Source organism: Numenius arquata, chromosome 2 (genome assembly GCF_964106895.1).
Source record: "Numenius arquata chromosome 2, bNumArq3.hap1.1, whole genome shotgun sequence".
Lineage (NCBI taxonomy): Eukaryota > Metazoa > Chordata > Aves > Charadriiformes > Scolopacidae > Numenius > Numenius arquata.
Genome location: NC_133577.1, coordinates 22,352,910 through 22,423,236, shown reverse-complemented (window position 1 = coordinate 22,423,236; position 70,327 = coordinate 22,352,910). Strand labels below are relative to the sequence as shown.

Here is a 70,327-nt window from a genome sequence, read left to right as displayed (position 1 = left end):
TTTATTTGCTGTTTCCTCACATGACTGGGAAACACACCCTCCAACACCAAGATCATTTGCAAAAGTGCAAACACTATCACTAGGCTGGCCATCAGCATCCCCTCTAATTCTTATCTTGGGCTGTGCCCCACTAGGGTTGTTAAGTTAGATGCTTAACCTGGGGGAATCTCTCTCCCCCCTCCCCATGGTGGATGAAACACAGTAGATCAGCTAACTGGTAGAGAGCTCACTAGACGTTAGGACCATGAACCACGGAGGCTTAATGCAGGATGAAAGCTGGAAATTAACTTCCTCCAGAATCTCCCATGACTCAGAGCAGGCTGTGGAGATGATCTTCAGAATGGTTGTGGGAAACAGCTTGAGGATTTAAGGAAACCTTATCTTTGCTGTGCTGGAAAACTGAGCGTTACACAATACTTGTTTTTCTCACCTTGTGAATTCTGCCCTTGCAATGCGCAAATGCTCAGGCGTGCATGTGTTCACTGCCATCCAGCATCTTGGTAAATAAAGAAGTTTGGAGAGCTTGTGAAGATCACTGTGAAGAGCATTACTGTAGTTACGAAATAACAAGAGTTCCCTAAACAAGAAAAAAATAAAAAAAGATGGCAGAAAGGAGGTGGAAGGGGATCAGAAGGTGAAGGTCACCATTCTGTCACTCAGCCACTGGTGGAGGACTCCGCTCCTAGCACAGGGACTGCGAAAGTGCCTCCCTGTTAAGGCTTCACTCATAGCTGCTGCCAGCTTGGCAGGGAAAGCTCTCTCTGATGAAAACAAATTCCTCCGTTCCCCTGATATTGAGCTGCTCCTGCAACACTGTAGCTCTCAAAGAACCTGAGGGACTCTGAGGAGAAACACTGCATTTACCCTGGCTGTTTTGCCCTCCTCTTTCAAACACTAATTTTATATTCTACAGTCAGCCAAGCAACTCTTTGCAAATTTTACAACCTCTTCTCCCCAGAGCCTGAAGGCATAAAGCATTACACAGTGCACAACCTGAGAACTGAAGTATAAAATACATGAAAACACAAGAAGCCTGTATGGAAGGTCTTGAATAAGGTCAGTGAATCTGCCTACACCTTCGGGAGCAAGCACTCACCTGAATGATAAATTAAGAGTTAAAAATAGACCATGTTAAAAGCTGATGAGAGCACAAGGAGGTATGGCATATTATTTAGATCTGTCACACAAGAATCCCATATCTGATTTACAAGAAAGTGTATGGAACATGTCCTCACCAGATATCTGCCAACTCTGTATTGAGACATTTAGAACAAATTTAGAGGAATGAATAATTACAAATTGCACGTAATGAGTAGCTGGAAAACAGGATAAGATGCAAGACAGGTCTTTTAAAGCCAGATCATGCCAAACTAAGCAATTATCTTTCTTAGATGTGATAACTCAGTCTGTTTGGCAGAGGAAGCATGGTAGGTCTCACCTGTTGGACTTCAGGAAAGCATTTGATTCAGTGCCACTAATCAGGTGATTAAAAGGCAAACTGGAGAAGGTGGAGATTAGTAGGCAAAGTGTAAAGGGGTGAGGAAATGCCTGAAGGGAAGAAGATAAGTAATATTGGAAAGGTGCCATGCTGGAATGAGGGGCTTCCACAAAGACCAGTCTTAGGGCTTTCAATATTTTTACTGACAGTTTAGATATTAAAAAAAACAGGAGTGTTGTGAAACATGACTGTTGTGTGATGAAATCTGTCAACAACAGAAAGCTGGAGGGTGTTGCTGGTACTCAAGAAGTTATGGATATCACAGGCAGAGATCCCTGAGAGATGAAATTATACAGAGTGTCAAATGCTGTAGTAAATATTGGATGGAAAAGAGGTTGAAATTATGCTAATAGCATTGTAAAAAAAGACACCGGGGAAACTTCATCTGGAATACTGTATACAGTTCCAGTTAGCTCTATTTTCAGAAAGCCTTCAAACAGGAACAGGTGCTATGAAGAGATGTCCAGGAAAATTACGGGGAATGGACAGCCTGTCCTGTCACACACAGGAAGAATTTCAGCAAAGCAAAGGATAAGAGAGCTTATAATTTCTTTCCATAAACACCGTGGGGGAATGGGAGCAAAAAAGACTAACTAGTGAACTTGAAGGACAACCTGACCCAAAAATATTTGAGCACAAACTGGCCATCAACAAACTGACTCCTGAAATTAGAGGAAAGTTCCTAGTTACCAGAGGCATGACCAAACAGGCTTCCCACAGAGGAAGACAGCAACAAATATTGCTGATTTTCAGTATGAGGTGTATTTAGTTTTCAAAGAGCCAGTACCACATGGCTGCCTGCAGCAACCCGGGCCAGGCTCAGTGCTCCAAGGGATGAATTCTCATCTCTGTCCCCACTCCTGTCCTCAGAGTGGCTGCCAGTGGTGTCCCGGGAAGGCCTTCCTGGAGTCTGGTCTTACACAAGCAGGTGTCTCACTGGTTGCACACACATCTTTGAACCTGTCTCCCAGCCCTCAAGGAAGGTTGCTCCCTTTTCTCACAGTGCTGTGCAAGGCATAAAATCCTCTTCTATTTCTCCAGCTGCCCCGGGCATTGCATAATACCTGCCAGTTTTCCAAAGGTGCTCCCCATTTTGATCTTAGGCAGTAGTTAAATGGCTCATTTCTCCAGCCCAGGTGCTTCCTCCACCAAGGCACCAGGGAAGACACAGGCCCTGTAGCAGGCAGGTTGCTGAGCCCCTGTGCGGTATTTCTGCCCCTGCCATTCGGGCTGCAGTGTGCTGTGCTCTTGGCTGTGGCAGCACAAGCATCTGTGGGGACCTACCAGAGCAAGCACCAGGTCTCGTGAAAACACACGCACCTGTGCAGCTCCAGCAAGGTGCACACAGGCTCGTGGCGAGAGGAGGAAGAAGGGGAGGCGTGCAGATACTGTTCATTATCCATGTTATGGATATCCATATCCTATGTTATCCATAGCGGGCCAGCCACCTTTCTCACTGGAGGGAAAGAAATGTGTATTTTAAAAAGTTTCCAGACCTGACTACTTCAAAAACAGTATATTGACCATGGTGGACGGCCAGGTGCACATCACAGAAGTGTTTTTTCATATTTATGAACTCCAAAGCCTGGTTCTTGAAGAAGGGGCAGAGGAGAGTGTGGGTCAGGCAACAGCCCTGTGAGCTCTGCCAACTGTGAGCTCAACTCATCTGGAGCACCTCAGACCTCCAAAGCCATTGATAATCTCTTCGGGACTGGCTTTCTACATGTGTTCATAGCGATGCGCACTTTCACCTCCACTGCTTTGACATGCAGCTGCACCACCCACCCACCCCCACAAGCTCAAGGCTGACCGCCAGGAAAATGCCCTTTGTCACCTTGACACTGCTGGCTACGCCAAGTTTACTGATCCACCCACCTTTTTTCTTCAGCGTCGTACTGGCCTTGCAAGAACTGGAACTCCTCCAAATCCTCCTTGAAGCCGCCCCCTCTCTGCTCTTCCTCCTCATTGCTGGCAGCGGCGTTCTGTGGCCAGAGGAAGGAGTGGGTACCTGCCAGGTGTCCCCCCCCACCCCAGGAAAGCGGCATCTGCTGGGAAAGTAAGTGACTTTTCCTTTGCACATGTTGGCATCAAGGAGGTGCACTGAACTTGTCCATCTGTGCAGCTCACGTGGATACAAGCTCTGCTGGCACTGAGGAGTCCCGTCAGTTTTGAGAAGGGGATCTGGCCAGTTTTCATAGAAAGTGTTAAGAGGGAACACACTGCAAGCAAGCTTGTGGAAGGCAGGGGGTATGTGACAGGGCTGTATTTTTAATTCTCTGTTAGCACAGTACAATCCTGGCCTGAGCCCAGGGCCTCTCAGAACCATCCAATACCTATTCTAATGGTGACAGCATTTAGAGGTAAACCTGTTCCTAGGCAGAGTGGACACACAATTGTCCCAATAAATAGTTCAGGAGCCTATCTTTAGAGCAGGGCTCCAGCACATAGGGAGAAAAGTTGCTATTTCATCTGCGTCTTTATATGTTGGCCCCGATGTCCCAGTCTGGCTGACCTTTTACTAGTGTAAAACCTCCGAGAGCTATTTTCATCCTAGTGTAAATCAGCGTAGCTTCGGGGATGGCATCACAGGAGTTTCTTATCTCATGGGGACTGTCCTAGCACAACCTTCCTCCTGAGCGCACCTCTGGGCTGGAGATGACAGGTTCTGCTGTACATGCTACCTGCTGCTGGCTGTGCCTGTCCCCCCTCCACCAGAAGAATCCTGAGCCAATCATTTAGGATTTCCCTTTTCCCTTCCTTAAGACTGGCCCCAAACAACTACCAGTATCTTCCCTTCAGGCAGTGTTCCTGCCACCCCGCTCCCTCACTGCCCTCCCTCACTGGACTCCTCCCAGGTGAGGACTGTAGGTCGTCTTCTGTGGTTGAGAGAGAGAGGGAGGTGCCTGCAGAAAGTAATTTATCCCTCCGAAAATCTGAACTGCATCTCTCTCTGAGGGAGTGCCCGGGGAGACAACTGTGCTCTTGACACCAATGCTTCGTTTAGACACCTAAAATGAAGTGGGGGTAAATCTCAGACATGATGTTTCACAAGCAGAAGCCTTGTAATTCTGCTCCTGCTTGTTGCTCTCAGCCGCTATGTGTTAGGTAGGATGTTAGATAACGTACATCCTCCCACGTTCTGGCTGAGCTCTTTCCCCCAAGTGGCATAAACAATGACTTTCATCTTGCTACACTAGGTATTCAACATCGCTTAGTGTAAAGGATGCATATTTTCATATCTGGCTGTGATCAATAAACAGCTCCTATATATGGCATGGCAACAACTGCCTGCAACATCAGGGGTTTGCATTTTGGGATGCAATGGTTGTCGAAATTGCTATCTTTTGTAATCAAGAGCCTGAGAGTCTTTCCCAGGAAGATTTGTGTTGCATGATCAACAGCAACAGTAGTCCAAGCCAACTTGATAAAAGGGACAGTTAATCCAAAAAGCCAAGTAACTGGAATGTGCCCTGCTCTGGGAGAGGAGGGGGGGGCATCACTCATCTACGTGCATACGGCGGGGTATGGCTGGTGTAGCTGAAGCTGGTAGTTAGCCAGAGGTTTGGGGGCTGGTTGGTGGTTTGTTGGGTGTTTTTTTTTTAAGTAAGAAAAACATCCACAGTTGTTCCACAGGAAAAGAACAAGTAATCTACCCACATGGAATATATGCAGTTGTCCTTGTTTCCTCCTTGCTTACTTTCACCTTCTGCTAATGTAAGTTGGGTGACAAGATTTTTCCAAATGCCAAATTAGGATAAACAGCAGTTGGGTGCAACAGTTGAGGGGGAATAATGGGCAGGCTTTTAACAAATGAGTAATGTGTGCATAGGGCACATACTGAAATGCATAAACCTTACAGTATTTTACAAAAGCGGGCAACAGATGTTAACTTATCCACACAGGCAGAGTCCTATAGCTGTAGGCTCTCTGTGCTTCACTGCCCACTCTCCCCTTCCCCTGAAGGCTGCTGCTGAGATGGGACAGCTGAGCTGCATGTGAAGCAACTCCTAACCCACTGAAGTTTTCAACCTGACATGTTAAAACAAACTCCCCCTCACCCAAGCAGGGGAGTGAAAAGAAGCCCAAGGCGTGATTCTCCAGGGAGGTAAAACACCCCAGGTGACACAGCCCTGATACCTGAGCAGGGTCATTCCCAGAGTGGTTTGCACGTGCTTTGCACAGATGCCTGTGCCTACGCAGTGCCCAGCACGGTGAGGGACACACTCTGAGTCACGTTCAATGCAAAGTCAGGTCCAAGCTGACCACGTGTAAAACATCTGCCAGAAGCCAACCTGTGAAGTGGGCTCTCCTTGCCATTGATCCTGCAGAGCTGCACACACCCTGGCAATGGAGAAACATCTCTAAAAAGCATCCCAAACCTAAGAGGAAACAGCAATGATGGTCAAAGCTAGAGCCACGTGAAACGCATAGGTAGGCAATATTGCCTGTGCTGTCTGAGCACCACTCAGCTGCATGCAAAACATCTGATTAACAAGTGCAAAGGCCTGAATTAAATGAATTTTAATATGTTCCCTTCCTCTTACCTGAGGTCCAGCCACTGACTGTATGTACTTTCCTAGCCTGCTGCAATATGAAGTAAAACAAGTTGGCATTAATCGTAAGTGAAGGTACCAAAAACATGCCAAGCCCATACCTGGTGCTTGCTAGATCAGACCTGGGGAGCACTGCGCTTCAGGGCACCTGGTAGGGTCTGTCTGGCCAAAACCATTTCTCTGGGCTCCCCATCTGAACCAGCAAAGCTGACTTCTGCCACTCTAAGGATAAAAGGCCGTGACTGGGACTGGCTCACACCACTCACGGGAAGATGGAAACGGCCAAGCTAGAACAGGGAGCTGGCAGAAGACGTTGGATAGTTGGATATGCTGTCCTGCTGCCATTGGAGGAGGGGGAAACAACAGACGTGGGAGCAGGGACAGTAGTTTGTATGCTCCCATTCCAGCTTCCCAAGCTCTAGTGTAGCTAAAATATGTAGCAGAGCCACAACCATTCCAGCTGCCTACTTTGCCAATGGTGAGAGCCAAACTTGCCTCACGCCAGCATTCCCTGCATCTTGCTGCCTCAATGCCCAGAAGCAGCTCTGTTTCTCCTGGTGAAAGGAAGAAGATGCTTTTACTTCTCTGTCTGGCTTAGAAAAGCCACAAGACAGCAGAGCAGATAGAAGGAGGGCTCAGAGAAGCCCCACAAAGGAGGAAGAGCCCAGGCTGAGTGTGGGGCCAGGTACCCAGCACGTCCCCAAGCCATCTATTCTCAGGTAATCTTGCATGCCCCTCACAAGGCAACCTGAGCGCTGGTGGAAACCAAAGCATGGGGCTGGGAAGTGGTGTAGCTGAGAGGGATTAACACTGCTGTGCCCTACGTGCTGTAAGTTTCCACTGCTTACGTGCTGAGAGGGAGCGAGCTCCTCCTGCCCGGCATGCGGCTGCCTGGCCCCCACATCAGCCCCACTTGGATTCACATGTGCCACGCAATGCCTTCGTGCAGATATATTTATCAAGCTAAAAAAAGTTCTGGTTAACTGTTGTGTTGACTGTGAGGCCTAGTAGTGCTATCTAGGAGGGAAAAAGAGGCCACCTGGAGCTGCAAAAAATCTCACGAGCTTGCAAAATAAGGAGGGCAGCACCCTGGTGGGAGGTTGGATAATCAGTGGAGTGGCAGAATTCCAGCAGCAATACAGCAATGACTCATTTTCACCCTGAAGTCCCTCCCCCAACTGTAAGAAAAAAAAAAAATTTTACTTTTTACATATTTCCTGGAATATGTGATTTTAGTAGAAGTGCACTTTACATTCTTCTTATGAGAGAGAATCCAGCCCAGTGGGAAAAAGTCATTCTTGGAATAACTTTCAATGAAATCAAGACTTACAACTGGACTGACTTTGGCGTAACAGGTCCTCAGGATATTGGTGGCTGCTACAGTCATGTTTTTGTAGGCAGTCTGGATCTACTAGTTTTCCTAGTATAATAATTGCAGTAAGAACTGCAATGTTTTGTAACCAAACTAGTTTATACGGGCAAAAACCCTACTTTGGATGATAGAGAGGTGACTTACTTATACTGTTAAATTTCTTTCAGTTCTCTTTTGGGAATTGCTATTCTATTATAAACTGTCTTTATGCTGTCTGCACAATAGGTGGGGATGATTACTTCTGCATTGTCATAACCGTATCATTTTCTATCATAGACAAGCTAAAATGTTTAAACTTTTGTTATATTTTATAAAATACTAACATTAAAACATGGTTTGGGGAAGAAAGAAACTACTGTCTTAAAAAAAAAAAGAAAAAGTAGAGTGATGCCCTAGACTAGCCTGCAAGGCAAGTTCTGTGTGACAGTAAGAGAACAGAAGTCACAAAGAAATCTAGAATATTTTCTTTCAATATTTTTATCAGGCTTAGGATCTTTATTTCCTAAGCTCCATGTGTAACCACCTGCATGGACCCAGAGACTATATATTTCTATTTTCATTTCTAAGATCGAGGTTTATCTTGTTTGCAGCATGCAGAGAAATTGGGCAGCACTTTGTATATGATAACACTTAGTGTCATATCCATTTAGAAATACATTAGCACTGTGGTATCTACTGCTTGGCCAGGCCACGGGGCAGTGGGACACCAGCAGCCTTGACATTGCCAGTTCAGCTGCAAACATGTCAAAGGAGCTTTTGGAAAGTGGATGTTCACTGGGAGCATCTCCTGAAAGTGGAAGGCAGTGTGATGCATGAAGTTGCAGGGACAAAATCTAAATATGGGGCAAATGTTGATGCTACTGTCTCCTTGAAGGTGGGATTTCACCTTGTATTCTGTCAGGGAGAGAATGGAGATAAGCTCCAAAGGCTTTGAAAGCAAAGACAAGCAGCTGTGTTTGATGGTTTAAAAATAGAGGAAACTCAGTCTGTACTTGTTGAGAGTTTACAGTATTTCTATAGGTATAACATGCAGTTTAGAAAAACAACAGATCAGTGCTGTACTGTTCCTTAAAATAAGCCCCCGGGTGACTCACACAACATCTCAGCAGAGGCAGGAGGGATGGTGAAGGAGAAAGCCTGTGTAGGAACCTAGCAGGCTAGATCTACCTAGATCTACCAGTGAAGAAGGGGCTCTGGGCTACTGAATGTACAGATTGCTTCTGAGTGGCCCATTGTGGATTATACTAATGAAAACCAGTTCCTTTGGCCTAGGGCCTCCCCTTGATGACCCATTTCCTGAGGCAACTTGGAGCTCACATCAGTTAGGCTGCCAGGGGTGGGAGGAATTTGCTCTGCGGGTGGCAGGGCTATTCTGGCACCCTGCAGCCGCCTTTCCCCAGAGCTCCTCGCTCTCCCACCCATCATGGGAGTGGTGCGTATCCTTGATGCGACAGACAGCAATGGGGCCTTGGGACACCAGGAAAGGTGGTGCTGGAAACAAACAGGGATTCAACGGCCTGCGGCTCCTTCGTGGCCAGCCCCCGAGGGGTGTTCAGTGCTCAGGGGTGTCACAGCAAGCAGGACACCACTGGCTGCGCTCCTTCCTGCAGCAACCTGGGGCACAGCAAAATCCCTCCACCTGCTGCGCCTCTCCAAATGAGTCCATCTGCATGGACAGAGTAGTACCATCGGCCACAGTGTATGTGGGCTTGTAGAAATTGGGTTGAGTACTTCTCCTACTGGGATAAGGAGGTCAGTGGAAAGGGGTGACAAAATGGCAAGCAAAGAGAACAACTTCTGCAGCAGCTCTGTGAACAAATATCCGCAGGGCAAACGTGCATGTGTCTCACAACCAGAGAAAGGATGTTGTAGAAATCCAGGTATAAGAGAAGGAGAAGGAGAGTCTCGCACATTTTTGGCTATGAGGCTTTCTAAAAAAGACCATATCTTGTAGATATTATCCAAAAATAGTCTGCAAGACTAAAAATAGCATGGGTACATCAAGGTTTAAAAAGAGATCAGAACTGGAGCCTAGGAAGATTGGGAAAGGCATACGAGATACAGAAAATCAGCATGAACTTCACAGCCTATAAAAGACAAAGAAATGGAAATTAAATTATACTCACACTACCTAGTCTCAGCCTTCAGTCACCTGAGCCAAAACAAGCAGACAGTTTTATTTACTGGTTTTTCATTTTTCCTGGTATGTACAAACTGAAGGTGCTGTATGCCAGACCTCCCGTGCTTCTCGTGTACAAACCATGTTTCTTGCTTGCACAGGCCTTGCTCTTCTGCCAACACCTCAAGCATGTGCTTTGGTGGCTACCTCAAAAACTGCCTGGAGGACTGAAAAGGGGAGAAGCAAGAAACTGTCTGTGTCTGGAGGAGCAGGCTGTGTGTGAACCCCGCTCCTTTCTGCAGCCCAGACACCTGCTCCAGGCTTGTGGGGTTTTTCAAAGTGTTTCATCTGCTGCTTCCTCTGGCCAGTGGGTTAGGATGCCCACCAAATGAGGCTGGTGTCCGGATCTTGAACGTGCTGGTGCCAAACCAGCCAGAGAGCAGCAGCCAGCAGCCTGGCTATGAACGGGGACCAGCAGCTCACAGGGGCAGCTGCCTGGCAAGTCTTGCCACCACCAGGGGTGTAGCCGCCTGCCTGGGGGCATTTGGGACTTCAGTTTTAGACTCAGGACCCTTAGTTAAGGATATATCCTGCTCAGGTGCTCTAATCTTTCATCTGATTTAACCCTCCATCCCTGCTCAGGGGTATTAAGGGTTTAATTTGGCATTTGCAACGGGACCCAGATAAATGAAGAGCTTAAGGTTAAAGGACAAGGTAAGCAGAGGGGCCGCAGCAGAGGCTGATCCTTGTCCCTTCTAGGGGACAGCACAGAGCCCTGTCATTCCTGCTGCGTGTTGCTGCAAGCACTGGACAGAAGCCGGCTCAGCAAGGCTTGGCAGCCCCTGTGTGAGGACGCAGTGCTCGGTCCTGGGAGAGACGAGGGCACTGTGGGAGGAGCAGGCAGGCTGCCGGGGCAGCTGCAGCACCTCCTGGGGTGGTATGGGGAGAGGAAGGGAGTGAACAGCCCTTCTCAAAGCCCTGCTTGGGCAGTCATAGCCTGTACGCAGCCATATGGCCAAGAAGACCCAAGTCTTCTTCCAGCTGGAGTTGAAGGGTTAATGCTCCAGTCTACCCCACCCCGGCAGGTCACCATTCTTCTCCTGACCATGGCTACCCTCCCAGGTTTGTCAGCAAAACTGCTTGTACATCCTCTCCTCAGGTCTCTGGAGTGGAAGGGAGCCACGCTAGCTCGAGCAGCTGAAGTGCAAGGTCTGCCTGAATCTAGTTCATTGCCAGTAAATAGGTCAAGGAAAGCTGGCGGGGGGTGTGCGTGCCCCAGTGCTGGGCAAGGGGTAATCTCCTCGGCCGACAGACCTGGAGTGTAAAGGTTGGTTTATATACCTCTGTGGGGGTTTGCCCCACGCACCCAGAAGCTAAGGCAGCCGACGTTTCCTTTCCATGGCTCCTGTTTGGTGCGAGCTACACCGAAAGGGCGAGTCTGGTCAGAGGAACTCTGGATATGCCCAACCTCGTCTCATCCCCACATGCTCCTTGACTGCCTCTTCCCCCCTTGGCAGTTATCTTCAGCTAGCATATAGGTCCACCTGTGGGGCAAGCAAAGCCCCACCGCCCTGTGGATGCTGCCAGGGGCACAGTCCCTCCCTGCTGGAACCAGGTGTGAAAGCATGGGGGTGCAGATGGTCCTGGCCATGCACAGTGTCCACTCCTCTGCCTCCGTGGGGCAAGAGAGCAGTGCTGCTGAGCTGCTGTCTCGCACCAGTGATTTTGATGCACCTAGTCGCTTGTGGCTAGGAAGAAACTGTTTTGGTGCTGCTTTAAATGCTGGGACCTTGACTGCTGGGCCCTGGCAACGTAAAGGAGAGAGACATGCTCTCCTCATACGTGTAATACATGTCCTGTGGTGTAGATGGGTTTGGGGTCGAGTTTATGAGAACAAAGAATTTGCAAGTTCTCACCTCTTCCTTCTCAAGCGCTCTCAAACCAATACACCACACACTCAAAACAAACCACTTCCTTGCAAGTTTCTGTACTACCAAATTTTGTGTAATTCAGAACTGTAAAATCACTTTCTCTGGGTACCTTAGTGAGCATCAGCGTGAGATCCTCTGACAAGGTATCCAAAGAGTCCTGGTTTTCACTTCTCCAGACAAACGAGAACCTTATTCTCTCTAAATAAGATGATTATCAAGGGGGTGTTTGTGCCAATTCTTGTTTTTGGGGACTCTCCTTTCCCTTTGCTGCCATGACTCATAAAACTTGTTAAACCAGAGTACGCCTAGCAGGAGAACATTTAATTACATAGCAGTTGCAGGGTAGTGATGGAATTTATGTTTGACAGGCTGACAGCAAGATGGCTTTATCTACAAAGCTGTTCAGATGTCAGTATAGCCAATTCCATCCGTAAGGCTGGGCAAGCCGTACCAGGCACCAAACCCAGCAAGGAGGAAGGTAAAATACGTGCCAGCAGCAGGCTCGGGACACTGGTGGTTTGCATAAACAGCCTGAAAACGTGCCTGTCATCACCGCGTCTGGGTCAACGTGTGGAAACATTATCTGGTAAACCAACACTCTCACGCTGCAGAGTGACCTAGATAGGAAATACAATGCAGGGAGGGAGAAGGTGAGACTGTGCGCTGTTGTAACACATGGATCAGGTTATTTGCTGCTGCTTTTATCTGGCTATAAGAGTTTAATAGTCAATAAAACAGTTGGAAACAAGTTCTGGCCTCTCCCTTCCTTCTTAGGCACTCTCACACCAACACAGCGTGCAGCCAGACCAATTTATGAACAATGTATTTCAGTACTTAGCAAAATATTAACACAATATTCTGAAAACCACTGTACACATCTCAGCTATGTTTGCACCACTTCAAGAGCACAGCCTTAAGGTTTCAGTGAAGCTGCTCAGAGGGATTACACCAACATTGGAGTGACTACTCTGCTTTTGTGTATGTAAACAGGTTTGTTTACATGCAGAAAACTCTTTCCACTCTGGCCTTTGAGATTGCAGTCGATGATTCAGTTGAAGCAGGCTAGGATGATTTTGCTCACCGGAATCGAAAAGCAAAGTGAAGTGTTTGGAAACTAATGCATGCTGCTGTTTGAAATCCCTTCCCATTGGAACATGTTTTGTCATGGTGTACTTGAAAGCCATACATATGACCAAGTAATATGTCATCAGTTTTGGTTTTGGTTTGGTTTGGTTTTTTCCTTGTAATTTACTTTATAATTAGCACATTGTATCATACATTCTAGCCCATCTAATATCAGATTGTTCCAATTTTAAAACTCTAACATAAAACCTTAGCATGCTGTTCTGGCATGGAAAGCACATCTCCCTCACCTTTAAAGAAACTGTATTTGGATGATGCTTTCAGGAAGGCAGAGGGATAATAATGTTGTAGGGCAATGGCTCAGTGTTCCTATATTATCATTTTCATATTATTTTGATAACAACAAAACAAAGGCCTCTCAATTCTGAAATTGCAGGCAGGAAGAAAAACATTTAAAGATTGCATTTCAAAGGTCTTTGAGACCGAATAATAACTTTTCTATAGCCCAGTGTGTTCAATATGCAGTCTGTGAGCGGGAAAATGGTTTGCTTTCATTCTTCTGTAGACAGAACATCTCTCAAATTAGCTTTGTTGGGTCCCAACTACAGTGCTTAGTCAAAATTAAGCCTTTTTTATATTTTCAGACTTTTTCATGGAAATAATCAAACAGGTAATGGAATATTCCTCTTTCAAACATATAGGAACCAAGATTTTGGTATTATTGAGGCTGAGCTACCAGAAGTCAGAGTGAAATTTTCCTTTTTGAATTCCATTTTTAAGGTTTTTTTTTGGAAATAATACATGAAGCTTGACCCCAACAAAATTTCTGCCCCATATTTAAACTGTAAATAAATCTTGGAAAATGCACTGTAGCTAAATTTTGGAAGACAATGCTTTTTAATCTGCTGTAACAATCAAGGGACCTACGTTAACCAAAATGGAGGGTGTTAGGACAGATTTTTCCAGCTTCTGTAGCAGTCAACTGGTTTTCTTCTATATTTATATATTTTTTAGAAACAAAGTTCCAAGTGTTTTGCTCTTGGGACTTACTCCAGAGTTATGTTTTTGATTACTCTGTCGTATATTATCTCACTCATGACAGTCGATCAGAGCAATGAAAAAATTTCTACATGGTAAACTACAGTAATTCTTACAGCATTTATTGCTGTTTCCACTGATCCCAGTGAAACCATTTCTCCATTCATTCTGGGGAGTGAAAGTTCTCTTCAGGAGTTTTTCTTGACTGATTGAGGGAACATCAGGTACCTTGCTTTGTCATTTGCAGCTGAGGGTCGCTGTGACTGCATTTTCCACTCCGCCAGCAGCAGTTTCTGTGTAGAATCTAAGGGAATTTCTCCCCACACAAACGTTTTTGGGAAGAGCCTTCCATCTTCATTATTCTCCTCGCAACCTGGCCACAGATGTCATCTTACATTCAAAGAGATCCCCTTCCCCTTCCCGGTCCTACCACGCTGCTCGGTAACTCTTCTTCGTCTGCCTCCGTCGGGGCCTGGCGCTCCTCTGCGGAGCGGCATTGCAAAACCTCCTCGGGGATGAAGACCTCCTCTATTTATAGAGCGCTGAGGCTGATGAAAGTTTCCAGAGAGCATTCTGGAAGGGCTCCCATCTAACTGCTCTGAAGACTTAGAAAGGGAAACGAGCTTTCTACCTTGCTTCATAGCTTTGCCCTGCATATAGCATTCCCTAAACCTTTGCAGTGAATTATATAATGTACCAGGCAAGCATTTGATGTTATACATTGGCATTTATGAACCTTTGAAGAAGTTTTCTTCCTGACATGCCTCATCCATATCTGGATTACAAATGCAAAATCAGAGGCTTGGGGCAGATTCTCTAACGTGAACCCACATTCTCCATTGATTTTTACCTTAGGTCTGCAATTCAATGCTATCTTAAGATAACAGAGAGGGAGAACTGTTTTTAGCTTCGTGCTGCAGTTTTTTCTTATAAGATCCAGTCTCTCGAGGCTGATATTTTTAAATTGAAAATAAGGTTCCATTAACAAATGCACTGCTGAGTGTTGCTTCACAAAGATATGATTCAGCATTTCTTTTATTTGTCACAAACGAAATACAAAATATTTCTTAAAATAGAGGAGAAATGGTCACCCTAGCTAAAATAAGGTAGGAGCCTGGCTGGGTACACAGAGTAGGCATATCCACAAACACACGAGCCTTTGTGTGTATATGAGCTAGCCATGTTTGGCCTCTCACATTGATAAGTTGCTGTTTATTTAAAAAAAAAAAAAAGAAGAGGAAAAAAAAAAAAAAGCAGCAATCCCTAAACTACTTTTGCCCACAGCACATGGCTTTTATTGGAGGATATGTTTGCACAAGGGAGGAGTGTTGCCTCCCACCCAAATTTCAACAACGCTCACCATTTGGTAAATAGGTGAGGACAGAGTATCTATCTATTTTCTGCCTATCCCCTCCAGTTCAAACTCTATCTGTATCACACAGTCAGGAAACTGTAATTTCAGGAACCCTTTCAGGAATTTATTTTTTAAATGAAAACTCCCAAACATGGTCCTGGCATTAGACACAGTTAACCACAGTCTGAGGTTAACCTCCCCAGAAACCAACCAACCAACCAACAACAAAAAGACCCCAATCAACAACAACCGGAAAAAAGAGAGAATAATGCCAGGGAGAAAATATAAGCCTAATAAAACAGTAAGGAAAAAAGTGAAATCCACCTCCTGACAAGATAAGCATTATCATCTTCCATTGCACTATAGGTGGATGAAGAATGTGTAAATTGCTTGCTGACCTTTTTTTTGCTCCTGCATAAAAATGAAAGGCCATTTCTTCTAGTACCAATAAATGCCATCTTATCTCTAGGTCACTAATTAGCTAGCTGGGTGAGCAAGGAACAGGTTCAGGGGTAGCAATTCTAAGTGACAAACCGATGCAGCACGATAGCAAGACTCAGACGCAACCCAGCCCTAATTACAGCTCTGTAGCACGTACTATCACTCCAAGAACAACCCAAAGATGTTAATAATTCATATTCAGCTGTGTGCTTGCACGAACTCCTGGTAAGTTTAATTTTCCAGGACCTAATATTTAGGTATTGCTTTGTAAAAGCTCTCCAGCGTAAAATTCCAGCACTATATTTTACTGGATTCATTAACAGCATTGTGCCATCTGAATGTTCATTGAAGGAGATAAAATGAATAGTGTCAATTTAGATCATGCAGGGGGAAGACAACAACTTTTCATACTAATATAGGAATTTAAATGACGATATATCTACTACTAGAATTCCTGGTTTAGTAAATACCTGTCCTTCGTATAAGTTGCTTGGGAAGCATTTTAAAACATGCTGAGATGTCTTTCTCTGGTATTAGACTAAGAGTATTCGCACAGAGTTGTGCTTGTTAGCGTCGGAAACTAGAAGACCCAGAACACCATCATAATGAGTGTGCCTCAGTATCACAATTTTAATACCACATTTGTTCAGTTCTAAAATCTCAAGACCTATTTCAATCAACAGACAGAACTTTTCAACTACTAAAACAAGAAAATCAAAAAAAAAAAACAAACCACCCTAGAAAATTTAAGTCCCTGGCATGCTGTTAACAGAATCAATAGCCTAAAGGACCTCTCCCCGCATCCTTACACAGCAGAATGAGCTGATGCTAGCCATTATCCTGCCTTGGTATAGAATATCCCACACTTCGGATCTGTCGATTCAATACAGTTTCTAAAGGAAAGGCTTCTCTCTCAGTTTGGGAGAAGGTAGAAATGGGTCAAGTTATATAATACGAAGTAAATAAGGGTGAAGTTAACGTGACATGACTGAGTCAGTTTACCGTCCTGACTTGGGTGGTCCTGCTTTTCCCTCCCTGACTCCTGGCCCTGCTGGCCCACACCCTCTCTTGCACCACATCAAACCGCTTGGTAAACCGATCCAACTCGTTAATCCAACAGAAAACTATTCTCTTGAACTGACTCACCGAAGGGCTTGACAAGTGTGGTGCTAAGGAGCATGCTGCAAGAGGGAGCAGAACCACCCCTTTCGGGGGGCAGCAACTCAACACTCGTGACTTCAATGCAGGACAACCGAAGAAAGGGTTGCAGAAGGGCACAAGAGGAGCGCGGGAGGCAAATAGAAGGGCATGGTGTAAAAGCCTGTGTCTTTGGGAAGGATGGAAATGCAAGAAAAGGCATCACAAAACCCTTGGGATGGGGGAGACACTGAGGGAGGCAAGGGCAGGAGAGCAATGGGACATTGCACCCTGATATGCATCAGAGGGGAGAATGGGAGCCCAGAGGCACTGTCCTGGCAGAAGGGGGAACAGGGAGGAGAACACGGTGCTGAGCTGCGCTGAGCCCATCTAGATCACAATGGCTCTTCAGGGTTCATGCTCACAATGCCTGTGTGTGTGTGTGTGTCTGTAGCCAGCCCTGGAAAAGGTGAGATCTTTGGGACAGATGTGCTATCTTGATAGTTTAACAAAACATGAGCTATAATACTGTATCCCCATTGTTCAAGAAGAAGGGGAGGACGCCATTGTTCACTTGGAAAACAAACAAAAATGAAATCTGCCCCCATTCTTCTCGAGAAATTGCCTCATCAAAAAAAAAAAATCAAACCCCTAAGTCTTATTAAGGATTAACACCTAGTCGGTCTTATCAGCTCAAAAACTCCCTCGCTATTATCTTTTCCTTCCTCTCTTAAATTACTGAGACAGGTTTCTCCTTCTCCAGCAGCAAACATTTTAAGTTTGCTGTTTTGTTAGAATCTCTCTTACTGGTACAACTGCCTCAATAAGAAAAAATTTAGAGGTATCAGAAATTGTGCTAGCCAGCTGGGGAAAGGGAAAATAAACTGCATCTTCACCCAAGGATAAAGTGTCCAGTATTTTATCAAATACATCTCTATGGCTTCAGGAACAGTTCTTGAGTTCCCCTCTTGAGATCTAGATAGTAGTTTCTAGGGATTCAGGAAAAAAAGCAGAGACTGTAACCCACTAAACAGCATGATACATTGTGATGCACGAGCTGAGGGGCTCTCAAGCTTTGCAATGCAAGGGGCACAGAGCAAACTGTCCTTCTTGCCAACACCTGGGCATCCCTGTTCTCTTTTCCAAATACAAGGCCAGGCCCTGGCAGAAGAGAGAACTACGTGCCTGGCAGCTGACAGACAAGGAAAGAGAAAATATGATGTGCAATAAATCAGGTACGTGCAAAATAATCATGGCAAGCCACATCATCCTAACACTGCTCGGCATTGTTTCCACCTTGATGATCTTTCAGCATGTCACGATGCTGAATCATGATGACACAAGGGGCAGGAAGCACATATCAGATGCAAAGTGAAAAGTTCATGTTATGATTGTGGCCCTACGAAGCGCTGGAGAGACTTTCTTTACGTTGGAGGAGTCCCTTGTTCTCACTCTGGTAGACTTGTCTGCACCGAAATTGAGAAAAGCTTCCGGAGCAGTTCAGATAAATTTGACCTACAGACAGATAAAACAGGAATCTTTGTTTTTTTTTCCTTTTTCTCTTTCCAAAACTGCTTATCGCTGTATCTGTGTGTGGATTTCAAACAGTGTTTAAAAAATGTTCTTTAAAAGTAACTTTCTGTTCATAACTGGACTTTAAGCACCCCGAGGGCCTGCTGGCTTGCTTAAGTTAGAGGCCAAACACGTACATAATTGTAATCTTCAGCAAGACAGGGAGTTCTTTTCTAACCAAAGCCAGAAATATTCCCTCTGGAGAAACCCCACAAACAATGTGGAAAAAGCTTTTGAACTTTCCATGGTACAAAGTTTAAAATGAGGACAAAATTGGAATGAGTTGATCTTGAGCATTTTCTAAGATTTGCTGCATTTCCACAGCTTTATAGATACAGACATCTGGTAGCAGCATTTTCAGTAAGAAAAAAAAAAAAGACATTGTATTGTACTTCACTAGCATATTTCATTTTTCTTTAAACATGAATAAAATTATTAAAGTAGTCAAATATTTTAATATATGTAAATCTCTCTGGATCAACCCTAAACATATTTTTGGTGTAATAAAAATATGCTATATTCCCAGAGAAGCAAAGACGTATCACTTCAGACAGACCCAGGGACAGCAAAAACAATTTTAGTTGCAGAGCCCGGAGGAATCCCACAATATTAAACACAAGTTTACACAAAGTAATTAAGAATACTTCTCCTTATAATTTAGCCCAACACTTATAATCTCAGATTATAATGAAAGGTTTTTCCTTTAAACACTACACCATTATGATATTCAGTGATAAACAATCAAATTATTCTGTTACTTTAATTTCTGCAGAAACTTTTAGGGCAACTCTACAATGGCACTAAGTGGGATGGGAGGTGGTCCAGGGTACTGTGGGTTATTTTCAGGGCTCTGAGCCTGATTCTCTGTTGCCCCAAGGGCTGTGTGCCCCTTCATACTGTGACAGGAGAATACCAAGCTCTTGGCGTAGCAGAGAGCTTAAGTCTCCATCTTGAGAACTGCTGAGGCCCCTTAGCTTGTGCTGGCCACAGAGTGACTTGACCTTGTGGTCCGTCATGTGCTCCTCCATAATGGTCAGCACTAGCAGAGCCAGTCAATAACCTGCCATCTTCCTGATCACCTTTAATGGGTGACCCTCTCCTCGCTTCGCCAAACAGGGGGCAGGGGTGGTATCTGGGAGATGAATAAACCACACTAACCCCTTGAGTACCTCAGGAAAAGAGTGTACATTCAACAAAGGAGCATTTCCATAGCCTTGTGGATGTACTTTGTACAGTTTGTCCTGATTAGAAAGGAAGTGAGTTTAACAGAGAATCCAACCCCGACAAACAGTTCTCTAGTTTTATTTGGAAAAGCTGCAAACCTGCTACAGTTCACTTGCTGGTATGAAAAGCAAGCTTGAAAAATGCCACTGTTGAGATCAGTGAATAATGGTTTAAGTGGAATAACAGCAGTCAGGCTGAAGAACACGGTGCAGTGGTCGGGGGGGGAGAGAGCGAATGCTACAAGCCCCCAAGTTCCGAATTTTAATCGTGATGCTGTCATGGACACACATGTGTCTGAGTGACACCTTACACTCCCACCAACCTCAGGAGCACGTGTAGCTTCCAAGTGACCTTCTGGCAGCAGTGAAAAATGTAGCCCGGAGTCCCAAGAACTTTCTTCCTGTTCACAGCAAAGCAATCTAAAGATGAGATTATTTTTATTTAAACTTTATTTCTAAACTGATTTTGTTCTGTGAATTGAACTTCTCTAATCTTGTTATTCTGCATTCCCCTCTCTCCCTGGGCTTCAAATATTTTTTTTTTCGGTTGCTTATGCAACCCTACAGCTGCAGTACTCCCAATACATAAAGCATGGTAGAAACGCAGCTATCATTACTACTTAATGAAAACAGAAAAGTTATTCATTGACCAACCCCTCCTTCTTGTTTTTTAATTTCTAATAAACATATCAGATCCATATCTAAGTGGGGACAAAAAACTATGACCTTGCATTAAGTTTATCCCCCAACATCCTCATCATGACTGGTATTAAAGACTTCTCATCTGAAGTCTCTGCAAAGGAATATGTCTCATCATTACCTAGTCACCAGCCAAGTTCTTCTCCAGCATTCACTGACACATACAAGAAACTAGCTATCTTGGAAATGCCACATTAGGGAGTGAGTGAAGAGTCATCAGCAGAAAAAAAAAGGGGAGGAAGTCCCTTCCCCCTCAGTTTTGGCAACCATCACGTTGGTCATTTTGCTTTTTATACCATATGTTGCTTTTCATCATGCTTTGTCCTTACGCTGTCTTTTAAGGAACAAACTCTTTGGCAATGAATAGAGTCTTTATACGCTTTTAAAACATTTCTAGCATATTGTAGACACCATTGTAATATAAATACTCATTGTCTTCCAGAGTTTCCTTACCACCACCACTCTTTCTGCAGCTCTGTCACTGAATAACAACCTTCATTGAATTGTTTTGTGACACTGGTGAAGTGCTGTAATCATAAAATATGGCAAATGCTTCATATACCTGAAGATGCATTTTGTTGAACTTGGTCTTTCTGTTGATCACACTGGATAACAGTATGTCAATACAATCTCAAGTAGCTCAGCACATTAGCAAATGTAAAAACCAAGACCTTTAATTGCATCCCAAAAGACATGTGGGAAAGAGAGGGAAAGAACAAAAGACTTTTGAAGCCAAATTAGCCCATGAACTAATAACTATCATTAGGTTTTAGCAAGGCACCATATTTGGTCCTTTCCTTATTTGTTTTGTAGTTGAACTACTGTGACTTTCATCTCCATTAGGTTTGCTGAAGGAATACACAACAAATGCAAAAGGTCTTTAACTCTTCAGTTTCTTTCTGGCTGAATGTCATTGTTTGCATTTCTCAAGTTTTTGAAAATAACAGCCTTGACTCTCTTCTCATTTAGCCCAGTTTAACAAGGAATTCAGTTGCATTAATCTCAGTTTAAAGCAAGCTAGAGGAGTGCTTAGCCTAGTATTTCTGATATACCTCATATACCTGCAGTTAAAGAACAACTCTCATTAAACCTAGATTAAAACTCAGATCACTTTATGCCCTGGATTTAAAACTTGTTTTTAACCCCCTTCCTTCTGCCTCTACCACTGTATTTTCCTCCCTTTAACAGCAATGAACAAAGAAATTACTAATCTGCAACTCTATCTGGTTTTAGTTCCCAGCTTTTCCAGTTCATTCGGCTTTTTTTTTTTTTTTTTTTCAGCCTTGGAACTTGCTGATCACATTCACCTTGAGATCTCATCTTTGGACTTTCATGACCTTGTCCTCTCAGTACTCCTTTTGCCTTTCTAATAATTCACCCTGTTTTTCCTTCTCATTTTCTGTGTATGTACCGCAGCCTTGGCACATTTTGTTTATCCTTTTACATCCTTCACGTAGTACACACAGTGCCTAACATTCCTCCAAGTCCTATGCTATGTCAGTTAATTTTAAATCTAGTTGTCTGTAGAGAGACAAGAACCAAACCATTTTAGCTGTGTCTGTAAAAGCATCTCACTATAATATATTACGGTATTTAGCCTCAAAACAGCCTGCGAGGAGCAAAAGCGTTACTATTCCTTTTCTACAGTGGCAAAGAAAAACTGATTTATCCAAACTCACATGAAAGCCCGTGGCAGCCTACGGGTTACCAACTGGAGGATTCATTTTAACTTTGTACCTCCAGATCTGTACCTTGGCTCGTGTATTTGACACTTCTTGGACTTTAGAATAGATTTGCTTAACTTCCAGGCAGTGCACAAGAACTGCAGCCACTGCCTCTAACTAGCCCAGCCCATGGAGTGAACACTTGTTGTCTGTTCACCAAATAGTTCTCCGAGGGGGTCGGCAGGCAAACTGCCAGCACAGGAGGAGTCCTTGCTCTGGTTTACCACGAGGCTCTGCAGCACCGACCACCATCTTGGGCTGTATGGCAGGAAATTGCAGAATACACTCCACTTTTCTAACATCTACCACAAGCAAGCAAAGCCATGGTAAAGCCAGATCGATTGGAGCTTACACATCACCTCAGAGGAGTCCAGGTCCTCATGTGGCTTCTGATAGCCGACGTGACTGTGTCGGGACCTTTGTCCCTCCACCGGCGCTGCTCTGCCAAACCAGCTTCCTTTTTCCTGTCAGGGGCTTTGCCATGTTGATCACACCACTGGCCCCAACTCCTGGCCTCTCCTCGTTTCAGCGGCCACATCACCTGCTCCTTCTTCCTGCTTTTTGCTTTTGCTTTTTTAACCAGCCTAACTCCGGCCTTCCTTACCGCTGAGTTAGGTGGGACACAAACCACAGGTTATTTATGAGGGAGCCAACGCGCGTCCCGCTCTGCCAGCAATCCAGCACGGATATTTTGGGGCCTCGGGGAGCGAAAAAAACCTGGCCCCCCACAGCGGCCGGGTGCTACTGCCACCCTCCCTGTCACTCAAGGCCACAGCACCTGGCTTCCATGTTGGCCCGGCTCCCCTCCTGCTCTTCGGTGCTACCGCCTCACCTGCGGCGGGCCCGCACCCCTTCCGCTCAATCCGGGGAGGGCAGCGGGGCAACTCGCCGCTGGGGACAGGGCACCCACGGATGAGGAACGGCGGGGGTGCTCCGGGCGGCACAGACCGGTGACACCCTCTCAGCAGCTTCCCCCCGTCCCTGGCGGCGGCGTGGGTCGGCGGCGGCCGGGGAGGCCGCTTCCGCCCGCCCTCCCGCTGCCCGGCCCTGGCCCGAGGCCTGGCCGTGCGCTCGCTGCCGAAGCCGGGCCCTGCGGCTGTGCCCATCGGCCCCTCCGCACGGAGCGGCGCGTCGCGGCTCGGCTCGGCTCGGGGCGGTCTGCCCCGGCCCGGCCCCGCCCGCCTGGCGGCGCGGCCCCGCCCGCCTGACGCGCCGGCGGCGCTGGCGGGCTGGAAGTGGCGTACGTGCAAAGCGGGCCGCGAGGGTGGCGCCTCCTCCTCACCCCAACACAGCGGCGGAGGCGCGGCGGGGAGAGGCGGCGGCCGCGCCGGCCCGCGGACTGGGCAGAGAGGCCGGCGGGGAGCGGAAGGCAGCCCCACCGCACCGCGCCTGCTGGCTGCCCCCCGCCGCCGCCGCTCTCCCCCCCTCGGCCACGCACGCCGCCGGCGGGGCGGCGATGAGGCGGCGCTAAGCGGCGTTAGCGGCGCAAGGGAGGGCGGCGCGGGCCCCCGCGGCAGCCCCGCGCCCGGCCGCCCCTAAGGAGGCCGCGGGCCGGCGGAGGGCGGCGGGGGCCGCGGCGGAGCCGGGCGGCCATGATGCAGTGAGCGCTCCCTCCCCGCGCGGCCGGGCGGGGGCCCGCGTTAGCGCCGCTCCCGCCCGCCTCCTTACATAACCCCTCGGCGGCGGAGCGGGGCTGCGGCGGCACCACCAGCGCCATGGCGAATGACAGCGGCGGCGGCGGGGCCGGCCAGGGCGGCGGCGAGAGCAGCGGCGGCGGCAGCGGCAACAACAGCAGCAGCAGCAGCGAGCGGGACCGGCAGTACTGCGAGCTGTGCGGGAAGATGGAGAACCTGCTGCGGTGCGGGCGCTGCCGCAGCTCCTTCTACTGCAGCAAGGAGCACCAGCGCCAGGACTGGAAGAAGCACAAGCTCATCTGCCGCGGCGGAGGCACGGCGGCGGCGGCCGCAGCAGGGGGCGCTGCCGAGCCCCGCGGCGGGCAACCCCCGCCGACCCGCGCCCACAGCGCCGGGGCCGCGGCGGGAGGCGGCAGCCGGGCGGCGGCAGGGGGGGGAGCCGGGGCCGCGGCGGGGAAGGGCGCAGCGTCGCCGCCCCCGGAGCCCCCCGCCGAGGCCGCCCCGCTGACCGACAACCACGTCGCCGCCGCCGCCGCAGCCGCCGGTGGTGAGGCAGAGGCCCCGGCCGCGGCCCAGTCCCCCTCGCCCTCCGGGGAGGCGGTGCTGCTGTACCGGGACAAGTCGAACCTGTACCCGGGCGGCGTGCAGGCAGGACCCGGCGGGGCCGCCCTGCGCCCCAACGGGCAGACGAAGTGGCTGGTGCCGCAGCGGCTGGCGCTGGAGTACATCGTGCCCTGCATGAACAAGCACGGCATCTGCGTGGTGGACGACTTCCTCGGCAAGGAGCTGGGCGGGCTGGTGGCCCAGGAGGTGCGGGCCCTCCACCACACCGGCCGCTTCACCGACGGGCAGCTCGTCAGCCAGAAGAGCGACTCCTCCAAGGACATCCGCGGCGACAAGATCACCTGGGTGGAGGGCAAGGAGCCGGGCTGCCAGACCATCCGGCTCCTCATGAACAGCATGGACGATCTCATCCGACACTGCAACGGCAAGCTGGGCAACTACAAAATCAACGGCAGGACGAAAGTGAGTGCGGGGAGCCGGGACCCCCCCCCGGTGCAGCACCACCATCCGCAGCCGGGGGAGGGGGAATGAGGGGGGAGCGGGGGGGGCGCTTTGCCGGGGCGGCGGAGCCGGCGCTTCCCCGGGCAGGGGCGTGTGTGCGCGCACGTGTGCGGCTGCCCGCGGGTGTGCGTGCGTGTGCGCACGTGCGTGTGTCCGCCTGCGTGTCCCCGCCGCCGCCCCGCAGCCGCCTCCCAGCCGCGGGTCCCGGGCCGGCTTGACGGCGGCCTCGGCGACCGGGTGTTGTCTGCGGTCAGCGCCCCGCGGGCTGCTCTCCACCCAGAAGCTGCGGAAGGGTTGGTTTGTCTCTTCGCTTTTCCAGAGCAGGGGGGAAAAAAAAAAAAAAAACAAAACCAAAAAAAGCGATCTCAAATACATAGAATGATAGAACGGTTTGGGTTGGAAGGGACCTTAAAGATCATCTAGTTCCAACGCCCCTGCCGTGGGCAGGGGCACCTCCCACTGGACCAGGTTGCTCAAAGCCCCATCCATTCTTCCAGGGATGGGGCTTCCACAGTGTCCCTGGGCAACCTCTTCCAGTGTCTCGCCACCCTCATAGTGAAAGATTTCTTCTTGATACCCAATCTAAATCTGCCCTCTTCCAGTTTGAGGATATTACCCCTCGTCCTACCACTATATGTCCTTGTAAAAAGTCTATCTCCAGCTTTCCTGTAAGCCCCTTTCAGATAGTGGAAAGCTGCTGTAAGGTCTCCCCAGAGCCTTCTCTTCTCCACGCTGAACAACCCCAACTCTGCTGCCTTTTGTTAAAAACTTGACTTGTGTTTTGTTAAAAATTTGACCTCGAAGCTTATCTGCCAGGTGATGAGTATTGAAATGCAAGTTCTTCCGTGGTCTCCCGAAGAAACTGAAAGCGGTATACTCATTGCCTCCTGAAAACGGGGGGCAGTGTGTGCCCGGCACCGGCTGCAGTGCCTTCTCGGGAGGAGCAGCAGCCCGCACCTTGGCCGGAGCGGCGCTTGCTGATGTTTGTGGCTGGCATGAACGGGTCGGGTTTTGGTAAGTCCTGGCTCAGAATGCGGCCTGCCGAGTGCTGGGCTTAAAAATGCAGCTAGGAGAGCCACAGAGGTGGGCCGGTGCCCCGGTGGCACTGCGGAGCGGTGAGTTACAGTGTGACCCTCTGACAGCTGGTGCTGCAGCGGGCAGCAGAGGCACAGCCGTGAGGAGCGGGCTGGCTTTGGGAGAGATTTTTTTTTTTTACGGTCATCAAGTCTCTGTTCTGCAAAAATCTTACTCTTCAGCTGTATTTAGAGACCAGAGAACTGCATCAAAATTCTCCCATTGTACTAGCCTAATTTGCAATTCTCTTTCAGTCCTTTAAGTAAAATTCATCCATTGGTGAAGGACTAGTAATGAATATTCATCAGTATCTTTTCAGTTAAAAAAAAAAAAGGGGGGGAGGCACCCCCTTGACAATTTGCTACCTCTATTAAAACATAAGGAAGCTAGTGAATTGGTAGGAACCATCCCGCCATGGTGGTTGCAGTGTCACAGACAGACTGTTGTTGCTGCAGCTGCAGAATCTCAGCTGGTAGGAAGCTGCGGGTGGGAGGAGGGGAGAAACTGGAAGGCAAAAAACAGCCCTGGATTTGTTTGGGGCACGGGAAACTCCTGTGATAAAGAAAAGTGGGTGGGAATTTTTCATTTTTTTGAAATGTGATCTTTGTGTAGCTTTAGTTGAACCAGCACAGTGCTAAAACTTTTTAACAGGAACATGGTCTAGATTCCTTCTAGATCCCTGTTAGCTTGGACTTTTCTAAGCCAATTTATCTTTCAGGCGGTCCTAAATCTCTTCAAGGCCTCAGTGCTTCAAACTCGCACTCTTAAAAGTATCAGTGGCTTTGCTGGGTTTCAATTTTATGCGGCAAAGAGGAATACCGCTTCTGTTTCTATGTGCAGTGGTATGCTTCTGTAAATAATACGTGCCAGAGCTTTAGAAAAGGACTTTTGGAATTGCAGTCCTGCATCACACCAGTAATTCCTGGGCTACTGTGCCTTTTGCCAATAGTGAAAGATAGAGAAAAATCTCTTCGTGTTTCACTCTTTATTGGAGCAACAGCAAAGTGATAAAGATTGTTCAGTTTGCAGTCACTGCTGAAATTCCTCTTGTGTTTGGGGGATTAGAACAGGTGCAGGGATCACATCAGTAAAGGTGCAGTGCTTTTTACTCCTTGGTGGTACGGAAATGCATTACTTTCTGTCTTCTCTCATTCCTTTGCTTATCTCCCCACAAAAGTTGGTGCTTGTAGTTGAACCTCTGAGTTGAATAAGCAGAAGCAGTTTGTGAGGAGAGATGGACAAGTCTCTGGGAGAGTTTGGTCTGTTGAAACGTGAGGTTTGTCAGTGTTTGGGAATGCTTATTCATAAAGTCAGCGGGGATAGGAGCAGTGTGACTTTCACCTTCTCTCTTTTGCATCCATGGAGAACTGCACCTTTCCTCTGCCATTAATGCCACAGTAAGTTGAGCTGAAGGGCTTGGGGGGGGTGGGAGGCAGTCCAGCAGTGGAAACTTCTGTACATCCCCGCTGTTTGGGGGTGGGGGGAAAGAAGAGTGTAAAATAATCACAGAGACACCGCTTGGTTATCTGAAGTAATTTTTTTCTTCACTTCTTGCCTCTGCTTTTTCTGAATCAATGTTTGATTGCGTTGCTGCCGGAGTCCTGGTATACTTTTTATTTTTGGCAGTATAGATGGGTGTGCAGTGGGGATACTGTAATAGCTGCAACGAGTTACTCTGGAGCTTTTCTGTTAGTGCACTTTGCATGGTGCACTGCTGCTTAGTTCATTTAGTCAAATACAGTCTGATTTTGAATCTTGATGGGTATATTGGATTTGCATTCACAGCAAAGACTTTTTAAAAGGAACGATCCATGTTCAATATTTATTCTCACTGGCTTCACTTCAAGTTACGGGACCAAAATGCATGGAAGTGTAGCACACGTTGACCCACTGAGCTCTTACAGAATAATTTTACTATTCCTGTGTGCATATGTTGCAATACTGTGGTTTGCTTAGTTGGTATGTGGAGAACTTAGTGTACCATTTTACTGAAGGTGCTAAATAAACCAATTTGCAGCGTCACTGGTGAGATTCGTGATTCCTCAACATCTGAACCAACAAAAAGAATTCCAGCCCCTGGGCACCCTCCTACCCTCTCTAAAACACTACCAATGCTAGCTGCATAAGGCGATGGGTTAGCATGGCATTAAATGATTGCAATTTGGTATGGCACCTCATACAACAGGGACCTGCTAGAATTGATTAGGCTGTGCTCATAAACATCAGGGATGTAGCTGTGCTGAGGAGATCTGGGGGGGTGAGGTCTAGGAGCTTGTGTTTCCTCAAAAAGTAGTTTATTGAGAAATCAGATGTGCAGTGTTGTAGCTTTGAAGAGAAGGTGATTTTGTACTAACAGTTCTAAAGGTATGTTGTGTTGTTTTGTTGGGTTTTTTGTTTTGTTTTTTTAAGTCTATTTTTTTTTGTTAGACCATTAAATGAAAAACAAGCAAAAATCCCAAACCACTTGCAGCCAGTTATTTAAAATATTGTTGTTGGGTTCACTGCAGTGTCTTCTTAGAAAACGGGCTTTGTTTTTGAATATTGTGCAAGGGTTGGCATTATGTCACAGGAGCTTTTATTGAATGTTTAACCTTTACCAGATCTAGTTCAAGCTCTGTAAACAAGCATATCCTATTAGAGGGAATGAATCATAAATAAATCCGCTCCACAGTGTGCTGAAATTCCTATCCTCTTTCTATTACTGAGTCTTCAAAAATGTCTTGTTAACTAAATATACCTATAAAATCTTAAGTTTCATTCTCTGTACTTTATCTAGCAGATGGGTACTTTTACAGAAATGAATGGATTATTGGTCAAAGGTTTTAATGATGATGTTGATCAAGGGTAATTGTTTTCAGTGTTGGGGAAAAATAGCTGTAGATAAAATAGAAGAGATGATACGTAGATTATCATTTGAAGTTTGGTTAAGGCTTAACTTGCATACCTGTTGCTGTTGATGCTGTTGAACTTGCCATCGCTTCTACAAAGTGTCCAGAAGCAGTAGGTGAAAAGGGGAAAAGAAATGGGTCTTGAGATACATACCTTGCAACCTTAGCCTGTGAAACTATCAGGGAAAAAGCTACATTGTTTTAATGGAATCTATTTTAAACTAATTCACATTCACCAGGGCCAGTCTCTTAAGGTAAAGGACATGAAATAAGGTAAAATGTTAAATGTGTGACAAACTTGAGATTTGAAAATCTGTTAGGGGATTTCTGTAGACTAACTGAGCTGCCTAGAATCGATGTGGTTCTCGTTAGACCCGACCATCAGTAGATTACTCTCCTGAAAGGTATCTATATAGCAGAAGGTATAAACTAGCCAACTACCTTTGAGGTGTGTGGACAGTACTGCAGCAGGTATAAAGGAATGGCTAACTATTCACTCCTGTCAGAAGTCCTGACTTACTGCATTCTTTGCTTTTGTTCTCTTAGTCTCTTTCTTTCCAGGCTCTGTTTCCTTCTTTTCTGTTAGCAGATGGTGGCACATACTTGCATACATGAGCTGTAGTGTCTTTCTCCTACTTGCTGTTATTTTCTAGGTTTTTCTTCTTCCAAAGAAGAAGAAATAATCTCTTCCCAAAATATTAGTTCTCTTTTTATTTTTTTATCTTAACAGTTATCACACTTATATGTGCACATATTTCTGTTTCCTGCCTGTCCTATCTCAGATAGCCAGTGGAGTTATAAACCTGCTCATCATCAGGGAATGAAATCCTCTTGAATCTCACCAAGGTGAGAAGGTTTTTCCTTCTTACCCACACAGAGGCTGGCAAGGTGTTAAAGGAGGGGGCGGCTTTGTGATTTTTCTTTTTTTTTTTTTTCTATATTTCTCTTTCCCCTATTCTGGACTCTGCTCATGATCTAAAACTTTATATAAATCTGAAGTTTGCATCCTTTCCTGGTATTGCAATAATATTGGGGCATCCCAGTCATGGACTGAGTTCCTGATAATCACCATATAAATGGACGTCTCATCTATCAGCTGTTCCTGCTTCTGCTCCCATCACACCCAGCACCACCTGTCTCCTAACCCTACCTCATGCCTTTTATTGGTAGGAGATTGAATAGACAGTTTTACAGTCCCTGTTACATCCCTTTAGTCTTTGCTTCATTCCCACTCCTTGTAACCTGTCAGATCTACAGTTCAAATTGCTGCATTTTAATGCACTCTTGTCTCTCTACCAGTAAGGCCAGTGGCACCTGCTGCTTCTCAGCCAACAGTGGTTTAAAAACTTGATTAGCTACACATTGTGCGAGACTGCTTTTCTGCTTTTTCTTGAAATTGTTGAATTACATAATTGGTTATCTCTTACTTTCTCCTCACCATCAATCTCAAAGTAAACTGACCTGATTGCAAGTACTTTACCCGCTGCTTATAATTCCCTGGATGCTCATCAGTTTTCAATATGATGTTGCACACTAGAGCATCCTGGAGTTTTCTGAAGACCTAGAGGGCTCTGGATTTGGACTAGTCCAACTGTGCCCTATTAAATTAGCTTCTTTCGGAGTTAGTAGTGCTCCTCTAGAAAATAATCCTCTGAGAGCGAGTGCATTTCTCATACCCTGCTGTTAGCTTTTCTATAAACTGGGAAGAAGAGGCTCTCTGCTCTGGCCATTTATTTCTGTTACAGCTTTCCTGCAAACATGTTGGATTAATGTTACCAAGGAAAGAGAAATATGACTGAGGAGCAGCAATCAGCTGATAGAGCTGAAGCCGGCAGCAGCTGTGTAGTGCTGAGAGTTGGGCAGAGGGAACATGGGAGGGAGGATGGGTTAAGTCTGACTTTTGAAGGTGCTGTTTAAAATAGCATACAGGAGACGTGAGCAAGATTTCTGGATGTTTTTCCCCACTGTATCTTGTTCTGCAAAATATAACTGTGCGTGTGTTGGGCAATAAGAAGACAGATGAAAATAAGAGGTAGGGAATAAGGACTCGGCAACTAAGCAGGTACTGGAAAGTGATGATGGTGGCAAAATGCCAGTAGAAGGAAAGCGAGCACGGAGGTGGGTGCAGTGCTCTGCTGCAGCTCGGGTGAGTCCCGCTCTGATCAGAGGACCTAAGAGCTGCAGCTGGGGATCCAGGCTGAGGAACGTTTGTGAAGTGGGAAGCTTCCCCTCTATTTTCTTGTGGCATGCCTGGTTACAGAGGTCCTTCTGTATCATTGTGGGGATTTATTTCACTATCACGCCTTGAATTTATTTCTTGGTAGGAAACTTAATGATCTAATTGGTTCCTAGTGGATGACCCTATGGATTTGAATTTGTAGCTGCTTTGTGGGAAAGTGTGTCTAGATCTCTCTCAGTCTCCCAATACTCACTTGAGTTGCTTGACCTTGATATAGAATATGACCGATACTTACCCTTATTGATTTTTTTCCTGACAGTGATCTTTCTATTGGCAATGGTGTTTTCTGCTAGCAGAGTGTGCTGGTCAGTGGAGGATTGTGTGGTGATTCATGGATACCCAGCAGCCCACAATTCTGCCCACAAAATGCAAATTACCTTTTGATTGAGAAGCACAGCATCAAGGAAAGACGCTTGTTTATGGCCAGTGAAAATGAAAATGTGAACGTTGCTGAGATTCTGGCAGGTTCTTCTACTAGAGAAAATTACAAAGATACACTAGTTTCTGAGGGGTGACTGTGTGGTGATTGTAACTTTGAAGTGTGATATGAATATAGTGTGTCTGAAGGTGGGGAGCACCAACTGTGACTGCAAGGAACTTCTCCGTGCCCCTGTGTCTTAGGCTGTAGTTCAATGAACACTTAGGGCTGGCGCTGTCAGAGAAGTAGTCACTCTCTTTGCCAGCACAAGTATTTACATGGCCATCCTGTGAACTGGTTTGGGGAACTGATCCATCTGAAAAATAAACTGGCAAAAGAAGTGCTCCTGGTTCAGTGTTCAGATGTTTGTGCTGGCACAGGGGACTGGCAGATGGTGAGACTTTCTTTCAGCAGCAATGCAAATTTATGCCAGCTTAAAGTGTTTGCCAAACTACAGCCCTAGTTTAACACTTAAGGACTGATTATTCCAAAATTTGCCTGTGAAAATTCAAACACAGGTTAGGAAATCTTTGCTAGCTATGTATTTTTTTTTCTTTCTTAACCTTTCTTTTCTTTTTTCTTCCATGTACAGTGTGAGACTCCATTCTTGCCATCAGAAATGTATTCTTCTGTCCTTCAAGGATCTTCCTTGTGACAGTTATATACAGAAGCTTCGCTGGTCTACCTACCATGTGATCCTGTGTAACGTGCACAGGGAAAAAAGTATTTTCTCCGAATGAAAACTAATTTTTTTCCCCTCATTTCTACCTCCAACTTCAATACCAACCTACTAGCTAGATTTTGTATGCTTGTTGGCTGTGCCTATCCATTATTCTAGGGCTTTGTTAACATCAAAGACATTTTGTGGTTTCTCTGTTTCAAGACAGAGCTGGACTGGCATCCTCTGCAGTGAACGCTGTGCTACATCTGGCTGCTGCTGGTGTGGAAAGTCCCTGCTCAGCCACATCCCCTTGTGTCAGGTCCAGCGCTTGTTCTGCTTCAGGGGCTCTGTCTGAAACAGGCAATTTCAGTACTATTTCACTTTTCTTGTCCAGTTTTCTCTCTGTTTCCTGGTGCGTTAGGGTAGCTAGCTCTACAAAAGTCTGGATTGATTTGTTGCATGGTTTTTCCCAATCATTTTTGACTGTGCAGCTGCGGTTAGTTTTTGAGTTATTGCTGTTCTGGAGATTAGGAACCTGTAGCTTTGTGGTTTGTGCACATCAGTAATTTCAGTACACTACGGGCAATTAATTTTATTTTTTCCTGCCAGTGGTATCAATGATTTTCTGACCATGTTGCTGTTTTAATGTGCTATGCTGTATCTCCTGCACAGAATGTGCTTGATTCAATACCGCACAAAAATCAAGCGGGATGCTTCTCTTCATAGCTGTACAGCTCGAGAGGAAGAGCTGTCTTCCCTTGCTGGTGGCCTCTTGGTCTGAAATTCCTTGGAAGTGATGTCCTGCCAAGTCATAGGACTGTCTGAACAGCAGCCTCCTCAAATCTCTGGGTTAGTTGTATCAGTAACCTTGACTGAGCATTTGAGAGATGTTTTCCCTTTTTCTAAATGATGTTTAATTTCTGAGTGGGTTGCCAGCTATTTCCTGCAAATAAATAGGCAGCATATTATTCTCTTTTGTGATATTTACCTGCATTCATAATATTTGTAACTCAGTTGTGGTGTTGAGACCATCCTGCTTAATATCTGACAGCATAGGTCGCTAATTGGAATTTTGCGAAATGCTGTCTTTCAAATTGCTACTATGTTGTCCTGTACTGAGTGCTAGTGTGTATGTAAGTACATAGTATACTTGTAGCTTAAATAAAGGCTTTCTGCTGCAGCAAACATGAAACTTGTTTTATAGAAGGGGAAATGGATAGTCCGTATAGAACAAAAGTTTCTTCTTGGCCCTCCAGAAACTAAATCAGTTTTCTTCAGGCTGCTTGGAGAGCTCTTGTACAAAGACAACAATTTTTCAGTTCAAAATTCGGTTTAGACTGTTGTGAGTGAGTTGGTTAGTTGATGCTTCAGTGGGATGCCTGTGGGGCTCCATGTCTCCTGTGCTGCTATATTTTGTTACTTTACAGTAAGGGAGTGACTCGCCAATCCAAGGACAGTGCAAGTGGTTTTTGGAAATAAATCTACTCGGAATGTATCAATACAAGAGCGTTGATCATTGACATGTTGTTTACACTATACTAAGGAAATAATATTTTGAAAGCAGTATTTTCAGTGAACAGAACAATCTGTGCAGCTGCTACTGATACAGTTTTTGTGTTCTGTATTTGTGACTTAGACCCTTCAAAAGGAGGGCTAACACTGGTCTTCGTGGCCTTTTGAAAAAGTCATTTGCTGCTCCTTAAGTCCTTGTAAACTCCTTCCAATTTCTGAAGACTGTTGGTTAACGATAGCTGATCAAGCGTATTTTCAGTGCAGGCTTGTGCCAGAATTAGTTGGTAAGTGGCAGTTGTAAGCCTCAGGCCGAAAGCGAATTCACTGGCTGTTCCAGGGCAGTGTGTGTCAAAAATAGAGCAATGCTTTTATGCACGTAACAGCTGCTTACACTTGAAGACTTTCTTGTTCTTTGGTATTTAACTTAAAACTACTCGAGAGTATTTTTGTTAGCATATAATGTTTTAAATAGGAATCTGGTAGCAACGTGTGTCCGTGCACATCTATATGGATGTTGCGTGTGAGGGTAGGGCGGTTACGTATATTTTGTGTGTATTGTGCTCTAATGCAGAGATAAAGGCCATACCTGTAGGGTAGTTAATGGGGCCTAACAAAAAAGACTATTTTTATACCCGAGGATTAATTCATTTAGAGTCAGACCAGCTCAGAGGACAGTTTGACCATGAGGGCATTCTGGACTGTACAAATGACGTACAGCTCTGAGGAGATGCTGCCCCAGTGAGCCCAGAGCCTGAGACTGCCTTGCCTTGTTCCGGCAAAAACAAGCATTATGGTGAAAATGATACAAAGGTGAACACAGTGAGGAAGTTCAGGAAGCTGTTATCCCTTTTGCACTTAACAGGGTGGAGGAATTGTTGTGTTCGTCGTCAGGTGACTGTAAGAAGTTTCTAAATGCAATAAACTGGCTGAAGACTTGAGGGGTTTATGTGTATTTGCTTGTTTTGTTTTGTGGGGTTTTTTTGTGTTTTTTTTTTTATATATAAAGATATTTTAAATCTATTTACAGGAGGAGCTTGTATTGTCAATTCACATCACACTGTTCTGTTGATAGCTCGAAATTCTTGGTGAAGCGGCAGAGGCTGTAGGTTTCTCTGCTGGGCATACTCTTGCTGTGGCTTGCTGACCTTCTGGTGTGCCGGGGTCTGTTATCTTCCTGCTTGCATAGTTCAGAAGGCTGCAGCTACATAGCTAGAATAGTCCTGAAGTTACTAGGCAAATTAAGCCAAAACGTTACAATAATAGACTAACCTGACTGTTGTGATAATGTGGAATTTAAATTGCTAGAGATCAAAATACTAATTTTGAGGCAGAAATCCTTGTATGTTGAAGTTCTCTGCACTGTGGAAAAAGACCAGGGATGCGGCATGTGAAAGGTTTTATTTATAGTTGGTTAATAACATACCTTTCTTGTTGCTGCTGTCCGTCCTGTTCAAGCAGCTAACCCTTGCTGTGGACACCAAGCTCCCTCCACAGCTTCTGCTGTGTTTGAACGGCGTGTGGTCTGTGCTCGGCTGAAGGCATCGGGCCCTTCCAGTTCCAGCGGTTGCAGCATTGTTGTTCAGGCAGCTGGCACGCCGCCTTGCTGCTGTGAGAAAGGAAACTGTGGCCAGTTGATAAGGGCATCTTGAACTGACTCAGTTTCAGCTGGCATATTACACGATGCCCGGTGAAATAGATGTTGACTAATCATAGCTCTGTTTGGCTTAACCTGCGTTGTGTCTCCTTTAGCCCTTATATGACAGAGCATCAGGTAGACAGTAGCACTCTTCATAAGAGTGGATTTGCTTTTTCAGGTCTTACGGGGAGAGTCTGAGAGAGCTGGGGCTGCTTACGCTGGAGAGGAGAAAGTGGGGGGGGACCGTACCAGTGTGTATAGATACCTGATGGGGGGAGTGAAGAAGAAGGAGCCAGCAGTGCCCAGTGATGAGGCAGTGGGCACACTGAAATGCAAGAAATTCCATTCAGGTGTAATAAATGCTTTTTCCACTGTGACTGTGATCAAAGGGAAAAGCAGGTTGCCAGAGAAGTTGTGGAGTCCCTGTCCTTGGAGATAACTACTGAGTGTGCTAAGTCGGACTTATTGCATCTCTGAGTGAAGCGACTGGAAGTCTGTCTTCCTACTAGTGGTCACTTGCTTCTTAAAGGAACGTTGTGGTTGGATGTGTACGTAATGTAAGCAACAGTTTGAAATATTCTTGGCTTGGGTTCCTGTTGGTCATCTAGATGGTCGCTTGTACTGCAATTTGTGCTGCTGCCTCTTCACTGTTTTCTCCCATGTTGCATGTTTCACTGTCTGTATGTGCATGTGCCCATTAATGTAGTCCTGTCCTAGGATAGCTTGCTGATTTAAAGCATGTGTTCACTTTACAAGACTGATTTCAGCAAAAGTTTAAGAAATTAAAATCAGTTATTTATAGGGGGGCTCATACTTCCTCTCCAAAATTATTTTAAAGTTACATGATTTTGGCACCTCCTCTATAGTGAGAGAGCATAGTGCACCAGGAGATAGCTATCCTTACTTTGATAGACAGAGAAGTGAAATATGCTATTTCAAAGCCATAGGCTACCACAACATGCTTTACTTTAATATTTCCTGTATATTTACTTTATGTAGCAAATTTGTAATAGACATCTGGACAAGATTATTTTCGGTACACTTTAGTTTTATTTTACTTAAGAAAAATGCCATTCACTTAACATTAAAAACAGTTTCAGAGAAGTCTGAGGAGGGAACCTTTGAACAGGTAGGAGTCAGGCTCATCTATTTTGTCGGGCTGCTGTAGAAATCAGAAACCTGCAGCTCTCAAGTTACAATCCTAAGCCCCCGTTTAACTTCTAGCCATTTTTCTTTCATCTGTATTCCCCATGTGTACTTGGCTGCTCCTGCCTGTGCTACCCTGGAGACCTTGGTTGGCAGCAGTGGGCTCCAGCAAAGGAGCTGTTGCAAATTCAACAGCAAAGTTGAACGCAGGGAGAAGGAGCAGGTGCCAAGAGAGGTGAGAGGTGGGCTGGCCCTGGCAGGGGTGCAGGGGACTAGGCTTGCCTCAGTTGCCGCTCTCTGCCAGGTATTCAGCAGTTGCAGGCACCCCACGATGGGCTATCCTCTGCAAGGACTGTGTTTGAAAGATAAGAGCCACGTGCCTCTTGGGAGATGCCAATTTGACTATCCGTGCCATATATCTAGTTGCAAATTGAAGCCAGATGGAGTTGTGCTCATCTGAAGTGACCTTCTGTATGAACTAGATGCTAGACCATCCCTGAATTGTAGATTAAAGCTATGTGTTTTTGAAGAATATCCAGTCTTACCGAAAAAAAAAATTAAAAAAAAAAAAAAACCAAACCAAAAATGTCAGTGAAACAGAGATAAACCAGCCATTGTTACTGTTCAAGTGCTGATGACCTGCTCTGCTCAAAACACACGTCATTTTTGCACTCTGGCTAATTAGTTTCAGTTTCAAGCAAGTTGCCTTCTCGTATTTGCTAGGTGGAACTTCTTACTGAATGTCTATTTCACACAAGTATTTATCATCTATCTTCACGCTATTATTTGTTTGTTGTAAATAATCAAAAATTGGTGTGTATGTGAAGCTTTGAAATGTATATAAACTGATGGTCTTGTATATCATCCATCTTCTGGGCATTCAGGAACTCTGAGCCAGTGGTTGCATCTGGACCACTGCTCTTAATAAGCACAGATGGATAGACATATTTGTCGTTAATTTATGTAATCTTGTTTTAAAAGCCATTTGTACTTTTGGCCTCTGCAACATCCTGTAACAACGAGTCCCGCAGTTTGATTAGATGGAAAAGGAACTTCCTTTTGTTTAAAACCTACTGCCTGGTGATTTCAATGTCTCCTAGATTCTGTATTGTGAAAACTCATTTCCCAGTAGTTTTGCTTTTTATGGGTTTAGAGGTCAGGCATTTTCTTCCATATATTTTTCAGCTGACACTCTTTCCCTCCTAAACTGAAGAATTGTAGTCTTTTTAGTATTTCTTCAGATCGGTACTTTTCCACATTTCTGGTCATTTCTGCTGCCGTTCTCTGCAGCTTTTGCTTTTCTGGTTCTGTTGATCCCTCTTTATAAGGCAATCAGAATTCCAGTATTAATGAACAAGTACGTCATGAATTTGTATACTGGTGTAGTGATGTATCCTGTGTCTAGTGATTTATGGCACTTTACGACACTCTGATGCTGTGCTGAGGTGATGCTCTTAGGAGAACTGCCTTTATTTACTACGTTTTTTTCTAAAGTGATGCTGTCTAGTTTAGAGGACATCACTGTGTCTAAGGAGGCCTCTCCCCACCCTGGGAGAGGGAGGGAATACACCCCAATGGAGTATTCCATTGCACTTACTCTTTACAGAATTTCACCTGCCATTTTGCTGTCAAGGCACTTGGTATCATTTTACCCTTCTATGCAACTTTCTGCAATCAGGGCTAGGATGGATTCTGCAATATATATCCATATTGCATATGAATATTGCCACTCTGCTGCTCACCTCCTTTTCCCAGGTCGTGTCTGAAAAGTACAGGTCCTATGGGGATCCTGCTGGTAACTCTCATTTTTCACTGAAAGGAGGTTAGGTTGCTGTAGTGAAATTCCTACTGCAATTTACTATTTTATTGCTATTTGCTTTGCCTGTTCCAGTACTTCGGAACGCCTCGGGAGTAAGATCCATGCTTAAAATGCTTTATACATAAAAATGTCTAATTTTTGCATTAAAATTAATGCCTCAAGTAACTTTTTATTTAATCTCCATTACAGCTTGGACAAAATGACATGTAGTGACTCCCGAAGGCCTGCTAACACCTGGCACAGACTCAAGAACAACACAGGAGTTCCTAGACTGGAGTCCTGACTTTGTCATTTTCCTCAGCAAAAATAGAAAACAGGAGTGGTCTCTCTCATGAGCCAAAGGCTACGCCAAAATTGTGTTGTAGGTTATATAGGTATTAATAAGATAAACATACATTATTTTTACCTATTTAATCTTACAACTTTGTAAAGAGCCTTGCAAACACAGAAAATAATATTCCTCTACAGGACAAGAAATGTAGATGAAGATTCTGTCAGCTACCTTTGTTTTCAGTTTGTCATCTTATATAGCAACATGGATGTTGCAGAGATGTTCCTTCTGACTTTCACTTTTTACCGTGCCTTTTAATTTCTTTAAACACAGATCCTGCTACTTTGAAGCTACATCCATTGAAAGACAAAGCTAGTAAGAAATGACCCTTCCTCACCGTTGAGGCTTCTACAGTTCAACTGGCAGTTAACTCCCTAGTAAGACCCCAGAGTAAAAATTGCCTTATAATGAGGGAAAATTCCAAAACACTTTTTTTTTTTTTTTTTTTCTTTTTTCTTCACATCCCCCACCTCAGCTTTACAAAGGGAGTGAAGGAATTCAGGGGTGCTCAGTGGAGAGCAGAATTTGCCGGTGATAGGAAGGTGGAGTCCCTTTGAGGTTTCTCCCTTTGAAAAACCCATTACACTTTTTTGTCAGCTGTCCTTCATTTGCGAGGAAGAGTTATCTTGGCTTTCAAACCCTTAATTGAGGTTGCTTTTACAGGGGAAGAAGATTCTTGTTTTCTAGAGTAACTTTCAGTAGTCTTGCTGATAGCTGCAGAGCATTGCTTGTGTTGATCCTGGGAATAAAATACTAGTCTTTTATTGGCACTCGGGGGTTTGTGTGTGTGCCAAGCTGGGGGCCTGGTCATACGCTTGAGGGCAGAGCTGCCGTTCAGAGAGATACAGGCAGGCTGGGGAGCAGCTTTATGAAGATCAGCAAGAGCAAAAGCAAAGCCCTGCACCTGAAAGAGCCCTGTGCAGTGGTAGGGGCTGGGGACCAACAAGTGCTGGGTGAGGGGGATCGTCACCTCCCTCAGTCTGCGGGTTCTGCTCCTGGTAGTACAGCCTGGGCTGCTTTTCTTCCCGGTACACTCCATGTCATGGTACACTGCTGGCTCCTCTTGAACATCCTGGGCTGTGGTGGTTTTGGATTGAATCCTAAGCTCTGTTGTTTTCCCATTTGTGAATTTAGTTTTAAACTGTTTTTAAGTAGCCATATAATATAGTTATGTGTTGCTGCTTATAGACTTGAAACCCGTTTGGCTCATATAAACAAGCAATGCAAAAACAATGCTTTACCTGAAGAATTTATAATTAAATATAAGCTAAATCTTCATATATAATAATTCTGTGTGTACCCACTCTCCAGCAAAAACTAGGTAATGATTTAAAACATGAAATAAATCAATTCAATTTTGAACTAATGGAAGAATGTGTTAGGAACACTGCAGTTATCTATTGCTATAGCACATGCAATTTGAATTCACCTTTTTTTTTTCTAGTTGGCTTTTTTGCAAGGCCACTCTGTGTGAACATTTTATCTGGGAGACAGATTATGTGAGCAGCCTTCTGCACCCAGTGGGTGGATATGAGCATGATAGTACTGTGCTGTGCATGGAGCGGTGGCTTTTTTCTTATTTTCAGTTGCAATTCTGTGTGCTGACAGTAACCTCTGGTGTCCGAGATGTTTTGTAGTGTGGCTGATTAAGGAACCGGTGGATACAGGAAAGCAATTATAGCTGATGCCTGATGGGGAATCTCAGTCGTTAGTGCTTGCAGCTTGATTTCACGGGGTTAGGAGCAGGGCAGTCGCAATTCAAACCCATGCTGTGGAACTTGCTCCCTTCGTTATCGCAGCACATGTTTCACAAGCGCCTCTGCCATCCACAGTTTCTTACCCACTCCTCCTCTTCCTCCCTCTTCTTCCCTTCAGCCTTTCTCTGGCTTCAAAATTGGTTTTCCTCTTCTTTGGTTGCACATCTCAGATCACCAGAAGACAGGGAGGATACAAAGCGAGTTCTGGAATCTGTAGTATCATTAGCATAAAGATACAGGGCCATCTGCTACATGTAATAGAAGTTAGTAAGTCAGTTTGCTGCCCATGGGTAGTTTCCTGAAATGCTGTCTCCTGTGCAGAAACTACTGTTTACTATTACTGTACAATAATAGATACATGTTTTAGAAGATCTGTTGTTTATTTTCAGTAATGATACAGAAATTTCATTTTAAGAAATGGTCTATGGCTGAAAAATACACTTCTGCCAAGCCTGAAATCTGAAGTGATTGTCTGCTGACTTGAAGGGGAAGCTGATTTCTTGTGTAGAAATCTGGAATCTAGTCTTTTGCAGAATTGATTGTTATTCCATTTGTTCCTTAGTTCTCGTGGTACTCAGCATAATTTTCCCCCCTTACAGTAATGCAGGCTTTCGTGAGTGCTGCGGTTCCTTCTGGTGTCTGCTTCTCGCTCTTCATCTTCCTTTCGTTTCACTGTATATCATCTGTCCATCAGTAATTTCCACTGCTGTTGCTTAAGATGATGATGAGTTCATATCCTTGAGCCGTTTCAGGGTGTTTGCAGACTGAGGCAAACAGTTTTTCATCAATTGTGTTCTTGCATATTTGGTTTTTATCTTTTTTTTCTTTTTTTCTACAACTTAAAGCTGGGAAGAGGCTTTAAAAAATAAAACTCAGGCTCTGCAGATCTGGAGTGTAGGTTGCATAAACATGTCCTATGGAACAGTCCTCATGATCTGACAGGACACCTCTGATCAAGGCTACTATTGCTAATCCTTGCAATCTCTCCCCAATGAGTACGGTAGATTGTAAAGCCCTAACTGCCCTTTGGTTTACCAGAAAAGTTCCTGCTGATTGGATTTTTAAGGACAGACACAAAAACCTTTCTGCAGAAACATGAGACAATGAGGCGTGCATGTCCTGTCCTGAAATCCACCATTTCTGGGTGGGGTGTGGAGCAGTGTGCTTCCCTTTTTTACTAAATGCAGTGCTTTCAAGAGGTTTAAAAGTATGTAAATACTGGCTGCATGCTAACTCGGCCAGTATTAGGATTTCTAACTTTCTGTGTGGGCATTTGGGGAGAGAGGTCCTGGTTCTGTGCTCTTTTGAATGCCTTGAAGAGGAAAAAGATCTCAGTGACAAGTTGTTTCAGAGAGGCTTTCTTCTTGTTCCCCTCAAGGTCAGGTTTCATACACGTAATAGCGCGTGTGGAGTTTGGTTCCACCACCTTCTGATATTTAGAGTGGAGTTTTAGGTTAGCATCCTACTTCTAACCAAGATACTTTTCAAGTTAGACAGTCATAGCAATGGTGATTGACAGGAGCCTTGACAGATAGCATCAACAGGTATTTTAGTATTTCATGGAAAATGGCCGATCTGTGAAGCAGCCTACTTGCCTTTTTGGAAGGGTGAATAATTTGATGAATATATACAATATTATTTTTGTTATTGAAATAGTGGCAAGGAGGGAAATAGGTAATTTTTTTGCCTGGGTTGGTTTTTTTCGTAGCAGTTTCCTAATGCAGAGTATAAATAGACTTGGAACAAACCAGGTGGGTTGCTTTTAATCAGTTGATAATTGGTAATGCAGCACACTGTATTTTTCCCAAAGCATGAGGATGTGTGTTTTTCCATCATGCTGGTTGCTTGGGGCGTGATTGCGACAGATGGGGAGATTGGGGAGAAGCCTATTGGAGCAGCACCAGGGAGCTCTGCTGTCTGTGGGAGGTTCTAACCTAAGGATGATCTTGTTGCTGCCGTAAGCATAAATTTGCTGTAGAGTCATCTGTATTGGCATTTAAGATGATTGTGGGGCTTTTGTATTGGCAAAGATGGGCAGTTTCCTCAGGTGTTTCTCGCTGCCTGGAGCCACTGTTTGGTACATTCAGATCTTTCTCCTGCTTACATGGCCACATACTCCTGGAGCAAATCCATCGCGTGCCTGAGCCACCCTCCTCCAGCAGTTGCACCAAGCCAGTGCAGCCTCCCCGTCGCCTCCTTAACCTGAAATAACGTGGCTGGCTCTGCTGGGACATACATAGAAGGGGTGGATTTTGGAGTCGCAGTCCAAAGTCAGCAGTTCTGCTCCTGGCGTTTATGGTCAGCCCTTAACTTCATGTGGCCACAGCTGTTCCTTAAGGCTTTCTGCAAGCACTGAAGGGAGCCTGACACAGCTGGAACACCAGTAGATTTGTGTAATGCCTGCTTATGTTTGAACTGAATACACTGGGTGATCTGGTTAAAACCAAAAAAACCCCAAGTTTTGCTTATACCATCTGGGAGACAGGCCCTATTACAGTGTGATCGTGGGATGATAAAGAAGGGCTTGGATGGAGACAGTTGATGTGTGAAAGCCCATAAAAGGCAGTATGGGCAGAGTCAGCATTTCTTGGATTTAAATTGTAGGTGATTTGAAAGCATATTACAGACTGCTTGTTGCTGTTTGGCTTTAAGCCTCCGTCAAGCTTTTGGGCAGTGTTAATATAAATTAAAGCAGCGCTTTGTCTATTAGCATTTCAGTGCACGGTTATTTGTTTTTTTAATTTATGAATAATTTCAAAGAATTGTCTGGACTCTAATAGTAGGAGTGAATGCTATAATGTATGGTGTGAAGTTTGGAATGCTGTGGGCATGCTGAATCTTGTATGTCCCCTTGCAAATATCATTAAAAACTATTTTAAAATCATTTTCCTCAGCATACTGTTTATGGCAGTAAATCCTTCTATGGTTAAAATCCAGAGGTGGTAGCTGAGACCTTGACTTGGACACTTCAGTAAATGTTCATGTAGATGCAGTGAACTTAAGATACTTAAAGTACACAAGTACCTTCAAGGATCTGGCTAACCATGGTACTAAACATGTAATCCTATTACCATGCAGTCGCACAACATTCAAATTTATATAAAGATATCTTTCCTACAAGCTAGATTTTAGTTATGTAGTTATTTTGCTCCTTCAAGCAGAAACAAAATTACAGTTTTAAGTAAGAAATGAAATATGTCCCTTTTTTGAGAGAGAGAGAGAAATCCTAGTATTTAGCAAAACTATCATGTATAGTTTCTTATTTTCTATACGGAAGAAGTTCCAGGCGTCTCAGTATGTGTACTTTTGGGGAGAGAATGGTAGTGATGATGAGTGATATTCTTTAAATGCCAAATCTTTCAACCATTCGCTTTCACGGCTATTACAGTGAGATTTTGTTTAAAAATAAAAACAAAAACCAACCGCCCCTTAATCCTTAGGGTTTTTTCCTCCCCAGCCTCTCCTGGTGTTAAGTATAAAAAAATCTCCAGCTTTGAAGTGTGGGTTACTGTGCATGCTTTATTTTTAAGGTAATGGAAGTTCAGTTTATCCAGTAGATCTCACACAACTGAAAAATTCACTGATCATATGAAATAACCTTACAATAGTGTCCCGGTTTGAAGTAAAACCGAACCAATTTTCTGTTCTGTAACTTTACATCCTAGCTAGGCCTCCTCTAACTCTCTGAAATTAACGGCATATTGTGGAGAAAACTGCTCGTTCTCAGAGTGATAAGACCAATGTTTGTGCTCCATGCCAAGGAACGGTATGCAGGGAGGCCCTTGCTTATACTTATTGCTATAACAACCAAGGTCAGCCAATTTCGTTATTTGCCCCCTTGGAGGGTCGGAAGCGGAAAAAACGTAGAGGGGTCACATCAGTGGGGAGGAGTGGACAGGACAGGTGACCCAAACCTGACCAACTAGGGTATTCCATCCCATCTGCCCCATGCTCAGTATAAAAGCTGAGGGATCAAAGGGTCAGCCCTTTCCTGCGATGGCCGACGTCCAGAGAGGACTCTGTCTGTTCATCTGCTTTTGATCCCGATCCGTGTGTTCCTGACTCCAGAGCTGGAATCCAGTTCCCATTCGTCACTGAGTCCAGTCTGGGACTTCCCCAGTGCCTGCCGGTGATGTGACTGTCATCCTGGGAGCTTGATACGGTTTTGTATATATTGTATCTATTTCATTATTTTCTTCTTTATTTTTATTTTAGTATTAATTTTTCATTAAAGTAGTTTAGTTCATTCTAAACTTCTGAATCTCCTTATCTCTTTCTCCTCCTCTCTCCTCTTTTAGGGGGGGGGGAAGGGGGGGAAGGGCCATCTGCCGGTCCGGTTTTGGTAAATTCAGCCAAAACCACGACAAATAGGTAACTGCACTTGTTTTCACGTGTCATCATCAGTGTGCCTCTGATGTCATGTGGTTGGCTCTGAAAATCTGGTGTGCACAAAATACTGTCAGAATATATTTTAAGTGGTGTAGCTGAGTGAGACTTCTTACTATTTTAGTGCACTGTTGTAATTTGTTTTAGTGTTGTGTTATTTTTAGTTCTTAAAGATGTTGCTTCTCTGCGCTCTTTCTGAATGGTTAGTAATGAAATTAGTAAGTTGACTAGTCTCATGTGAGAGCAGAACATTCTGCCCCATCTTGGAGAAGAGAAGTTCCTAAGTACTTATTTTCTAAATGGTATTACTCATTTCAGAGCACTTACGATGTTAAATTAAAAACAGACTCTTAAAATTTGTGTTGATTGACTTATTTCTCTGTCAAATATCTGTACAGCGCCAAAACACTGAGTCACCAGTCTGCTTCTTTTGGAGGGAATGGGGAGTTATCCATGGAGGACGGCCAATTCTACAAACACATTTTACATTATTCAACAGTTGTTTGAATCTGATGTGTATTGGTCAACTTATTTAATCATGATGTAGACAGATTTAGGTTGACACAAATCAAAGTATACTTTAAACCCTTCTCAGCTGCGAAGTCGGGGCTTTTCAGAGAGAACTTTCTGTCCCTGGTGACAGTGCTTTTCATCTGTCATCTTGAGAAGCCTGAATTAGGTACATTGGGGGGGATTTTTTTGTTTGTTTATTCTAGGTTATTGACTTTTTAAAAGTTTATAGTAAAACTATCAGAATGTGTCGTGTTGAACCTTAGGGGAGCTATTTAGTGCTTTGAAGCACTAACATAGGTTGGATGTGCTCATATTAAATCTTTTTTTTCTTTTTTTTTTTTTTAAGGTATTGCAGATGGTGTAAGCTTGAAGACGTTTATATTCAGAGATGCATTAGCTAAACTTTTCTTTTTTTAATATCCTGTTTAAGCCAGTGCACGTATACTTTTTTAGATTTGAACCTGGTTTTATTTTCCTAATTTATTTTCCTAATAAGCAGTTAGATTAAGTTCATGGAAGCTAGGCCCTCATAAGATAGGACTGCAAGGGTATTTGCATCGGTTTCACGAGTTGAGTTTTAAAAGAGCACCTTTTGTTTAAACAAATTTGAGAATAATCATGTCCTACCTAATTTGGCTGGCAGCCCGGAAAATGCCAGTGGGTTAACTATTAAGAAAGATACAATCTTTAGTTTTTCCCCTGAAGCTTGTAAGTTGACTCGGCCATCTCTTCTCTTTGCGTTTGGAGATTTGGGACTTGCAATTGTACAAGCTCAGGTACAAGAGAGCAGACAGAGCCTCGTTAATGTTTAAATGTTGTTATCTCAGTAGTGGACTCATTGGGAGCTGCGGGACTTCAGCTGGGAGTTAGGAAGTGTATTTTAAGTCTTCCTGTTATGTCTGTCTATAACACTGGTTTCAGTTGCTCATTACTCACCTTCTGTCCCCTTGGTGAGAACCTCCTCCATCTCCCCCAGGTTAATGGCTCTTGTTTGATATCTTCATGGGAGCTTCTCTTGCCTATGCAAACTTATTAGATTTATTCATCGAAGTGTGAACTCATCCCTCATTCACCGTCATTTCCCAGGTATAAGACTTAAGCAACTGCAGTTCTGCGTTTTTCTGTGCCGTTTGGAAAAACTGATGAATTATCTATTTGTATGCAAGTTTCTTCAGCAGGGCAAAAGCTCATGAACGTTTCTTAGAGCCTATGCACATGCGTGAATGAAAGGAATTGTATTTGGAAATCAACTTAATTGAATGGCAAAGGGAGAGCACCAAACTTTATGCAGCTACAGCAAGAAATACCTGAGCTTGTTTGCTGAGTAGCACCTTCATTACATTAAGGTGTTTGGCTTAAATTAAAACTCTGTGTAGATTTCTGGCCCCAGAGTGCTGGGCTGAATGCAGCCACTGAACCAGCATAACATTTTCTGCCTTCTGATTTCTGTCAGTTTATTAATGTGTGTGAAATTAATTTTGTAAGCAGGTAAACATCACTTAAAGGGAAGAGTAAGGCAATGATTTAATTTGAAGAGAAGTTGAAAAGCATGCCACTGAACTGCTAGGTTGACAAAGCTTTCTCTGAACTTCAGCCTGAGAAAACATTTGGCAAGTTGGAAATAAGCGACGTAGTAAAAGTATTAATCTGTTGTGCCAAACTTGCTGTTATGTTATGATGCTTGATTTTTGTATGCTTATGAAATAGTGTTCTGTCAAAACAAGTAAAAATCTTGCATTGGCCATTGCATTGAAAGGCCTGGGAAGGAGCGAAGTAGGTCAGGTTACCATTAGTTTCTGGACTGCGTAGAAGCTCACGGAAGATATAAACCATGTACATAGCTATGCGTTGATTCTATTTATAGTGTAAGAAGCTATGTCAACTCTCAGTTTTTCCTTTCTCCCTTCCTATCTGAGTTCATTTTTCATCTCTATTCTCAGTTCAGTTTGCCTTCCCTTTGCCAGCTGGAGAGCTGGCAGCTTTGTCCAGCCTGTTAGAACTTCAGCCACAGGAGAGTAGTCACCCCAGCCTGGGGTCACTCACTTGTGGTCCTTGCCTTCAGTTGTTTTTTTCCTAGAAGAGCAGCTCTACCCTGTGCTTGCCAGAAGATTACCCAAATAGCTGGTATTTGAAGTAGTTGGGGTTGGTTCGTTTGTTTGTTTGTTTTAATCTGCAGGTAAGATGTAACAGAAAATACTCCTTTGCTAATAGACAAGTTGGATGGCTGTGGTGATAACTTAGTATTAGGAGAGAGGGCTTAAAGACAAATGATTCAAGGCTGCTGCAATACGTCCCTCTGTTCTTTATGTTAGCTTCTAAGTCAAATTTGCAGATTCCCAGTCTCTCTTAGGGACGTGTGAAGTACTGCACTATTTAATTTTTAAGCCAATAAGCAATAGTTTGCGTTCCTCTTGCAGATTCTCCAGTTGACATTGATTGAAAGGCCTGAATTTTAATGAAGGCATCTTCACAGGTGCTAGTATTTCTCTCCAGCTTTTCTAGTTTCAGTGGTGACTTCTGTGAACACTTGGTTCTCTAGCCTTGCCTCCTAGATCATGGAGGATATCAGCATAAAGGTTTACTCAGATGAAAGTTAGTATTGAAATACTTGGATTAGCTGTGTCCCAAAGAGTTTATTTTTTGCCTTTCAGCTTCCTCTGTTTTGGGTAAGGCTGACAGGAGTTTCTCCCCAGTTGATATTTTCTTTGTGTTTCAAGTTTACATCTCTGTGAAGAATTTGCAGGAGAAGACTGTGAATCCAAGCCAAGTTGTACCACATTAGCAGGTTTAAGTCAGTCATCTGGACTGTGATCATTCAAGGTAGAACCAATACAGTCTTTTCCTTGAGTTTGATTATCGATTTGTACACCTTTTGAAAAATTCTAGTGATGTGCTTAAACTGAAATGTATTTCCTCAGGGTTGTTGTTTGTCAGGGATGAAAAAATTCTTGAACTAGAAACAGATCACGGATGGACCAGTCAGGGACAGGTCAGATGTTTTCGTTTTTCTCTTTGGTTCTTCATTATAGTGGTGGGTTTAGAGTTGGGTGGTGGTTGTTTCTTTTTTTGTTTGACCCATGCCAAGGGTTTCCAGTGAAGTCTTTGTGAGAGCATCTGATGAATTTTGGTAGGAAGTCATCGTTCTTACATTTAGACGTCTTGTTTTGCTCACTGAGATTTGCAGTTCCTTTGGCAAACAGCAAAAGTGACATCTCCTTGACTGATGCAGCTTTCTTTAATCTGAGCTAAACAATAAAGTTATTTCACATTAATAAATTAATATGACACATGTCCTCTCTCTGTTTTATGTTTGTGGTTTGGGGTTGGTTTCCCCAACCCTCCTCCCCCTTAAGGAATTCGATGTTGTCGTGTAACTGGTATTTTCCCCTCTATCCTAAGAATTTGCTATTGCTTACTTCTCTTAAGAAGCAATACCTAAACTTGTGGGTATCCAGCTGTGAGAGGAGTGGAGAGGACAGAGGACAAAGCTTCAGTCTGCTTACCTACAAATTTTCCTTCTTTATATATGGGTGAGGCTGTGATACTTCTCTGTGAAGAGGATCGAGGCTGCTCCTAATGGAACTCGCGTTCTGTGCTGCACTGATGTGCTGTGCCTCCCAGGGCTGGGTGTCTGAACTGATGGATGATTGTGAACTATGGACTACGGTTTATTCTTTCTGCTGTTACCTTCGTGCATTTAATTGCTAATTGGAATAAGGGCTGACACACTAATGATGCGGATGCTTAGCAAAAAAAAATAAATCTGTAGTTTCAATTAATTCTTCTGTTAACAACTTATTATTGCTTGTTTGGGCTGATAGCCTAAAGTTAGTTTTCCATAGGTAAACATTTTGCAAAGAGAACATCTGTGTGTGAATGAGCGATCAGCAGCTTCTTAAGTGTGTGAGTGCTTGGGTTTGATAGACACAAGTTGGGCGGATTGCAGAGAGGGGAGGGCGCTTTCATGCTTTCTCTATTACTCATGAATTCCAGAGGGTATCTTAGGACAGCGCTCATGTGCTCGGCAGGAGCGCTCAGACTGCAAGAGAATGCTCCTGGGTTAAAGAAGGTTAATATTAAAAGTGTTTGCAAAGGAATCCAGAGAGTGAACAAATCCAGTGTGTGATTTAAATATATTATTTGCAGAAATGAAGATTACTGAATGCTTAAAAGTTGTAATGCCCAAGAAGCACAAAGAGGGAGACCTTATTTTCTATTAAGAAAGTGCAAGTAATAACTGGAGTTGAATTCATCTGTTACTTTTAGGAGAGAACTGAGGAGACAAGCAGCTCGCTATTTTGGAGAGCTAACAACTTTATTGTTCATAGCCTAAACTGCTAAGGAATTTTGGACATTCTGGTCTCAAATGCCTGGCTTTTTTGGCTGTGCTTAACAGTGATAGTTTGGTTTATTTAAAAAAAAAAAAAAGCCACAACCCCAGCATTTTCGCTTTGCCTGACATACGTATATTTGTCAGCTTATGTGTACTGTAAAATGGTAAAACAACAAAACTATGTGACTTCATTATATATGTGGGTCACTTTTTTGTCCTTTCCATGTGAGTAATCTTGCAGTACATGACAGTTTAACACAAACTAGCCTCGTATTGTTTCACAAAGCAATATATTTCCCATGCCCTGTAAATTGCTACCTTTTGTGACTTTCCTTATCATAGTTCAATTGGGGAGAGAGAATTGCCACACTAACAGGCAAAAGCAATGTATATTATGCTACACGGGCTGATTGGTGAATTTGTTTGCTTTCCAATTTGCCGCTAAAGGCTGAGTCATTCCTACTGTTATAACAAATACATATTAGATAAGTTATCGCAGCGAAACTGTTTCTCGTCTCTTGCAGTTAACGATAGCAGAAGTTTTCAGACTCTGAAGTAAAAAACAAGGGCTTTTTTATACATGGGCAGTATTTTAGACTCAAATGATTGTACAAAATGCTTCTGACGTGGAATTTGAATATGGCTGCTCTTTATATTAAATTGGTGACAACTGGCTTTTCCCCAGACTTTCCAGAAAGTGCTACTAGTCCTCTTTTTATTCAGCAACATTGATGTTAAAGATTCTTTTCTTGATTTCCCTTCAGCAAAGAGAACAAGTACCCATTTCAGCACCTTATAAAGGAAACTATGGCAATAGGATGCAAATTTATGCTTCTCTAACTGCAAAATTATCTTTTTGAGGAACAGATGGCAACCAAGTGTGCCCTTGGAAAAAAAACCTCTGTATTGGCCAAGGAGACCTGGGAGCTATCCTAAACTCTCAATGCTAGGTTTTTTAGCTCAGTGAAAGATGTTTTGGTCATTTACATGCATGAAGACCTTTTCATACCCGAGTCTAACCCGAAATGATTTTAGTGAGAATTGGCATTGCTCTGGCTATTCAGTCTCAATGCTTTCTTCATACTGAATGAGCTTTAGTAACTGTTTCATGCAGATGTTGAGCAACAACTAACTTTGGGGTTTAACTTACATGGTACTTCTCAGCAAAACCACTTAAATTATAATTTTCCTGTTTTTAGGAATGATGGAGGATTGGATCTGGATTTGCTCTCAGCACTGTTCATGGTCTGTGAGAGCTTGATAGGGTTTAAGTGGTACATGGGCCTTTTTTCAAGTGGATTGGCTTTCAGTGGAAACTGAATATCTTCTTCTTCCAGCCCAGCTTCGCTTTTGTTTTGTTCCTTTTTTCTCTGTAAGAACGGAAATTACAGAACCCGTATTGCATTATTTGGTATCTTTAACTCACTGTTTTGATTTTTGTGGGTTTATCTTCCTGCAGCAAAACTGATAAGTAATGACTTTGCCAAATATTAGGTCACATTACTTGGTACATGTAATATGTTTACATAACATGAGACCTGCAATGATGACTACACTGTGATTACAGTAGAGAGATTGAGAAGCTGAAGTGCCCAATCTCAAAATTACAACTGTATTTTAATTTTGTAGTTTTGAGTACTTTTCTTGCAGTGTAGTCACTTCCATCTTGTGTGAATGAAGTTTGTCTTAATTTTTAGGGTTTTTTTCTAGCCACAGTGCTATTTGGCAAATACCGTATTCTTATTTCTGCCTAGAAGGAGCTACCAAAAAATTGCTTCTTCCATTAGTAGAGTATATATGGAAATAAGGATTTAAAATGTTTGCTGCTATAGCAAAATCCATTCTGCTTATATGTGATATACAAATATCTTACTGATTGAACTGCAAGTGTTTTGTTTCTCAGCCCACTCAAAGCAGTTTCTTGCAAACAGGGCAAACTGTGGAAAGCTTTATTTGTTAACATTTAAAAAAAGGGGGAGGAAAAGTTAAAAATCATCAGCATAAAGCAAAAAACACACTGAAAAGTTGATTTGATATACTTTTAATCTGATGGATTATATTTTCACAGTTTATTTGGAAAACATATTTTATGTAAATGAGGTGAAAGTTTGAAGTCTGGATGTCTGACTTTAAATTCTAACAACAAACAAATCTAGACAGGAATGATTGTGTTTAAAAGTTTTGGTTTGTTTTTTAAACAACAAGGGTTGAGGTTAGTAGTGCAATGGATAGTTGGTAGAAATTACCTTTTTTGCTTTTCTTTTAATGTTACGACTTTTTGCGGAAGCATATATGCAATATACGTTTTGCAGTATATTGTCACTGCAGACATCTAAGTGCTGTGGTGATAGTGGGTGACTTGGCCTGGAAAACTTTGTTATGATCTCTTTCAAAAACCTGAAATCATTACTGTTTCCAGCAAATGCATAAAGATATGAGGATGTGCTGTACAACAAACCAGCCATGCAAACTGATAGCTAATCAAACTAATTGGACCATCTTTGGCTAGCAAGATGGCCAGTTTGTTTCACATGCACATCCGCGTGTGTGTGGACTCAAAATCCAGAACACTGTCTAGTGGTCTTTCAGGTCAGCTGAACTAAGTGCAGCACGAAAAGTAAAATATACTACTGTACTGGGAATCGTTTGATGTCAGAAGGTTATTGCGGATTGCTGTTTGGTGTCTGTTTTCGATTTTTCACTTCTTGACTAAAAAGGATGTTTTTGTTATACATGTAGGCTTGTTTCAACAAAGGTTCAAAGACCACCTATGTACAGGACAAAACACAAGCCCAAGAATGCACTTGGACTGATTGAGTTAAATGGGCTAATGGTCTTGTCTAAAAAGTCTCCTCAAAATAAAGTTTGACACTGCATTTTGAGGAGGAATTCTTTGCACTGGAAACACAGGAGAAAAAAAAAAAAAGGCAAAAAAGATAGCTGTCTCTGAACTTGAGTCTGGAAAAAAAAAAAAGAGTATTCTTATCACAAGGAGAGCACATGCAATTTAATTATACACAAGACATTTTTCCTCTCTTGTATTTCATTCACGGGAGGGAAGTCTGAAGGATTAGTCACAACATAAGAGCAGCCCCACCTTCCATACCTTAATTAACAGTGTTCCTCTCCATGTGTTTCATGCCATTGTGGCAGACATCTGTTTATGTTCAAAACCAGGTTTTAACTAGAAAGAAAACACAGATAAAAAACTCTTTTCCCATTATTTGTAACTTATTTTTTCTGTTGCTTATGTATGAATTACTTAAGAATTAATACAGATAAAATGTAGACATTTTTCTCAAATGCAGATAAAATTAATTATCCCGTTTGATTCTTTGACTCTAGGCTATGGTGGCTTGTTATCCAGGCAATGGAACAGGATATGTGCGCCATGTTGATAATCCAAATGGAGACGGAAGATGTGTTACGTGTATATATTATCTTAATAAAGACTGGGATGCCAAGGTATGCAATAATTTCTTTCTATAGCCTTTTTTCTTACATATGCTTGGCTAATGCACCTTTACTACAAGTCATTGTTCATGTCCTTATTTCTGTGCCTTAGTTGTGTTCTTACATGAACTGTGGTTATCCTTTGCCCCACTGATACTGCAGTTAGTGAGAGCAGATAGACATGGTACTTTTATTTTCAAGGTTTTAAATGAAGCCAGCAACACCTCCTTGACAGTGAGACTGAATGAAAGTTACATGTTTTTCATGTATGTTTCTTAATTATACATGTAAGTACCTGCTAGTATCCAAGTTTCATAAATATCTGATTATGCCACGGATCGTTTTTAGTTTATTTCTTCTTATATTCATGTTGAATATTCAGTTTACTGTTTGTGCAACTAGAAATTGAGTATGCTTATAAAAAGAAGGACACTGTAGCTTGGGAGCAGTTTCATATAAGCCAAGTGTTACGGTTATTGTTGTATTACTATAGTTCAGTCTATAGCACAAGTCTTTGTGTCATTGTAGATACAGGGTGTAGAATAGATAAGGATTTATAACACAGTTCAAGTGGTCTAAGAATTTACTACAAATAACTCGAAACTTTCCATAGATATAGTGACTCTGATAAAGTAACTTTAATAAGAATTATTAGGTAGATTTGAAGAGTGGATGTAGCTAACTGGCTGTATTGAAAGCATGAGAGAATAATGCAAAGATATCTTTGTTCCTTGATTGCTGTGCAGTTAAATAGGGAGAAGTTTCTTCTCATTGTATACAAAAAAAAACAAAACAAAACAAAAACCAAAAAAAAAACCCCTACTGATACTTCTATCATACTTAGGAAGTAGCATGTGAGGAGCATGTAAGCACTCAGTTTCTGTGAATCGAATGCACCAGGTACGGATAACACAGATTGCAGCTGAGAGTTTTTCTTTTTTCTTTCTTTTTTTTTTTTTTGGCTTTTCTTGAGTGCTATCCATTTTTTATAAGAGCTGGATGAGACAATGAGACTGATAACATACACGCATGAAACTGGTAGATCAGAAAGCTGAGTCAGAAATGGATGCACTTGAAGTTTTCTGACTAGTTTTTTCAAATGTCAAATTTGATCTTTCAGTTAGAAAATAAATTACTAGCTTTTTTTGCCATGATGGCATCTTCTCATGTAAGTGCACTGGTTGTACAGACCACCTTAAAATGCAGTTTTTTGGGGAATTTTTGGTTGATGTACTGTTTCTCTCCTGGAAAAAAAATGAATACGTAGAGTGTATATATCATAGAGTGAATATGAGAGTGTAAAAGTCAAGGCAATTGCATTTTCACAATAACTGAGAAAAATTTACTGGCTGGATATTTAATTTATAAACAAAGGTATTTAATTTCCTGCAAAATCTATTTTTAATTACAAATTAATATAGTACCAACTATATTGGTTAGCAAAGAAAGAAGCTCAAACTTTGTCACTCCTTGTTTTACTGATTTAGATCACAATTAAAAAACAGTGATTTGTATCAATTTACCTTGTTAGTACTTGCACTGTTGTGACTTTCTCATGAAGGCATACGGTGGCCATCTATAGTTAGATTTAACAACATGAGTACTGTCAGTAGGAAGAAGTTAATGTGACTTAAGTAACCGCACCTGCTTGTGCTGTTGTCTAGACATGCATAGATAGGTCCAACTGTTTTTTCAAAGCCTGAAAGAGATCTAAATTGATGAGGAGTAATACAGATTCGGGCTTTAGTTTGAAGTTTCCTAGTCTTTCCTCGTCATAATTACAGAAACATGACATAAACCCGTGCTACTGCTAAATGAAACAATCTCTTTAATGGGAAAGGGTGAAACTCAGATGTGAAATACAATGTTTCTCTCATCTGTATTGGCATGGTTTTAGCTGCCTGTGTATTATCAGTCAGTGTTGTCCATTTTTTGCAAGTAGGTAAAGCAGCTAAAAACCAACAAATTTAAACCCACAGTTTTTTACTTGAACGTGACTTGAGGCTTAATGTTTGCTAGTATTCTGAAATTACTCAGTGAAAAATGTGTAGAATGTTTTGTTAAATGAAATGTATCAACAGATGTAGTCTGAACAACTTTCTCTACAACTACTTGAAAGGACACTGTAGAGAGGTTGGTGCTGGTCTCTTCGCACAGGTAACTAATGACAGAACGAGAGGGAATGGCTTCAAGCTCCAACAGGGTAGGTTTAGACTGAACATTAGGAAAGAATTTTTCACAGAAAGAGTGGTCGGGCATTGGAATAGGCTGCCCAGGGAGGTGGTTGAGTCACCATCCCTGGATGTGTTTAAGAGACGTTTAGATGTGGTGTTGGGGGATATGGTATAGGGGAGAACTTTGTAGAGTAGGGTAGATGGTTGGACTCGATGATCCCAAGGGTCTCCAACCTGGACGATTCTATGATTCTATGTAGATTCATAAAATAATGTAGATTCATAATTTCTGTAGCATCTGATATAAGCTTTTATTTCAGTTCCAAGTGGCTGAAATATTTTCAGTTGTGATATTCAGTACTTTTAAATACACTGAGACATTGTTTTCAAGCACTGGTTTTAAATACTTAATTTGTAGGTAAGTGGAGGCATCCTTCGAATATTTCCAGAAGGTAAAGCCCAATTTGCTGATATTGAACCCAAATTTGATAGACTGCTATTCTTCTGGTCTGATCGCCGCAACCCTCATGAAGTACAGCCAGCATTTGCTACAAGGTAGGGCTAATGGACTCTGTATATTGCGTGATGCCTTTTTTTATCAAAAAAATGAGTGAATCCTATTGAGAAATGAGTGACACTATGAATTATGACCTGATCCCAGGTCTTCCCATGTACAGTTCCAGTTGCACTATGACAAGAAGGGATTTTTTTTTCTATCCTCTGCTGCTGAGTTTGTACTGATGTCTGATCTCTTATTTTGGGAGAAACATCCTCTTGGGTTGGTAGGAGGGGAGGAATGGAAACACCAGAGTGTACTTGACAGAAAACTGGGTAGGAGCACACAGAGCCATCGTGGTCCCTTTCCTCTGTCCTTAGCACCTTACTGTGTTACGGAAAGATTGGGTACCTTACTTTTATGTCCTCTTTTTGTTGAAGCAGAGGGAGTTCTTAGAAGACAGTTATGTTCACTCTCCCTTCTTTATTCTAGGGGTGGCTTAGTTTATTTTGGGAATTGGGAGAGGGCTGTGGGGAAGAAATGACCATTGATACACAAATCTTTTCTTTCTCTGGAGTATTAGAGGAGTTGCTCCCAGTCTGAGTCACAGAAGGAACTTGTTATCTCCTTTGTCCCTCACTGTAGGGCAGTGGATGATGCTAAAGGTACCTGCATTCACTGCCCCCACATCTTGAGTAGCGTTTCCAGGTAGCGTCAGTAGGTAAATCATTGGAGTCCTTGATCCAAACTTCCTGTTGCCCGTGTCGCAACACGTTTGGATTGCCAGAGCACTGAACATTGGCTGGAGCTGTGAGATAACACTAGTACCTTTGCAAGACGTAACTTGTAACTTGAAACTGCCATCGGCGTGTCCTTTTGCAGCCTTTTGGGAGGCTCTCCCCTCCCCCTTTGTGCTCCAAGCAGAGTCAGAGGGTGAAATGCCATTTACTAAAGCTCCTTAAAGTCTTTTCTCAATAGCTGGCATTTCATATTTAAATCCTCTACAGCCAGTGGAAAACCGGAGGAGCTGTGTAAGAAGAGATAGTTAATCTTCCCGTATGGCAAACGTCCAAAAAAAGAGCTTCTTGCAGTGTGACTCAGTGATGGACTTGACCGAGAAAAGTAAAAGATGAGGGCAAGGTGATACGGACAGAGAGTGTATTACAGGTTCTGGGCAAGAACTGTAATAGCAACTCATCAGGAAAAACCAGCGTAAACTTCCAGCATCAGTGTCACCCTTTCAATGACTGTTCAGACAATACCTATTAATAGAAAAAATAACAAAACAAACCTGCTTACTTTGTCCTTTATGAAATGTTGGGGTTTTTTTCTGTCAGACTGCAGCAGTACCATCTCATTTAGGTTGTGTTTTATGTCAAGTGCTTTGCTGTTTTTGTTGTTTATAGTTCAGGAGTTCTTTTTCCATCCGTTTCCCTAGGTACGCAATAACAGTGTGGTATTTTGATGCAGATGAAAGAGCACGAGCTAAAGTAAAATATCTAACAGGTAATCTCTTGTTAATATCTTCTGTGTTGTGGTTTTTTTTTTTTTTTTTTTCTGAAGAGTAACTAAGTAGTCCAACTTCACCTGCTCGGCCCACCCTGTGCACAAAAATGGGGAGAAAAAAACAGTGTAACTCAGAGAGCCAGGTTTGATAGGGAAGGTGACCCAGTGGTTGAGCTGCTGGGCAGTGACATGGGAAATCCAGGTCAGTGCCTTGTCCGGCTAACGCTTCCTCTCTGAGACCTGAGGCTGCTCAGTATTTTTATATGGGGGGGTGCAGCTTCTCTCTAGTCCTGCCTCCCTAATAGGTGTGGAGGGTAAACAGAGACTGTGAGGCACTGCAGAACTGAGAGCCGTGGAAATAGTTTTGATCAAATATAGTGATTCCACAAGTGAATACAACTTAACTGGACTAGAAAATCTCTCTATCAGAAAAACAAAAGCCTAAAATTAAAATCTGGAATCAAAGCATGGAGCTACTTCCTCCACTTCCAATTCCACATATCTAGCATCTGTTTTCCTTTTCTGGCTTCTCCCTCAAGAGGAAGTTGATCTAATTTTCCTGTTCAAATTAGCATTATAAGGAGAAATGGTCTAGGACTTCTGTCATTCTTGTAATTGCCATCACAATTTTGTGTTTGTTACAGTAGTTTAAAAATAAACCAAAATCAGGTATACCACAGGTGCACTTGTGCACTGGGCCATTTTCTCCACGGTTTCATCAAGAGCTCTGAAACCGATGATGCTGAAGACATGGGCTATCATTTCCAAGTGAGATTCATCACTGGGAGGCATCCGGAGTTCATGAGTAGCCCCAGAGCTATGTAGCGGCTGCGAAAGCTGCAGTTTAGTTCAGTCCCCCTTGGTGCAGCCATGACTTTGTGCATTTGGGGAGCGCTAAGCGATGCAGCTCTTGCCTGGCTTGCGAAGAAAGTGGGGGGAGTCCCTCAGCTCCGGCCGGCCAGGCTGTCCTGTCCCACTGCTCGGTGGCGCATGCCCTGCCAGGCACGGTGACTTCCCAGGCGGTCAGGAATGCCGGATGACGCCTGCCTGGTCTCTGCAGGAAGCCTGTCTGTCTGTCTGCAAGCTGAGCTTGGCGTCACAGACGCATGACCGCTCAGCTCCTGGAGCCAGCCTCGCTGGATCAGAGCTGTTGTGGTCATCTCACGCAGTTTCAGCTGCTGCTCGTTCGGAGAGAGCGCAGGGAAGTGGTCCGGCTGGGCTTGTGTCTGCAGGGGAGGTGCTGCCCCCCGACCGCCCTCCCTTTCCAGGGTCCCCCTAAACTGCAGGCACTTAAGGAAGGAAGGCTGGGTTGGAGGCGTTGTTTAAATTTCGGTATCAGTTTGCTCTGTAATTGATTTATATTTTCGTATTATTGTGATTCCAGTGTCATTTCCCATCAAAATCTCATTCTTTGCTCTTAATCTGCAGCAAGAATTGTGCAAGATGCTTTTTATTTTCCATTGATACTATAATATACAGTTATAGAATAAAATGCCATAAAATAGAAAACTCTTCATTTTTGGCTCAGTGTAAGTCTAACAAAAGCCACACAGAATATGTGCAAATATTTCTTGAATATGAGGTACTGTGTCTGTTAACGTTTTGAGAGTCAAGCTTTTTTGGAGTACCTGAAGGTCAGTTTTCAGAGAGAAGGACAGAAAAGGTATAGGTTTTGTTTTGTTTATTTTTAGCAGCAAGTCAAATGGAACACTGCATTTTAAAAATCCCTCAGAATTTCTTTACAAAGGTAAATATCCAGAAACTCTGGATATTCTGATCCAGAATAATGGACAATGTCCTCAAGTTCTCACTTGAGGCTTACCTTAAAGCTTACCTTTGCTTGTAAAGGCTGAAATGATGAATTTCAAAACTGCACATGTCATGTGAAGTATCTAGTTTTCTACTTGGGCAGCCAAATAAACGCCAGCTTTCAGAGATGATGAGTAACCACAGCTCATTAACTTTACAGAGCACAGGATACAGAGCATATATACAAAAATAATGTAACTTGCTAGATCATATGTACTAGACAATTTTCAAAGTATTCTCTTAAAAGTAATCTGGAAGGCAATGTAGCAATTCTGTAGACTGTACTTTGATAAGTGCTGAAAAATAATACCAATTTCCTTTTCATATTTCTGCAGGTGAAAAAGGTGTGAGGGTTGAACTTAATAAACCTTCTGACTCAGTTGGGAAAGACGTTTTATAAGCCTTTGATTTAGCAACTCCCCTTGCTATTCTCCCTGATAAATCTTGATGCTATCTATTAACTTTTGAATGTGAATAACAAGATAAAGGAAAATCAACAACAAAACAACATTTTAATAAAGAAGCAAACAGTGTTTCAATGTTGCATCAAATAGAAGATTCTTTGACTGCTGAAGCATTGTACTATGTGATTGTGACTCCAGGCCTGTGACTGCTTATGTGAAGAAGATAAGCAATCAGTAAGAAACAGCATATGCATCTGGACATAAATAAGTGCCCTACATAGAATTTGTTCATCCTTATATTTTGCCAGACCTGTCATCCAGCTGAATCCAATTCATCTCTCCTTTTTTTATATGGTAAAAGTTTGAATTTTGGGTAATTTTTGTATGACCAGGTACAGTTTATCAAAATTGAGTCTTAAAAAAAAAAAAAGAAAAACTGAAAAAAAAAAAGAAAAAAAATTTACAGTATTCTCCAAAATCACATGGATCTATTTTTGTAAAACTGTTCATACTGTTCTCCTCTGCCATGAAAGACCTAATTTAATGTAAGGGTTGCCAGTAACTGATAATCACTTTAATTTTCTTTACACCTTAAGTCAGAAAAGGAGCACTTTAATTACCAGCTAAGAACCTGATTGTTTTATATCATATCTCACACTAATCTTAACTTTTAAAGATTGCTGCTGTATTGTTTTTTTGACTATGTCCTCCTGAACCTTATTAACAGAAGCAAATCAGTATCTCGCTATTAGTAACATTCAGTTTGTGGTTTTGTATGTTGAATCCACAGAGGGGAAGTTTCTGTCTCTGTTTTGTTTATTTTTGGTTTGGTTTTTGGGGTTGTTTTATTTTGGTTTGTTTATTTTTTAAGTGACTGGCACTAAGTGAACTTGACACTATCGGTTGCTGTCATTGGCTTTGGGGACCTGGTAAATACCATCAAGTTACAAAAATATACAAGGGCTTTCCTAGGCTATTAGAGGTACCCAGAACCTCCTTATGTACTTGACAGAAAATTTTGAGCTTTCTCCCTTTTCTAAAGAATACTTGCCACCCTCCTTTCCTTTGTATATAAGTTAATAGAATATCTAAAATTCACATTTTTTTTTTTAATTTCCTTTTCAAATGTTGGTGTCCCAAGCAGTCTCTAAGTTGACACCTTGATCTATTATATAGTATCAAGGAGATGGTCAGCACACTGAAGCTGAAGTGCATCACTGTAGGCTCCTTGTGCAATACATCTTTAGGTTTTCACTGTGCTGAAGGATTTCCCCAAAAAGGCACTGCCCTTTGACCAATACTGAGGTATATATTTAGTAAGAAAACTTTTATTTTCTTTGACATTGTTTTCATTTTGTCAAGGAAAGGGGACATCACAGAATAAAAGTGAGATGTGCAGAAACTTTGATATTCTTATTTTTAAGAAATGGATGGTTTGGACACTGATTTTTTTTTTTGTTCTTTTTTTTTTTTTTTTTCCTGAGCTTTAAAAGCTTGAGAAAACAAAAGCAAACCTATAAAAGACAGCATTCATATTTACAGGAGTTTGGGGGTTGATCAGCTTACCCACTGCAGTTTTCTATCTGTCCCTTATTTCCTTACTTAGCCAAAACAATGTGAGTGTACAGAAATATTTCTGTATATATTACAACTTGTGACAATTTTAGCATCTGTATAGTTTGTATTCAATTAGAGACCTTTTCTATGGAAAGCTCAGTAATTTTTTATTAAAAAGATTACTATTGTTCATGTAAAACATGAAAAAGCTAATTGTTTAGTAACAAACTGACAGAAAGGGGAAAAAATTCAGTATCGGTATATCATTTAGGAGAACCAACAGAAATCCCAGTTTTGTTTTGATTTCGCTTTTCCTTTTTTTAGTAAGTTCTTGCCCTTTACAGTTCTCTTCCTCTTTCCTCTTTTCTTCCCAGAAAAACAGACAGGATACCTTTACTGTAAGTGCCTCTGCCAACCTGGCCAAGGAGTGCAAATCTTCATTACTGTCTGGTCTGCAGTGCATTTAGGCTACCAGTGAAACAAGCAAAAAAGCCACCTCTTCCACTTCATCTTCTTTAGTTCTACTTTAACAGAGGTTTGGTTGGTTTTGTTCTAGAAATGTAAGCATAAGCCTTTAAACTCATTTCAGTCCCTCTGTAATTCAAACTTCTGCAGTTACACGGCGTATCAAATTCTAATCACACTGTAGGTTTGTGCTTGCCAGACAGGTTTAAAAAGTGCTTAATTTTTCACTCCATGTAAGTCATTACAATAGGGTCAACAAATCAGGTCAGCCATCTCTTCCATGTCCTTTAGAAACTGTTCATTTCATGTCGGTTGAATATTCAGTCTTGAGCATCATCAAGCAGGTCGTTGTTTTAAAACTATTTTTTAAACTGTCTTATGATCTGTATGTGTCTAGTCCTGGTTAAAGATAAAGCTTCATAATGCTATTTTTATTCATGATGTTAGCCAGCTGTAAAATATGAGACCTTTATCTATAGCAGGCAAAGAAATTCAGGATTCATTTACAGGTTGCCTATAAAGTTGTGTAATTTGAAAAGCAGTGTTCATTATGAGAGAGCTCTCAAGTTGCTTGTAAAGCTAATCTAATTAAAAAAGATGATGTATAAAGGTTCTTGAAGCTGTGGTTATTTGTAATTTATGTAACTTAAAAACTACCCTTAGCAACAAATTTATAAATGTCCCCTGACAAGCGGAGCATGTGGATTTTTGGTGGGTTTGTGGGGTTTTCTTGTTTTGTTTTGTTGTGCGGTTTTTTTGGGTTTTGGTTGTGTTTGTCATATTTTTTGTTGGTGGTGGTTTTTTTTAGTGGGAGCTGTTCCTGGTCTGGAGAAGGGTCTGCTGTTTTTTCAGATAGCCTACAGTTACCTGGGTGTGGTGATTGTTTTTCCTGATGATTTTCTCCCTCAAAACCAGCACCGCATTTAGGCTGACTGGAGACTGATGATGGACATTAGAGGCAGCTCTAGTTTTTTCACCACTTTCTGACAGGTACATGAGGTGCAAAACTAACGTCCTCTTCAAACAGGATTTGTAAGGTTTAGTGGGAGCTCTTCAGTTTTATGTGACTCGCAGTGAGTTATGAGCCCTTTGAAAATGGCAGAAGAATGTTAGAGTCTACATCTGGCTGGCTGTGCTTCTGCCATTGCTGTAACTCCTGTGAAGCCCCCCTGCGTGTGCTTGACCATCTTGTACCGGTCCAGGAAGAGTTACCTGGAGCTCCAGGTGAGTCTGTCAGCCTTATTGGCACTTGGGTACCTGTGGTGCTCAGTTCTGCTCTTTCCAGTGTGTTAGGCTGCAGCAGGACTGAGCTGATCCCAAAGAGTTTTGAGGCTTTTTCCATGCTTCGGCGCTGTATAACTTCTTACATGTCCTCTTGAAATATTCTCTTCCCCATCCTTGTTTTACATTCAACAAGGAAGAAGCCTTCTAGCACTTGCAACCATTCTATGTAGACCTGATGTTGTTTTTAATTACCACTGAGCACAATATGCGGGGGGATCGTTCTGTATAGTAAAGTCAAACAGTGCAGCAGGGAAAGATGAAATCACTCTTGGGTGTTTCTCAAAAGAAAGACGCAAATCTGAGAGGAAGCTTGCTGGCAGCCTAAATCTTACATAAAACATCTGGCAGTGCTGACCACTTTAAGGTCAGGAGTGGAAAGACCACACATCTCTTAAGTCACGTTGATAAGTATAATGAGGCTGGAAAGTACCATTCTTCTGCCTGCTGAATGCTTTGAAAAAGAGGGGAGACTGCTAAGTGACAAGAGCAAACTGAAAATCTCAAAACCCCGGATGTCTAGTGGATGCCTGGCGTGTGTATCTTGCCTGCAGGCGTGTAGATATGCAGATAGCTGCATGCACATGCAAATACATAGTGGGAATTTATGAGTACTCAGCAGTGAAGACTGAAAAAATTCATGAGACTTGGTTTTGGATCTCACCTCCTTTTTTCTTTGGGGGCGAGGGTATGGATCCACAGTCTCCAATAGTCAGCTTTCACATACAATATTTACTTAGCTATTTTGTGGATGTAAAGTAAAGCTCGGATGTAAATAATTGCTGCAAATGCATTGAAGCCTGTTTCTGGTATTAGACTGCTGCAAGACTTGTGTCCGCTTCAGAGCGTCTGGTGAATCTGAGTTGCCTGACGCTGCCTGGTGGGGGTGGACAGCAGCTGACAGAAGCAGGTTCAAGGTCCTCTGTCCTACCAGACAAAACCAGTTCCAGAGAATTCGCTCTGTTGACTTTTGCTACCACTTACTCAGTTCCATCAAGCTTTTCCCCATCGCTTTGAAGTTGAGTGAATATACAGCATGTTTATCCCTTTCCTGAAATAAGGAAAAAAAAAGTGCCCATAGTTCCCAGACGGACAAGCCAGGGACTAAAAGTTGACTCTGAAAGTGGAATGGGCAGATGAGATGCAAATCACCAGCCCATTGGGGATAGACTGAAGTACTTAGCAGGACAGGGAGAAAGCAATTAATTGAATAGAAGCAGGACAGGAAGAGACTGATGCATGAGACAAAGATAAAACACATGTGGAGGGTGGGTATGAGGAATATGGGACATGCCAGGAAAAAATATGCGATAGGCGTCTGCTTTGGGGAGGAACATGAAGTGTGAAGAGAAAGAATACACAATATGTTTGCCTCGGGAAAGACAATTGTTGATGCATCCCTTCTGCCTTTCTCTTTGTGGATGCGTGTTGCAAAATAGCGTATTTTTATCTCTGAGGATGAGAAGTTTGTAACTCTTTGCTTGAACCAGGAGTTGATTTCCCTGTCTTCCAGTTTTAAGTTGTTGGACTCTGGGGATTTTTTTTAATTTTTTTTTTGCCTCTTCCTACGTGTGCCGCTCAGGATTAAACTTCTATTGGTAATGGTTTATGGGTTGTTCAGGAGAACTTCCTATAACTGCTTTGTATATAACATGGTGATAAATGCTGGGAAAGGTGACCAGCTCATTTAACCTATAGCCCAGTTATCTGCACACGGCTAAAAGTTTGCAGGGCATTCTTCACATCTCAGTGGGGAGGGGTGTAAAATACACGGATGGACTGACAACTTGCCAGTATCGCACACAGCTGACTCACTGCTTCAGGGCAGTGTCTAAACTGGAAACCCATTCTTTTTCAAATGCATTTGGGGATGGGAAGTAAAGTTCATCTCCGAATATTCACCGTGTGGATCCAGTACTCCTTGTGGGCCTGTCTGTGTGTCAGTGTGGTTTGTCAGGGTGGAACCAGTTCCTCTCCTGGGGTCATTTCAAGGGCTGATGTGGTTCAATTTTATTTTTTCTTTTAAATGAAAGATGAATCCAGAATAACTAAAATGTAGAGATTTGACTCCTACTCACAAACAGAAAGCCTAGTATCTGAAAATTGTATTGGGTTGTGAGCTGGTATTTAACTACCTAAAGAAGGCAAGGGTCAAACAAAAAGCCAAGCAGAAAAAAAATCAGAACTATTTTAAGGCAAGTCACTTAGGTTGCGAATGTCTTTTGCTTACATTAGCATATGTAAGCAAGCTTTAAAAAGCTATTAATAAAGACTGCATTATAGCAGGGGGCATGGTCGCAGCCCTAAGGAAACCAGAATTTTGGAGCCTGATTAATTGCTGTTGCCATCCTGAGAAGTTTTTCCATACAGTGTAGATAGGAATGAATGTGTTTAAAAAAAAAAAAAAAAAAAAGGTGAGGAGAGAAAAAAAAAAAAGGCGCCCTAACCAGCAACAAACTAAGCATCACCACCCCCAAACCCGAAAAGTGCACTCTTAGCTGTGAGTGAGTGTGGTATCTTGGGTTACCGGAATGGAAGGATATTTCAGAAGAACTGTTTTTATTTGAGCGCTTGGCAGCATCTTTGGACATCAAGGAGGAAATATTTCTGCAAGGAAAATGTGATTATAGACACCACTAGCATTTGGCAAAGGGAATTGGGGCCGTGGGTAATGACCAAATCTGTTTTCTGAGATGAGAGTCCACTTGATGGTGTTCCAATAGTGAAGAGCAAGGTTTGAGCTGTCAGATTGGCCATATTTTATTTCCCTTCGCTTCCCCTTCCCCAGCCACAACATAATAGTCAGTAATGTGGTGCTGGGCACATGTTCTGCACAGTCATATTTTAATGAACAAGCAAAAACTGGTAAAGTTAATTCTCTTTGGTCCTAAATTTTTCCTACATATAGAACTCTTTAATCGGATGTAGGTAGCAATTGCTAAACTTCTGTGATTACTTTGATTTTTCCTCATCTTCATTATGAGAACATTCTAGTTTTTAAAAAAAGCCCTTTATTTAAAATAGAACAAGTAGGAAACAACTGTGTGTAGTTAAGAGTTGCTGCAACTTCATAACCATGCAATGTCATGCAAGGACATAACCAGGGAGGACATGTATTTTACCGTAAAAATTAGTTTTGTACAAACCCAGGAGACCACACCGGGGTTTTTTTGAGCGACCCCGCTGCCTGTGGCTGGGGGGGCGCCGGGAACCGGGATGCCGAAACGCCTCGGGGGCGGGCTCCCAGGGACAGCTGGAAGCAAGAGCGAGTGGCTGGGTCCCCCTGGTGTCCGAACGGGGACAAAGCCTCTTCCTGGGAGCAGAAAAACACGGTTTTACTGTCCTAGAGACGACAAAGAGAGAAGTCGCTCTATTTTACGTGGAGGATGTGCTGCACAAACAAAAGATGTTTTAACTTTTAGCAATCAAAGGATGTGTATTTTGGTTGGGAGGTTTTTTTATTGTTGATTACGATGGTGTAAGCTCTTGTTTAGATACTCATGAGGCAGCTTTATCTACACCTAAACATCCAATGGGGCAGGGATGAAGGATTAGGGGAGATGGGAGATGGTTACACCTCCAGTGCTTACAGCAGGTTTGCAAATTTGCTCTGGTTTCCTCAGGTGAGAGTGCAGGGAGAACAGCAGCTCTGCTTCCCACCTCCTCAGCACCTTTCCTTGCTATTTCTGCTCCCACGCATGGGAGCTCCTACTCCTGCCTGGTCCCTAACCCAGTGCTTTTGCATCCTTCCCAGCTGCGTTAGCTCCCCAAGTGTTGTCTCACATCAGCCGAGCTGCAGGCTTTTGTGCTACACCCCTTACATGGGCGGTGGATTGAATTATGAAATACTTGGCTGAGGAAAATGTTTGGGGTTTTTTCTTCTCCGTGATGAAGGCTGGCAGCAGCCTGGCGCCTGCCCTTCCAGGTGGTCAGGGGCTACCTAAGCCCTTGGCTGAGAGTTGCAAAAAGTGCCTAGAGAGGAGTGGCTACCAAGTCATGGCCAGCAGGGTAGCCTCTGGCTGCTGCTGCCGCTGCCTGCCCTGAGTTGGTGCTGCTTGACAAAAGCCCAGTGTAGCAAGCTGCTGACCCTCTCAGGGGAGCAAACTAGTCTTGAATTGCTGAGGGTGCTCCTCCTCTTTTGGCAGAGGTGGTAGGATTATACACGACACAGGTGAACCGTGGAAGTTCATGAGGCGTACCCTTCTGCTGGCACTGAATTCCCTGTATCTAACCATGCTAGGGTCACCTGGGAGCAGTTTCACGCCAAGCTTGGGTAACCTTTCTATTGAAGAAAGGAAAGGGACACACACAAGGAGACTGGAGACTGGTGCAGGATTCACAAACAGGACATCTGCTTGTCAATCTCCTGAAAATGGTATCACTTCAACACAAATCCACAGCCAGATATGAAAATATACTTGGGGCTGGGATCAGCCCATCATATAACAACCCAAAGCTGGGTGAGGATGCTTGCCCAACAGCAGAGACAGAATCACAGAATCTCTCCTCCTGAAGAAGTCAAGGCAGCGTTTCCCTCGGTACCTGCTGCAGGGTGGGCACAGACAGACCACGACTGTGCGTCGTCCAACACCTGCACTGCTACGGCTGCAAAGTTTAGTGTGGGAGCGCTCCACTGCAGGAGAGTCCTGAGGGAAGGTAACCCCCCGGAGCCTGTGAAGGGATCAAGAGGCAGGCTGCATTAAGGCAACTTTAGGTGTTTTCCTCCAACCTAAGGCCTCCTCATTCCTTCAGGTGATGCTCATGTCCATAACACCTTGCAAAAAGCTCCAAAGTCGTGGCATCACTTACCACTCCGGACGTGTGTCTGCTTCAACAAAACTGCATTTTAAGACACAAGCATCAGCCCAAATGTTAGCGGTAAAACCTCTTGGGTGGTGTCCTCTTAACTCCACCAAATTGCCTAGGAAATGTTGCCAGCCAGCTTGAATAGTCTTTTGGGGTTTTGCAGTGCCTGAAATACCTCCTGTTTCCTGTCATCAGATGCTTTTCCTGCCTTCTAAATCTCTTATAGGTACATTCAAAGTTAATTACATCTGAGCTTTAAGTCACGTCATCTGCAGGGCTGATAATCCTGCCCCTCCTCCCTGCCGTGTGGCTTGGCGAGGAAGCAGCAATTAAAACCTGCCTTTCCGGGGCAGGCCCTGAGAAGCGGTGACCCAGTACCTGCTTCTCCCGGCTTGGCAGGGCAGAGCTTCCTCCTACCTGTCTTTATGTCGTGGCGTGTGCCCGGCTCCTGCCTGAAGTCCCCCAGTCTCTAGTGCATGAGATGGGGGGACTTGTCCCTCCCAGATGTGGCCTGTGTGGTGGCAGTGATAACTGCCTGTGCCAAACCTTGCAAGGAGAGGAAGAAATGTGGAGCTGGAAATAAACCGATGGTGTGAGCACCCCTGGGCTGTGCCAGTGCAAGGGCAAGAAGATGGATCCTAACTACCTTCAGCTGTAATTTCACTCTCCTGAAGTGCCCATGGGGTTGTTAGCCAGAAACCCAGGGCTGTGGAGGTAGAAGGGGCTTTTGGAGATGGTCTGGTCCAGCCCTCCTGCCCTGAGCTGGGTCACCCAGAGCCGCCTGCCCAGGACCATGTCCAGCTGGGGTTTGAGTATCTTCAAGGATGGAGACCCCACAACCCCTCTGGGCAAACTGTTCCTTTGTTCAACCACCATCACTGTAATAAAGTTGGTTTTTATGTTTAAAGTAAATTTCCTATGTAGGTACTGCTAAATGCAAAGCCAAAGACTAACCCAAATAGTTCTTAGAGGCATATCCTGCAGAAGACAGCAGATTTGAGACCAAAGTCCCCTACTCCCAACTTTCCATACCCCACCTGGTAGAGGTACCATCCTCTCTGAGGTGTTTTAAAACCCCAGGGTGTTTTATCCTCGGGACGACTCTTCCCTTTGGACAAGTTCCTGTTTGCCATCTGCCAGAACAGCCCAGACTTTGTACCGTATCCTTCCACCGAGGCGTTATCTGGAGCAGCCCGTGCCAAGATGTGTGGTCCTGTCATACACCAGGGAGTTTGTCTTGCTGTTGGTTGAAAAACAGGGAGTTGTAAGATGTGCTGTGCACCATAAACAGCACGGCCCTGGCGAGTCTTGGGAGTAATGCCTGTAAAATAGCAAGTGTGTGCTGGGTTATACATTAAACAGGCCCAAACCATTGGACTTCTTTGTACGCTGTGCTCAAAATGAAGGGGCATAGAAAATAAAAGTGCTCTGGTCAAATGAGTGCTTCTGAGAAGTGCTGCCCTGCCCTTAAGCTGAGGAAAATGGCTAGTGGTTCCTCAAGCCACGTGTGGGTGCTGTGGGCAGGATGTGTTCCATCCTGCACCGGCTTCTGCAGGTGGGCACCCTCCGAGCCAGCCATTTGCCCAGCTTTTCTGCTTCGTGCCTCTCTCAAAACACAACCCACACCCTCCTGGTGAGTCAAAACCCACTTACAAATGGGTGGAAAGCACACTCACCAAACAGATCCTTCTGGGAAGAAAGTGGATAATTACTGGGATGCTTCTGGGAAGAGACCAGGATGGTCAATGGGAAGGCACAGGCAGGGAGTGAAGCAGTTGGGAGGAAGCGGAGTAAGAGCAGGGAGGCCCTTTGGCTGTTCCCCCCATCGGTAAGTCACTGAACGAAGCTACTGGAAGAATTAAAACCCCCAACTAAACCACATTCCTATAGATAAGATACTGCACTGTGACTTCACTGAGCTCTAGACTGCCTTTTACCCCAGACTTTGTGCAATGACATCTCTAAAGAGAAGGTACTTGCAGCGAGCACACAAATTATAGTCCAGAGATGGATGGCATTTAAAGAAAAATAAAGTATTTAGTGCTTCTAAATTAAGCAACGGGGGAGCCAAATATTTAGCTTGTTGATTTTTGCTCCTTCAAAGACTCTTTATTATGAAGTTTGTGAAATGTCAGGTAAGACATATTAGAACAGAAAAGCAGATCATGGAATCACGGAATTGTCAGAGTTGGAAGGGACCTCTAGAGATCATCTAGTCCAACTCCCCTGCCAAAGCAGGATTGCCTAGAGCACATTACTCAGGACTGCATCCAGGCGGGTGTTGAAAATCTCCAGAGAAGGGGACTCCACAACCTCCCTGGGCAGCCTGTTCCAGGGCTCTGTCACCCTCACCATAAAGAAGTTCTTCCTCATATTTAAATGGAACTTCCTATGTTCCAGCTTGTGCCCGTTGCCCCTCGTCCTGTCACTGGGAACCACTGAAAAGAGTCAGCTCCATCATCCTTCAACCCACCCTTTAGGTACTTGTAAACATAGATAAGGTCTCCCCTCAGCCTTCTCTTCTCCAGGCTAAAGAGCCCCAGCTCTCTCAGCCTTTCCTCGTAAGGGAGGTGCTGTAATCCCTTAATCATTTTAGTTGCCTTACATTGCACTCTCTCCAGTAGTTCCCTGTCTCTCTTGAACTGGGGAGCCCAGAACTGGATGCAGTATTCCACTTGTGGCCTCACCAGCGCAGAGTAGAGGGGGAGAATGACCTCCCTCGTCCTACTGGCCACACTCTTCCCTACGCAGTCCAGGATTCCATTGGCCCTCTTGGCAACAAGGGCACATTGCTGGCTCATGGAAAGTTTGCTGTCCACCAGGACTCCCAGATCCTTCTCCTCAGTAGTGCTTTCCAGAAGATCCATCCCTAACCTATATTGGTGCCTGGGGTTCTTCCTCCCCCAGGTGCAGGACCCTACACTTGCCCCTGTTGAACCTCATTAGGTTGTTCTCTGCCCAGCTCTCCAGTCTGTCCAGGTCACGCTGGATGGCGTGAATGAATGAAATGGTGATGAAATGATGCGAAGGAGAGGGGATGGGTGGGACAGAGACAGGGTGAGCTATTCAGGCCAACCTGCTGCACCTTCTTAGAAACTTAATCTAGTCTTAAAGCAGCCTGGCCTGGCGGAAGCTAAAAGCGAATGGAGGGATTAAGGCCATGACTGTCTCCCTTTTTTAGCTTTCACACCTACAGCACAGCACCCTTCCCTCAGCCTGT

The 70,327-nt window shown here is 43.7% G+C and overlaps 1 protein-coding gene across 3 annotated transcripts; it reads left to right on the top strand.

Moving 5' to 3' along the window:
* The first annotated feature begins 23,459 nt into the window (after positions 1-23,459).
* On the top strand, positions 23,460-61,633 carry EGLN1 (egl-9 family hypoxia inducible factor 1). 3 transcript variants are annotated; one of them, XR_012463655.1, is made up of 6 exons: positions 23,460-24,404; positions 52,502-52,621; positions 55,202-55,338; positions 56,718-56,785; positions 58,930-59,352; positions 60,930-61,633. XR_012463655.1 is itself a non-coding variant. In XM_074164109.1 (5 exons), the coding sequence occupies exons 1-5, from the start codon at positions 23,460-23,462 to the stop codon at positions 58,992-58,994; spliced, it is 1,335 nt and encodes a 444-aa protein (XP_074020210.1). In that variant the 3' UTR covers positions 58,995-61,633. The 3 variants fall into 3 exon arrangements, 1 of the variants encoding a protein (XP_074020210.1); XR_012463654.1 differs by having other exon boundaries at positions 58,930-59,232; positions 60,930-61,626; XM_074164109.1 differs by having other exon boundaries at positions 58,930-61,633.
* The last annotated feature ends 8,694 nt before the right edge of the window (positions 61,634-70,327 follow it).

Bases quoted from the DNA above. Each gene is read 5' to 3' on its own strand.
- EGLN1 (XM_074164109.1), top strand. From the start codon at position 23,460: ATGGCGAATGACAGCGGCGGCGGCGGGGCCGGCCAGGGCGGCGGCGAG. The intron at 52,622-55,201 runs GTATGCAATAAT...CTTAATTTGTAG, and splicing joins ATAAAGACTGGGATGCCAAG to GTAAGTGGAGGCATCCTTCG. The intron at 56,786-58,929 runs GTAATCTCTTGT...ATATTTCTGCAG, and splicing joins TAAAGTAAAATATCTAACAG to GTGAAAAAGGTGTGAGGGTT.